Here is a 60948-nt window from a genome sequence, read left to right on the forward strand (position 1 = left end):
GAATAGAATAGAGAGTTGACATTTAACCTGCAGATTCAAGTATTTTCTGTAGTACAAGTTCTTATACTGAACTTTAGTTGTAGGATTATACTTTTATGTTGGCTTAGTAAATTCTACGTTTCGTCTTCTACAATAGAAGAAAATAAAGAGTGATATTCCAAGGTCCCACCATGAGAAATCGTTTGCTTTCTTTTGAGACAATTGGTAAAGAAAAAGAGTCGGTGTTTCCGACAGGAAAGAGACTGAGAGTACCCTCTAGTGTTGTTAGAAAATGAGGTCAAACAAAATAAAAGAAGAACCAGCCGTGGAAATGTGTTCTTAAGTAATGTCCGCAAGCAAAGTCAGAGGGAAGAAACAGACAGCAACGGTATCAAATTTCTCCTGCAATTGCAAGAATCTTTCTTAAGAGCTACCTGTGGGACAAAAATATTCGTTGAAGAAGTTTTTTTTTTTTGGTTAAGAATATATATGTTAAGTGCAGGAATTAATATGCCAGCCAGCTCATTCATACAAAAGCAGCGGTTGCAGTGATCCTGGGACAACAAAAGAGAGTCGTCATTGAAAACAGTGGGCTATACTTGTTGGACAAATGCGCTAGAAAACAATTAGGGTAAACTACACCATTAGTCATTTAACTTTAGTATGTATATCGATTTTAGCATTGAACTTCAAAATGCTTCAATTTTAGCATTGAACTTTAGTGTGTGTTTCAATTAGCGTATTGGACCATAAAGCCATTAACAATCAGATGACGTGATAATTTAATGTTGATGTAGAAGCTGGCTTGTGTTGTTGTAGAAGTTATTTTTTTTATTTCACCTCATCATATTCTTCTTCAAAATTAGATTTTTCCACGTATTTTTAGTTGCCTCTGAAAGTTGTCATTCTTCAGTGTCTTTTGTGATCATCCTAGACACTTGAACTCATCTTATTGCCCTTTATCATTTTATCAATTTATTTTTTTTCTTCAAAATCTCTTTAAAACTCGCAAAATAAAAAATAAAAATTCTTCATTTTGGGAGCTTATGGCTTTCTCAAATTTGAAGTATTTGTTCAAAACTTCAAATCGCGAGAAACATTCATTTGAGAGTAAGAATATCATACATAGAAACTAGTCTCATTAAATGGTCGTCGGATGAGATCAGTGTATTAAAATGTTAAAGCTTTAGATGAATTTTTATCGATTTTGAGTGAGTTTCATGAAAACTAATTTGAAGAGAAGAAAAAAATAGTGAAATACGAACATTTTGGTATCATTATTATTACGAATGATGATTGATGACCAGTGACGATTGTCTAACAGTGAAAATTTAAGGAATTGACGATTATCTATAGAAAAATAGGGAAGAAACGACCATATCATCACGTACTTAATGGTTTAACGACCCAATACCTCAATTGAATCACAAATTAAAGTTCAATGTTAAAATTGAAACGTTTTGAATATCAGTTCTAAAATCAATGCATAATCTTAAATTTAGTGACTAATGGTGTAGTTTACCCAAATAAAACTAAGTGCAATAACAAAGGAGTAAACTAAAATATAATAAAAATAAACTTCCATGAATTCCACGACCCCTATTCAAGAATATTTTCCATTTGTGCAAGGAATGGAATTAAAATTGCCTTGTTGGGTGAGAACGGTCCAATCCAATAGGATTCCAGACTTGAAAGCCTATGGTTAATGTTTCATACAAAATGATCTGTAAAATTACTGCAAACAAATTCCTTTTGCACGTTGTTAAACATGAGATTAAAGGGGTAAATAGCAACCATACAATATAAGGCATCGGCAGAGGATTCTGCTGAAAATGCAGTTTTATGAATTCAATGACAAAGGACGATCTTGTAAATTACTCAATTTGATACCTACCGTAAGATGATAACTTTTGTCAGGCTGTCAGCTGTTATGTGTACAGTTTTGGATGCCTTGGAGTTTTATCTCGTGGGATCCTTTACTTTTTTGTCATTTTATTCTTCAACCTAGATCGCTATATAACAACATTTCTGGTACTCTTTTATGTGTATCCATTCGTTCGACATTTCTAGTTCGTAGCATTCGATATCTTTTTTCAGACTGTCAATTATGTCGAACCAACAGGCCCCAACTCGTCCATGGTTTCGTTTAGCGTCCATTTCAAGGCCAACACCTCAAGCACCTACTCCAACACCTGAACCAGCTCCAGCAATGCCACGATCGACCACGATTCGACCTGCATTTCGACCTACGGGAGGTGCTTCCTCCGTTCCGACATCACCTGTGTCTGTTGGTAGAGGATCTCAGCCGTCTTCTCCTGCCAAAAGTCCTACGACTGAAGTTAGTTCTACAACTGCTTCGGTGCCCAATTCCGCGGTGAAAGCGGCTCCAACTGCAGCGAGGTCACCTGTTTCTCCACCGAAACCGGCGAAAACTTCGTCATTGCCTTCTTCTCCAGCCAAGCCAATGGCAACTACTGCCTCTGTTCCCTCTTCTCCAGCCAAGCAAGTGGCGACAACTACATTCTCGGTTCCAACTTCACCAGCCAAGACAGCCCCAACTACAACATCGGTGACTAACTTTACGACCACTACGAATCGTGTGGCTAGCCCTCAAGCATCGACAGTCAAACCTGCCATGCAATCTCCAATTCAATCATCAAAGATCAAACCACCAACTGCTCCACCACCTTCTCCTTTGACTCTCCCACCTCCCCAGGTGAGAGCTCAAGCTGATCTCGAACCCAAGATCCCTGTCGAGGCAGAGAAAAAGACTGTGCTCGTTCAAGAGATGATCGACAAGCCCAAGGGGCTTTTCGGTGCCCCTCAAAAGGATACCGATGACACTCGCTACCCTAGCATTCATGGACAGAGGGAACCGTCCAAGCATGGGGAAATGAAGGAGAAAGGCAATGGCAAGAAGTTGTCTTCGGATTCGGAGGATTCTGGTATGAGGGTCATAACAATCGCTGGTGAGAATAAAGGTGCTTTCATGGAGCTAATCAAATCACCCCACAGAAATGGTTTCCAGGGAAGTCCTCACCGCCTCCAGAAGCCGGTGACCGGCAGCAGTGACGGAAGCGTGTACCATAGCTACAGCAGCAGCGGCGAGGAAGGCGATCTCAAGATGGAGGGCAAGAGCAACGGATCGAACACTGCGCCAATGAATGCGTTCATGAACAGCAATGTGCAAGGCGTTAACAACTCGATCGTCTATAATTCTTCATGCACTCACCATGACCCCGGTGTGAACCTTTCTCTCCACATAAAACCAAATGCCGGCGGACTCCATTTCAAGGAACGCACCAACGGCTACAACAGCTAAAGAAAAAACAAAGCATCAAGTGGATTTTAATTATCTTGGTTTGTTTTAATTAAATTTAGTTATAGGATACTTGTTTTTGAGAATAAACAATAATATGCTAATTGGCTCATGAATTCGGATTCTTCAATACCATTCGTGGTGCCTAATTGAAGACGTTCCATGTTCAGGCCTTTTAGTATGGAGAACTATGAGAGGATAGTATGCTAAATTCCGACTGCAATAAAAATGAAGCATCATACCATTGTGTTTGCAACTCACCAATTGGGGCCTCATATATCCTTCAATTTTAGTCAAACATTGAACCTTAACCATTGAATTTAAGAATCTTAACATTTTCAATAACTTTACTTGTTACCCCTCCGGAAACTACCAGCTCTTCGTTCGTGAGAGGAGACCCTTAAAAATCTATATGGTCACCCGGGCCTCATAGGAACCTTTTTCCTCCAACACTAGTCTTCAAGATGACTACAGTACATGGATAAAATCACTAACAGACCCACATGACATTCTAGAACAAAAATCTAAGGTTTGACTATCAAATCTATCTAATCCGTCTACAATTAGTCACCATCAAGGCCGGTTCTGACTTTTTCTTGGCCCGGGGCAAAATTAAAAAAATGGGCCCTAATTTAAAAGAATATTAAAAAATATGCAATACAAAATTTTAATTAATTTATTATTAAATTAAATAAATATTAATTCATTACAATATCAAAAATGTCAAAAACATATTTAACCGTATAAATACTTATAAAAAACATTGCCTTCGAGCATTTCTTGATGCAAATCATTGATGATAGTGTCAACATCAATGCTTTCCAACATATTTTTCTCAATATATAACATAGCTAGCTCATTCAATATTTTTTGTGACATTGTTGACCTCAAGTAATTCTTTAATAATTTCAATTTTGAAAACTTTTTTCTCGGATGCTACCGTTACCGGCATTGTTAATAAGATTCGATAAGCAATTGAAACATTAGGATAACAATCTCTAGCTTTAACAAACTCAAGAACTTCAAGCGTTAACATGAATACATTTGGCAAAGTCAATTGCAACACTTTCATTTCAGAAAAAAATCATCTGCATCAACATCCAACAAATTATTATGAGAAAAAATAAACTTAAAATTATTGCAACATTCTTTTACTTTATTGTCATCCAATGACTTCAACCTTGTAGAATCAATTAAAAATCCAAAATAATTTTCAAAAATCTTTAATTGCCCAAATCTATCTTTCAAAGAATCGACTGTCATATCAACAACAACAACAAAATAATTAACTTTAAAAGACTCATCTACTGATTGCATTTCTTCATCATGGTCATTCTCATCAAATTGTCTTTTTCTAAAAATATGACGCTTAGTCAGAAAAATTGGCTCTATGTTCATATCTAATACAAGACTTTTACAATATCTATACTAACTTCGAACCCTTATTTCTATAGTTTTCAAAATATGACATTACACCTTCCAACTCCTTTATGGTAGTATCAATGCACATTGATTTAGATTGTAATTTCTTACTTACCGTGTTGATAGCAAATAAAATATCATACCAGATAACCATTCCAAGTAAGAATTCAAAACTTTGAAGGGCACTAGCTAAACTTTCTGCTTCACTTTTTGCTTTTGCATCATTACCACAATATTCATATAATTGTAACAAACCTAACCTTATTTTAGGAGCATGTCATTTAATAGCTTTGACACTTTTAATTCGACTTTCCCATTGAGTATCAGATAAAGATTTTACAGTTTCCGGAACATTATCACATAAAATTTTCCACCTTTTGGTAGAACTTGCGAACAATGAATGTATACGTTGCACCTGTAAATGGGAAGATCCTCGATCGAAGTATTTATATGCCAAATTCGCAACACCGTAATGATTGAACTTAGAAGGAAGATGAAGTCTATGCATATCCACGTTTGACATTTCATATCCAAAATTTATGAAACAAAAAAAAAGAATAAGTTTATCTATAATTTAGAAAAATATAAAAAGAAAAAAGAAAAAGAATTTGGAAACACGAACTTACTTAGGATTTTAAAAATATCTTCAATGACCACAATTGATGATAAGTAATTGTGATTTTGTGTTTGTGAATTGTGAGAAATATGAGAAATTAAAAATTGAGAACAATAAGAAATAAATAAATTTTACTTCAATGTTCTCCTATCATTTATATGAAATAAAAAGTAATCGTTATAAACATTATGGTTAATTTAGTTTTTAGCGATATGATGAGAACAATAAGTCAATAAGAAATAAGTTTATGGGTCTTACTTCTAATTTAGTTTATTAATATTTATGAGCTCTGCTTTTAATTTAGTATATTAATATAGTTTTTAACATTATGATGAGAATAATAAATTAATAAAAAATAAGTTCATGGGTCCTCTTGCATTAATATAAAAAATAGTATATTAATATTTATGAGTCCTATTTTTAATTTAATCTATTAAAATATGATAAATTAATATAAATTAAAATTATGGCCCTGGGCAGGTGCCCCTCTTGCCCCTGCCCAGAGCCGGCCCTGGTCACCATTACTCTATGGTTGACATCACCGGACTAAGATCACTATAAGTCTAAAGATATCACCAAAACTAATAAAGGGACCGGACATTTCGCAACCCATAGACCATATCTCCTTCATGTTCTTTAATGTGACCGACTCTCTCTCACAAAAAATGTAGATCACGACTCTATACTTAAATTAAAAGTAATTAATTACTAATGACCGACGAGATAAACTAATTTCCATCAACATTACTATTTCATATTTAATTGGCTCAAACATACGTTATTAAAACCAAGTTCCTTCACGATGTGGGAATTTTCTTCTCATGCAAAACGGTACATTAAAGACGATGAGTGACAGAGACATTTCAGCTTTCTTTTATACTTAACTATTATCTTTAGAGGACCATCCACAACACTCGCTCCAAAAGAAAGATGGGTAACAATTGTCATTTCACCAACATGAATAAGTTCCATGAATGCTTTTCAACTGAAGGGCTTCTTATTTTGTACGCCTTTGATTCCCCCATCTTCCGATTGGATGAAACAGATTGTGCGTGCATTCGAATATTTCGAGCCTCTAAGTAAATTATTAAGATAAAACCACGGAGGTCACTTTATAGATTTACGAATAAGAGTCTTGAATATATGGCCCAAGGTGACTTCTTACCAGTGGTGGATCTAATAGTATTGGATTGGATGCTTATTTGGGCTTTCATTTTTATAAATTAGAAAGATCAAACTTGATAAACTAAAATAAAAAGACTAAAATTCTCAAATTTCACCTAACCAATTAATTATTTTAGTCCACTATATAAAAGGGGTTCTATAAATTATAAGTGCACACAAAACATGATTTGGGTAGGACAACACATGCAAGTGTGTGCTAAAAAAGTTCATTGTTATATATTAAATATTAGGGAAACTGGATTATTAACGAATCAACAATAATTGCTGGCCTATGATTAATCATCAAGGGACGGTATCATGTTGATTTCAAGGTTCAAATCATGGGAAGGAAAGACTAATTATACATTGGAACCCCTGGGAAAATGGAGGATGATTTTGTTTGCTCTTAACGCATATTCTCTGTATGTTTTTATAGCACAATTTCTTTCTTTCTTTTCGAAGTTAAATTTCACGTCAATTTTTCAGTTGACGTTTATTTGATTATCTTGTTGGTCTTTCCCCTACTTTGGACTATCAATTTGGTTCTCTTTCATTGTTAACCGTTCATAATCATCAAAGATACGTCACTATTGAGTCGATTACATGTACTTTTATATTAGTCTTGATGGAGCTTTCCAGAAAGAGTTAATATGACACAAGAATTTCATCGTTGACAGTGATGATTGTTTGTACGTATAATTTTTTGGATAGTTTCGAACACTTTCCTTATATGGTTTAAATTTATTCTTTAATGAAATCTGTGCACTTTAATGATTTTAGAGGAAATATCTGATGTTAATCCTACAAAACTTTAGTTTTATAATTATTTTTGGTAATTTTATTATATTTCTTCTTCATTCAACAAAACCAACTATTATTATTAGTTAAAAAAAATCATCAAGGAGCAACCAACTGGAAAAAATCAAAGAGATGAAGCCAATAGTATATATGTGGTCTCCCACCGTTTTGATTTTATTAAAAATAATGGCTAGTGGTATAGCCTGACTGCGGGAGTATCCCATGGTGGAATTGATATGGGTAATGGTGCCTCAGAATAAAACACCCAAAAGAATGTGCAATTGGTGTTGGAATATGTAAAGTGGATCCCTACTGAATTCCTTAAGGAAAAAAATAAGCCAATGGAATGAAGAATTGATCCACCAGATTTGGCCTAATTGTACCAATGTTTAAAGTGGGAGTTGGAGTGCATGTGCGTTAGATATGTTAATAATTGACAGTACAAGCTCTCCGGAATTTCCGGTCCTCCTTCATCCTTCAACATGTATTCTCCACCTATAATAATAAAGCAAACGATTCTTCAACAGGATTTTGCCATTTCATCTCTCCAATAATGACAAGTATTCACAGCTAGATAAATTGGGCTAACATTTATCTCCCCGAAATGAACTTCAATGTGTGTAAACTCGATGCTGCTCGGTACTTCTGCAAGAATCAATAATAGAACTAGAATTAATATTAAGAGAATTAAATTATACAATTTTAAAAATTCAAAAATTATATTTAAGGGTGTAAATGAGTAGAACGTTCGATAAAATTATTCGTGAGTTGTTCGTATAACGTTTGTTTATTAAGCTAAATAAATGAGTATGAATAATATTTTTATGTTCATTTAATGAACTAATGAACACGAACAAATGTATCTTCGTTTATGTTTACGAACAAACTGTAGAAAGTAAAAAATAATAATAATAAATGGGTGCACCGAAAGGTGCAATTAAGGCACTGAAAATTAGGTGCATAATTTTTTATTTTTTTATATGGTCAAATTACAAACTCTAGTCACTAAATTTTAGGGTATTTACAAGATTAAGTCCTTAAGATTTAGCTATAAATACCCTATCTCATTTAGCTTCAAAACCATCCTAAAGCATTCTAACTTTCTTCCAATACTAGAGATAATTTAGAGAGCTTTTTAGAGTTGTTTTCTCCTTTTTATCAAGAGAGAATTATCATTGTTTTCTCCTTGGTAGATCGAGAGAAGTTGTAATTATTATTTTCTCATAGTGAAATTCTTCTACCGTTGCCCGTGGTTTTTACCCTATATTATTTCGGGTTTTTCACATAAATTTTGTCTTTTTTATCTTCAATTTTATTTTCTCAAATTATCAGTTGTATTTTTGCTCTATCTGATAGCCGTCTTTCGCAACAATTGGTATCAGAGCCATATTTAAGTGTGTAATATCTGCTTATTGTCTTTGTGGTTACCACCAAAAGGTGGATCCTCCAACATAAGAAAGTAAGAAGGTATTACTCATTCTTTGAAGGTTCCAGAGAACTATTCACGATAGTGAAATAGTGAGAGCTATCCGTAAAAAAAACTATGGCAACGAAATTTGATATTGAAAAATTCAATGGGAGAAATTTCTCATTGTGGAAATTGAAGATGAAGGCTATCCTGAGGAAAGACGGTTGTCTAGCAGCTATCAGTGAAAGGCCGGTGGATTTCATAGATGACAACAAATGGAACGAGATGGACGGGAATGCTATGGCAAACTTTCATCTAGCATTAGCAGATGAAGTATTGTCAAGCATCGAGGAGAAGAATACAGCTAAGGAGATATGAGATCATCTCACCAAATTGTACGAGGCCACATCGTTGCACAATAAAATTTTCTTTAAGAGGAAATTGTATACTCTCTGGATGTCAGAATCTACTTCAGTGACGGAGCACTTACACACACTGAACACGTTATTTTCTCAGCTTACATCCTTAAGATGTACAATAGGAGAACAATAACGTGTTGAACTTCTACTTCAAAGTCTACCGGATTCGTATGATCAACTCATCATCAACTTGACAAACAGTAATGTCACCAGTCTAGTCTTCGATGACGTTGCAGCTGCTGTTCTACAAGAAGAAAATCGGCGTAAGAACAAGGAAGACAGACAAGTAAATCTGCAACAAGCAGAAGTGTTGACAACGATAAGAGGGAGATCAACGGAACGTGGCCAAAGTAGCAGTCACAAACATGGTAGATCGAAGTCGAGAAGCAAGAAGAATTTAAAGTGCTACAACTGTGGAAAGAATGGTCACTTGAAGAAGGATTGTTGGAGTCTAAATAAAAACTCCAATCCACAAGGCAATACTGCAAACACTTCAGATGATGGAGATGCTCTATGTATTGAAGCGTCAACCACCGTGGAAGGTAGAAAGAGATATGCATACATATGGCTCATTGATTCGGGAGTAACATATCACATGACCTCAAGAAGAGAATGGTTTCATCATTATGAACATGTCTCAGGAGGATCTGTGTATAGTTGCAATGATCATGCCTTAGAGATCATTGGCGTGGGAACCATCAAATTGAAGATGTATGATGGAACAATTAAAGTTGTTCGAGATGTGCGGCACGTGAAAGGCCTGAAGAAAAATTTATTATCCTACGGATTGTTGGATAATAATGCAAGCAAGATTGAAACACATAAAGGAATCATGAAGGTGTTCTGTGGAGCGCTTGTGGTGTTGAAAGGCGAAAAGATAGCAGCAAACTTGTACATGCTGAAGGGAGAGACTTTGCTAAAAGCAGAAGCCTCTGTTGCCTCATGTAGTTCAGATTCTGCAATGCTATGGCATCAGAAACTTGGACACATGTCAGAACAAGGAATGAAAGTCCTTGTGGAGCAAAAACTACTTCGAGGCTTAATAAAGGTATCACTTCCTTTGTGTGAGAATTGTATAACAAGTAAGCAGCACCGGTTGAAATTCAACACATCAAATTCTAGAGGCAAAAGTGTTCTAGAATTGGTTCACTCTGACGTATGGCAAGCACCAGTTACATCCCTAGGTGGAGCAAAATATTTTGTCTCATTTATTGATGACTATTCCAGGAGATGTTGGGTGTACCCTATTAAAAAGAAGTCGGACGTATTTTCAACTTTCAAAAACTTTAAAGCGCGGGTGAAACTTGATTCTGGAAATAAGATCAAGTGTTTCAGAATAGATAATGGAAGATAATACACAAGCGAAGAATTTGATGACTTTTGCAGTAAAGAAGGCATCAAAAACCAGTTCACAGTGGCGAACAATCCTCAACAAAATGGAGTGGCAGAGCAGATGAACAAAACTTTGTTAGAAAGAACAAGAGCAATGTTGAGGGATGTAGGCCTAGAAAAATCATTTTGGGCAGAAGCAGTCAATACCACATATTATTTGGTGAATCGAGCTCCATCAACTGCAATAGAGCTAAAAACACCAATGAAGATGTGGACTGGTAAACCAGCTGATTATTCAAACCTCCATGTATTTGGAAGTATAGTGTACGTGATGTACAACTCCCAAGAAATTTTAAAGCTGGATCCAAAATCCAGGAAATGCAAATTCTTGGGGTATGTTGATGGTGTAAAAGGGTATCGCTTGTGGGATCCCACTTCCCGCAAAGTGATCATCAGCAGAGATGTTATCTTTGTAGAGGATAAATTACAAAGAAAAGAAGACGATGATAGCGCTGAAAAGTAAGAGACTACACAGATACATGTGGAAAATGAGATTGAACAAGGAGATTCTTCTGAAGCAGAACCATCACATAATGAACAAGAACTAAAGAGTTCTGAAGCTCCAACAACTCGTCAATCAAATCGTGTGAGAAGATGTCCCAATTGGCACTCATATTATGTTATAGAAGGTAATATTGCATACTGCCTTTTAACAGAGGACGGTGAGCCATCAACATATCAGGAGGCAATAAACAGCTCAGATGCTTCACTATAGATGATGGCATTGCAAGAAGAAATTGAAGCCCTTCATAAAAATAATACATGGGACTTTGTGCCACTACCACAAGGAAGGAAGCCAATTGGTAACAAATGGGTCTTCAAAATCAAGCGAAATGGTGACGATCAAGTTGAGAGGTATCGTGCAAGACTGGTGATCAAAGGATATGCTCAAAAAGAATGTATTGATTTCAATGAAATATTTTCTCATGTGGTTCGACTAACAACAATTCGAGTAGTTTTGGCAATGTATGTTACATTGAACTTACATCTAGAGCAACTAGATGTTAAAACAGCTTTTCTTCATGGAAATCTTGAAGAAGAGATTTACATGCTCTAGCCTGAAGGTTTTGAAGAAAAAGAAAAGAAGAGCTTGGTTTGCAAGTTGAACAAATCTCTGTACGGTCTAAAGCAGGCGCCGAGGTGTTGGTATAAGAGATTTGATTCCTTCATTATGTGCCTTGGATACAACAGACTTAATACATACCCTTGTGCTTATTTCAAGAGGTCTGGTGATAACGATTTTGTTATATTGTTGTTGTATGTGGATGACATGTTGGTTACAGGACCCAACAAAGATCATATTGAAGAATTGAAGGCACAACTGGCTAGGGAATTTGAAAGGAAGGACTTGGGATCAGCAAACAAGATTCTAGGGATGCAAATTCACCGAGATAGAAGTAATAGGAAGATTTGGCTTTCACAAAAGAATTACTTGAAGAAGATCTTGTCACGATTCAGCATGCAAGATTGTAAGCCAATTTCTACCCCTCTTCCTATTAACTTCAAATTATCCTCCAATATGAGTCCTAGCAGTGAATAAGAGAGGATGGAGATGTCTCGAGTACTGTATGCATCAGCAGTGGGAAGTTTAATGTTCGCTATAATATGCACAAGACCAGACATTACACAAGCAGTGGGAGTGGTTAGTCGGTACATGGCGAATCCAGGAAAAGAGCATTGGAATACAGTAAATCGGATCCTAAGATACATCAAAGGGACCTCAAATGTTGCATTATGTTACAGAGGATCAAACTTACTTATCAAACTTACTTACAGAGGAGCAAATCTACTACAGGATATGTGTTCAAAGCTGCTGGTGGAGCTGTAAGCTGGGTTTCAAAAATTGCAGTCAGTTGTGGCTACATCCACAACAGAGGCAGAATATGTAGCAGCTACACAAGCCAGTAAAGAAGCAATTTGGTTGAAGATGATATTGGAGGAGCTTGGGCACAATCAAGAGCATGTTTCTCTGTTTTGTGACAGTCAAAGCACCTTGCATCTAGCAAGGAATCCAACATTTCATTCAAGGACAAAGCACATACGAGTTCAGTACCATTTCATTCGTGAAAAGGTGGAAGAAGGGACGGTAGATATGCAGAAGATCCATACCAAAGACAACATAGCATATTTCATGATGAAAGCAATCAATGCTGATAAATTTACCTGGTGTCGATCCTCTTGTGGCCTGTCAGAGACGTAAGCAACATGATGGTACAAGGTAGAAAGAATGGTATGAAGATATGATTGTTCCAATCAAATCTTCAAATGGGAGATTATAGAAAGTAAATAATAATAATAATAAATGGGTGCACCGAAAGGTGCAATTAAGGCACCGGAAATTAGGTGCATAATTTTTTATTTTTTATATGGTCAAATTATAAACTCTAGTCACTAAATTTTAGGGTATTTACAAGATTAAGTCCTTAAAATTTAGCTATAAATACCCTATCCCATTTAGCTTTAAAACCATCCCAAAGCATTCTTGCTTTCTTCCAATACTAGAGAGAATTTAGAGAGTTTCTTGAGAGTTGTTTTCTCCTTTTTATCAAGAGAGAATTATCATTGTTTTCTCCTTGGTAGATCGAGAGAAGTTGTAATTCCTATTTTCTCATAGTGAAATTCTTCTACCGTTGCCCGTAGTTTTTACCCTATATTATTTAGGGGTTTTCCACGTAAATTTTGTGTCTCTTTTATCTTCAATTTTTATTTTCTCAAATTATCAGTTGCATTTTTGCTCTATCCGATAGTCGTCTTCCGCAACACAAACTCGTTTATAAGCTTCTTTATATGGTTTTTCTTTTCTTTTATTTTTTCATTTTAAATATTGGTAAAGGTATGCATTAAATTGAACATAGTGTGAACTTTTGAGTTCAAATTCTAAAGTCTAACAATTTAAGGACTAGTAGTGTAATTTTACTATTTTTTGGCTTGCAAATAAAAGCGTAAAAAAAGAGTGTTGGTTATCAAGGGAACTTGAACCATATAAACGAACATATTGATGAATATATAAACGAATATGTTCGTGAACATTAAACAAGCCGAACACAATCACCTTTAAAAATACACAAACAAACACAAACACAATAATAAAAATCTAAACGAATGTGAACTGAACATTAACACCTTCCAAAGTAAACAAACAAAATTAAACACAACATTATTCATTTAAACTCGATTAATTTACAACTTTAACTATATTTAAATTTAAAAATTAAAGATAATATTCAAATTGAATAAAATTAAAAAAATGACGTTTGAAAGTTATAGATAAAGAAAATAATATTAAAATAGCTTAATTTTATTTAGGGTAAATTACAAGATTAATCACTTTCGTTTTAATCTGTTACACTTTTCTTCACTAAATTCAAAATGCATAATATTTAATTACTTTTATTTTTATTTAACTAAAACTTGATCAGTTTTATTTAATTTCCTCACTGACGGCAATCTAAAATTCACTGACTAAACGTTTAAAAGTCGATAAGGTAAGTGATCACATCTTAATTAAATAAAAATGAATATTATCACATCTTAATGAAATTAAAACTAAAGTGACTGAATATTATATTTTTTGAATTCAATTAGGAAAAATATATAAAACTAAAAGAAAAGTGATTAATCTTATCGTTTATCCTTTTATTTAAAACTTTAATTTTAATTTAACTCGACTTCAAACATAATCGAAACCAATAAGATATTAGAATCCAAAAAAAAATTGTTACTCAAAAGATATAATACATGGTTATAATCAAGTCTGAAGGTGCATGGCCCCAGCCCTTTGGGACTTATTAAAAGAATCCAAAGCTTCGGCTGTGGGTGGTGAAAGAAAGGGTTAGATCATAGATGTTTATTTGCTGTATGGCAGTGACATGACCCAAAAGCTTACTATCCACGGTTGCCTTTTTAGGTTTGGACATGAGCCGACAAGCGGAAAACGCCCAAACGACAGCACCAACGATGAATTCCATGTTCCTGTTTTTTTCTCCCCAGCTTAATTGGCTTTCATTTTCGAACAACTTTTGAGCTTTCTCAATGTCTGATTTGCCTGCTGTGAACCCTAGCTAGTTTTTATAGCTAGCTTCGAACTCATGCAAGTGTCCAGATATATATGAAAGCCAAAGGGTACGTAGAGTCAATTATGCTTTGATTATTCAAATGAGATATTTCAATGTTTCAATCCAAAACCTGGATATTTATTATTATTATTAAGATCTGTAATGGTTGTAACGAAAAATGTACCAAACTGTGGGTAGCTTGTTGCAGTAAAACATCACCTTATGCTTTGATTAGAGTAGTCTTTTCTACTTCCAAGTTCTAGCAAAAGCACAGCTCCCTTTTATGGAAAAAAAATAAGGTATTAGTTGAAGTGGTAGTGATCTCAACCTACCAAGGATGAGAATAAAAGTTTGAATATTAGAAATGTTCATTTATTTGGGAGTGTTTTATTTTCCATCCTCTAAATTTGAAAAAAAATTAAACTAATTTTAGTGATAGAAGTAATAAGGAGGTAGGAAGAGTCTTCTCCCTAAAAAAATGTGTTAATTATTTTTGTAATGGCCAAAAAAATCTTAAATCAATATTAAAAGTTGATCAGAGCCATGGACCGATCTATTTGTATGCTTAAATACTGATGTTGCGATCAATCCATCTTCAAGTTGTGACTCGGTGGAAGGCATCCTAAAGGACTCGGAAGATTCATGTATTATTGGCTGCGTTCATCGGTCCTCCTTGCTCATCTCTCGGAACTTTTTTTTTTACTCCATCTTGCATGGTCCCTATGCTATAAACACATCGAAGTACAACTTGATAATATGGAATATGGATGTTGCACGAATGCCATCCAACCCCTCGATTTGCTCAAATCCTATCTCTTTAATTCGAGTTATTGATTTCATCCGACGACGAAGGGTTAATACGTTGAATTTATTATTAAAAGAAAATATTGTTTTCTTTAAAGGTTTTGGTTTGAGCAGCTATGTCTGAAAGGTGTATGTACATTATTAATTAATTAAGAAAATTCTAAATAAATAACATTTTATAATCATCCAGACTATTTAAAAAAATAAACATAATTATAAATAGGTTAACAAAATTACACGGACTATTCAAAATCCATAACCTAAGGGAATATAAAGGAATAAAGATAAAATAAATAAATTAAAAATATTTTTAATAAGAAAATTTTAAGGTAAAATACACAAATGGTCACAAACTATAGGATTTAACTTTGTTGAGTCCTCTGACTATTAAAAGTTAAAAAATAGTCACCGACTATTTATATGTTTCTGTCCGTCTGAGATGGACGTTAACCCGCCGACTAAGATCAAATTATATTTTAATGATGTCTACTGACACCTTTATTGCTTTCAAGCATTGACTCACCAATATAATGTTTCAAGCATTGGCTCGAAGATATAAATAGAAACAATGATTTGAACAATAAAATACAACTAAAACGATTCTTATATCAAATTTTATCATATCACAATCAACAGGTTAACGTCAATCTCAGACGACCGCCAATGTTTTAACAGAAAATGATGAGTTTAGAATATATGAATAGTCGGGTGATCATTTATAACTTTTAATAGTCAGACGACTCAACAAAACAGTGTCATATAGAAGGGGGTCATTTTGAAACTTTTATTAGTCATATGAATCAACAAAACAACACCCTATAATCGAGGATCATTTGTGTACTTACCCAAAATTTTATTGTAATATCTGCATTATTTATAAGAAAAATTATCACCACTCTTACTTACATAATTACTCATATATGAGATAACTTTTTTTAAAACAAAAAAAGCACAATATAGTATACCAAATTCTAATCATTAATAAAATTTCATGCACTTTATTGATGTTAGGCAGGCATGCCAATATTTTGGTCGTCCATGTGAATGGTGGGATGACTATTTTTAATTAATTTATTAATTTTGAAGGTCGGTTCGTGAGTGACTTGCCAATACGAAGTATTACGTGCATAAATGAAGCACTAGGTATAATTAGGGATGGATAAAAAATTTGTAATTAATGAATTTTGATTTAACTAATTTTATAGGATCATTTGATGTTTATGGGTTTAGTAGATGAATTATTCAGATTTGAAATGTGTTTAGCGAAGTCATTTGAGTAAGCACTCATGTTTCCTTAAATTTGAATATATACTAAACTACATGTTTAATACTTCAATTCTAACTTTTGTTTAGTTTTGATTATTCAACTATCTTTTTTTAAACTATATCTAACATGTAGTTTTGGTTCATTTTGGTCACTATATGTTAAAAAATTAACGGTGATGTTGACGTGTCATCATAAAATAATTTCATATCATCATTGAAAAAATAAAAAATTAAATGTCACAACGGTAGTTCTGTTAATTTTTTAACGGTGGGTGACCAAAATAAAACATAAACATAACATAAAATATGATTTTTTAAATAGTTGAGTGACCAAAACAAAACAAAAATGATAGTTAGTATACTAAATGCATAATTTACCCTTGAATATATTACTTCGGTTTGTTTATACAAAAGTGGATCGGTGTACTCGTCTGATGTCAGTTTCTCATCCTTTGTATTTTTTTTTTTTAGTTTGGATGCTAATTTTTTTGAAATGATTTTAACTTTAATTGATTTAACATGATTCTTTTAATTTAGGATTTAGATTAGGTGAAGTAGTTTGTTTTGTTCATTTTTAAAAAATTAGATTTAGTCCATATTAGATAAAAGGGTAAACTACAGTCATGATCACTTAATTATAGAGAGATTTTATTTTGGCTGTTGATTCTTTTAATTTTATCAAGTAAACCACTCAATTATTTAAGTATTATCAATCAAATCATTATTCATTTATAATTGATGGAGGAGTTAACGTATAAGTTAAAATTTGTAGTATATTTACACATTGAAAAATCTTATTTGAATAATCAAATCATTAAAAAAATAGGCTTAATATACAAAAGGTGTCTAATCTATGCCTATTTTTTCAATTTAGTGCCTAACGTTTATTTCGTTATAGTTTGGTGCCAATGTTTCATTCCGTTACTCAAAATGGGCCAAGTTGTGATGGACCGCGTTAGTTTCTTCCGTTAAGTGAAACATGTCGCGATCTGTAATTTTAAATTTTTTATATAAAATTAAAAAAATAAAATTATAATTTTTTAAAAAGAAAACAAATAATTTTCAAAATAACCTCAAAACTTTGAAACCCTTCATTTCAACCCTTGAACCCACTCTGACCATCACCCTTTTTCGTCGACGAAGCTCCACCTGACCTCACCTCCCCCCGACGAACAAAAACCCTATGAAATCATGATTGATCAACACCAGATCGACGGTGAATCGACGTTTTATACCCGCAAACCCTATGATAAAAATCGCAATCCCAAGCGATTTCGATTGTCAATCAACGACAACTACATTAACTTATAATTAGGATGATGAAAAGGACTACGTCAGCGGCGGTGTTCGTGGCTGGAAAAGAGGGGCGGGTTAGTGTTAGGATTTGGGGATTTTAAAGCATTTTTGTAATTTAAAAGAAATAAGTTTTTTTTATAAATATAATAATATTTTTAATATTTTTTTCAAAAAAAATCTCAAAATTACGAGATTGTGACAAGTATCGCTTAACCGAGAAAACTAACGGTCTGTCACAGCTTGACTCATTTTGAGTAACGGAATGAAACGTTAGGCACCAAACTAGAACAAAATAAATGTTAGGCACTAAACTGGAAAAATGAGCATAGGTTGGACACCTTTTGTGTATTTAAGCCAAAAAAAATATGATGTGTGTTGTTCTTCACTTGGATCTTGTATTTTCCTTGATTTTTCTTTTTCTATTTTTATACTTAAAATTTAAATTATCTTTCTATTTTGTTGGTAAAATAAAAATATACATAAAACTATATTAAATATAATCAGATCTAGAATGAGTTTATATTCCAAATTTCGATATGAATTTAAGGTGAATGAAATAACATTAATTTTCAAATTGACTGAGAGTGAGTGAAATTGTTGTATCGTCTTTATATCTCCTCTTTAAGTCTTCATAAGAGATCACTCTTCACGTATGAGACCTTCGTAGACCTCCTCCGCTGTTGAGGCCTTATGAGAGCATTTCTATATATAAGATCTTCGCAGTTTTGCACTTCTTAGAAAATCACGATTCCTTTATACGACATGGCAGACACCGCATAATCTGTCTAAGTCAAAATCAATTGGCATATTATCTTATCAAGTAGGCTTGTTAAGCATTACATTCATACGGTTGATATCAATACTAAAGGTCATTATAAAACTTCTTGACGAATGCTAAAAGAATAATTGGAACCACCCTCCACCTATTATCCTCCTCTTTTTTCAGTAAAACAAATGATTTTAACACCGATCAATTATCATATAACTATCGATAACGATTTTTTATCGAATTATCATACAACAATTGATGCGACGTAATTAGAAAATAAGTGGTGTTAGAGAGAAAACAAATATCTCTTTAGAATTTACCCTAGGATGAAATTAGAGAACATTTAATGAGATTTTTAACTTTTGACTTTTTTAATGAATTATTTTTTTTCCATCAAATTTGGCTGTCAGCCTTTGTGGAGGAAGTGGGCAAAATGCAAGAGAGGTGATAGAAATGGAAAGAAAAGGAAGAGGGAGAGGAATATCATTTCGAGAATTTCGCCACATCGATCAAGCCAGATAGAGGCACCAACATGTCATGACATGCCCAATTTTCCAGGCCCTGTACCTTTTTGCCACTTGTCACAACCTAGCTCGCATACCCTCTCAATTGCTTCTGCTTCGATCATTAAAACATTCCACCATGCCTCTACCCTCACTACATATTGCCTTTCTTTTTCCCTTTTTTTCTTCTCACCAAACTAAAGCTTGGCTAAGAAAATGAAGGTAAACTACAATGTATTCGTTTCAAATTATTTTTCCCCCAGGAAACTTTGATTTCCCTTTCTAATCAATCAACTTGGGTTTTCGTGTTTGATGTTAATTTTAATTAATAGATCTTCAACTGGGTGCAAAAGAGGTTCCATCATAACGTCCTCAAAGGTTTGATCATTTATTTAATACATTCCTTCTACAGCAGTGTTGTGTTGTTTATTGAAGATTGAAAGATTTTGTGTTTTTGGTGCAGATGGACTTGCTCGTAATGTTAAGAAGACTGATTCCATTGCAATCGATTCCAACACCAAAGCTTTACTCCAACAGGTTGCACTTTCCGACTTGCTGGATGGTTGGCGAGAAGGCATTTTAGCAATCGGCACTTTCGGTTTCGATCCCTTGAAACAAAATGACTACGATAACGACGGTGGCGAAGAGGAAGCAGAGGAAGAAGAACGATACACCGAAAACGTCAACAACGAAGATGAAGACGAATATGTTGAGAATGATAGTGATGAAGAAGTGAACCCATTGATGTTGAGCACTTTGAAGCACAGTTTTGAGGACGTTGATCACGCCATGTATGGAGAAACTAAAGTTATGAGGATGGTTGATGTGGTCGGTGGGTGTACTGATCACGAAATTGAGTTGGAGGCGACAGAGGGCCATTCCGGAAAGCTGGGGAGAACTACACTGGCCGACCTCTTCTCCGAGGACTCTGACATAAAAAAGAAGCACTGTCTTCTGCAACTGAACTCAGCTTCATGCAAAAAGCCATCTCTTCGTACCAAAAATGGACTTTCTTTTGCCAAGAAACTCATTCCTCAAGTTGCAGAGGATTCACATCCCATCAAAATGCTACGCCAAGTGAGTATTACAATGCCTCTGCCTCTAATTTTCACACTAATTAACCACTCATCATTTTCCTTTAAAAGAAAAGGTGATTATGAAACAGAGCATACATATGATTAATTAAAAGGCCGGTGCACGTATCTTTTTTATAACATAAAGTCGAAAATGTGAGCAAATTGTAAACAATTTTTGTTTGGGTTGATTAGATAATGAGGAGGATGTGGAAAAGGAAGATCCATCCAGAGCTTGAAGGCAAGGGTAATAAATTGGTGGGTCAAGGCAAGGCCACTCCACTTGATGCTCTTGCTGAAAAGACGCGTCCAGCCACTCAATCTGTCCCAGGTACATTTTTCCAAACGTTTTAAAGCTTTTAGCTTGTCACCCTCCTACATAATTAATTAATGATTAAAATGAAGTTTTATTATTTTTAAAGGATGAAAACATAATTTTATAATTCTATTGTTTGTGGGAACACGAGACGCCTGCGTCACACGTTAGAAACAACAGCAACAGTAGTGTCCGATGTTCTAACAGCAAATGGTTCTCCATTTGGTCTTTTTTTTCCTTTCTCGTTGTACTATATGTGAGGGTTGGAGCCGTTTCTTGTTGTACGTACTCCATCTCTGCATGGTTAGGTCAAGAAGAGAGAAGCCGAATCTGTCCTCACTGTCATTTTCCAATGGATAAGGATGGTAAACAACGCCCTTTCTCAAAAGTAACACTACAAATGTATAAAACCAACAAGGAAACTGTCCAATTAATCCCAACACTGTTGTCCTCCCGAATCCGATGCAGTCTATTTTCTGGCCCCGTGACAACATCCTCACCGGGCTGTTTTGTCTGGCAATAAAAGTGGTGGGGTCGATTTCCCATTATCCTTCATTATTAGTATCAAATTTTTGACTTAGTGATAACCATTGTATACTCTCAATTTTCTTTTAAAATACATTTGATTTTCTGACATGTACTGTAATATTGTTGCAGATGCTGCTGCTATAGCTTGAGCTTTGAGTGATGATGGATGGCCTAATCTGATAAATATTAATGTGTTACCGCGTGTTCTTAAATATGTTTGATCTTTGGACAATGTTGATTCATCAGTGTATGTGAAATATGGAACCATTGTGATTTTCTTTTGTAATCTTTGTATTGCTGGTTGTTTTGATTGTCCCTGCATTTCATGCACCTTCACTTATAATTTTTTAAATATAAATATGTGAAAAATGGAATATATTTTTAAATATATGTGAAAATGGAAACTTTGGATTCATGTCGTGTCAAATCCGTTTTGCAATTATTATTTTTAGTATCTACTAGTTGGTTGTTTAATTGTTTTTGTCACGGACTGTCAGCCCATAATTGAGCCTAATTTGTTCAAAATTGTCAAAGATTTATTTGTCATATTTTGGACCTTCCAAAAGACCCAAGAGAGCTGACCCATCTACATTGGAGAATGCGATAAGACATGATAATTATCAGTATCTTGTAGATAAATCCTACAATTATTACTTATTTTTAGCTTGTAGATAAAGTAGGCCTCTCATCTTTGTCATTGATGTAATCTAATCTTAATCGTTAATTGTAGGGGCTCCAACTATAAAAGAAGGCACACCCCCACCTCATTTACACACTTAAGATTACATTTGCTCAAAACTATATCTTTTCCCTTTGAGCACCCATCTCATTGTTCTTCATCACTTTCTTTGTTTTCACAACGTTCTAAGCTTTCTTGCTTAGTAAGAGTTTGGGTTATTTAGTCGATTTTCGACCTTGAAAACGTCTAAGTCCACACGAGCTTGCTAGCAGCAGTCTAGTCCTGTGACATTTTGCACATATTCATTGATTCCTTAAATAGTTAATTAATATTTTTGTTATTATTGATAAATCCATTCACACCTTTCTTCATGGATAAGTAGACGTTCCTTCACCATAATCTAAAGGATTTATTTATATTTTTATTAAAATTTGGGAAGGGAAAATAATTACAAACATGTAAACCTGGACCTAAGTTGTCAATGAGAAAACATTAATCAATACTTTATGTATTAATAAACAAATTTTATATAGCCCAGCCGATGGGTTATTTACGGAATAGGCTTAATATTAAGGGTGTGAATGGAGCCGCCCACTAAGGATATTTGTAAGGTTAATTTGTTTTTTTGGAATAGCCCACTAAGGAATATATTAAAGGCCGAATTTATCATTATATGTGTCCTACATATAAGTATTTAGTCTTCATATTTTAATTTAATCACATTTAATTCTTGTATTTTTTTAGTTTTTTTTATTTTAATAATATATAAATAACATGATTAAATTTTAAAGAACAAAAAATAATCAAATTGAATGATAAAAACTAAATCTATATCCAAAGTATATGAGCTAAACCTATAATATATATATGAAAGATATTCTTTTATATTTTTATAGCAAGTATGAAATATTCAAATCTAGTAGGACACAGAGAAAATTAAAGATTTGATAATCTAAAGTTCCTAACCAAACCCTTGAGGTTCCTACCACATCGAAGAGGCTCCAATCATATAATTTCATAGTTATTTTGATCCTTAAATAATACACAACCAATGGTAAAACAAAGAGTTAACTGCCTTTTTATTTAAATATATTATGAATGAATCTGGGCATATGTGTTGTCTATGTACACGTATGAAACTGCAAATTGAGTTGTTCTGCACCAACCAAATTTCTTATTATTATTTTTCCAAAAGAGGTCTGCATGGGATTCCAAAACAAAGCATGCAAATTGCTTTACCTCTATGGGAATAAAATCTCGGTCTAAAATAAAATCCAAATGAATTAACATTCAAGCGTTTCTTTCATCAACGTAATTAATTAATTTAAACCCATGAATAAACTAAGTATTCAAACAGTGTGGTCAAGTCCTGCAACATGCATGCAATTAACATTCAAACGTTTCTTTCAGATTTGAGTGAAAGCCCTGGAGCTTTGGTTTTCAGATCATTATCCCCTTGTAAATTGGACAGAGAAGTTGACATTCAAAGCACAAACTTGAATAAATAAAACAGATGTAGCAAATCTAAGGTGTAGGGCCAAAATTTAGTTCCCAGTGCCTCAACTTTTTTGGGTCAAAAGCAAATTGGCAATGTGATCCATCACCAATTTGTGCTTCATTATGGCTTGAAGAATCCAAATATATGGCTCTTGACTTCATTCAAAAAAGATTGGAACATTGGGGGGAAAGAGAAATCCCCCACCCCACCATGGGTAGTCAGAGTTCAATTTTCCACTACAACTATCCCACTAATATGTACATTTTTCTTTAAAAGCTGTTTTTTAATATTAAAATCTGGACCAAGGGTGGTTCTTCACATTGAATTATTAATTTATCATGTTATATCATAGTGTGCAAAAAAGGTTGGCCGTACAAGTACCACTTGCTTTTACAAAGACTAAGACCAAGCTATTTGCTTTCTCTTTCTCTCTCTTTTTATGACTTAAAAAATGATGTAAAATAAAGCATACTTTTTAAGTTTGATTAGAAGTCTGGCTATTCCACTGTTTAGGAGGGACTTAACAATATTCTCACTTTTGATTACAACTAGTCACAAATCTCTATATATATATATATATATATATTAATAACAATAATTTCTCTTATGAAACAGATAAATAAATTTTTAGAGTAGACATTATTAATAAAATGAATAACTAACGTAAAAAAATTTAAATTCCATGGGCCAGAAAACGCATACATTCGCACTGTCTACAACATTGTTGAAGCAAGCAACTATGCATTGCGTAGATCTCAGCCTAGAAACATGCAGAACAAGGAGAAGAAGAAGAAGCACTTATATTGCCAGTGCTACCATTAGTAAAGAAAAGAAAACAAGAAACGGCAGAGCCCTAAACTCATAATTTGATCCTGTAAGCAATGTTAGGAAAAGGTATAAATGGAATTTCTGTCAATCCAATGGTTAAGAATCATAAACATCAGATAGCGATGATGAATAGTTGATTCTCATAAGCACCAATGTCATTGGAAAAAAGGTTGAAGAAGAAAGAGATGATACAATCAAATCAATATCTCCCTCCATATAATCAGATTCCCCACCCACTCCTCCTCCAATCATCATTTCTGTATACATATAGTAAAAAATATATAATATCAGAGCCACTGATTTTCTTTGTCTTGCCAGTTGCCACACACAGAAACGAAGTTTCCTTCTATATGGGACTCAACATGGATAAGTTATTGGTTCTGATCTTAAAAGAACTAATCTTAAGTTCAATGTGGGTTGAGGATACTCTAGATTAATACTGATTATATATAATATAAAATTAGAGTGGGGAAGCTTTGTCTGATGGGTGTAATCTTTCTAGCCTAGGCTATGAGAGCAAGAGCAACATCAAGAATGCGTATATATGATTTGTTTTGTGGTATTCAACTTTAACATATTCGAAATAGCTTTGGTTGGAGATATGAAGCTTACTTTTTTGGATTTTGAATTGTGCTTGGCCTTAATCATGCTTTAAAAAGTTCTAAAGTAGTCTACATTTTCCTTTGAATATTACAATTTAGGGTAAACTATTTATTTGGTCACTCATCTATTCTTGTGCTTCTGTTTTGGTCACTCAACTATTTTTTTTAAATCATACCTAATATTATGTTTCATTTTTGTTTTGGTTACCGTTGTTGGGTTTGACCATTGACTTAATAGAAATGATGATGTAGCTTGGTATAACAATAGTTTTAGTCTCTAAAACGTATGCATTTTATCAATTTAAGAAAAGTTATCAAATTTTGGTTATTCATAAATCTTATCTAAATCAACGATTCTTCGTGATAGATGAATCTTGTTATAATCAGCTTTCAAATTTGCTAGTTCATTTTCAGCTTTCTCTTTTCCTTTCCTTATTCTTTCGGATTGATCCATGTCAAAATGTATATCGAGCTTCAGTTTGTACTTTTTTTCTCCTTTAAGATTTTTTTTTTTATTTTGCATTGGATCTTTACCCTGTCAAATTCGCTCTTTATAATCTGTAGATCAAATGGGATCACCTTCAACTGTTCCTCCATAAGAACAACCTCTTCCTGGTTTGATTATGAGAAATTTTCATTTCCTCTCCTTAGATTCTAAGATTCATAATCCGGAGTAAACATGATTTGAGTTGTCACTATCTTAGTCTGAAATATTTTCCAAGAATTAAAATTTCTCGGATCTTTCTCTTCTCATTGTCTCATTAATAAATAAACTCGGATCGATGAATTCAGACCACAGATAATCAGAACAAATTATCCTGCCTCATACTGTCTTAATACTAAGAGTGAATATTGGCTTATTCCTCCTCATAGTTCTAATAGCATCGTCCAATTGTAATCACTGCAATTATTCAAAATATTAGTATGAATGAATAAGGAGCTCGTCAAACGATGTCTTAATCTTGGAGGTTTCTGAAGATGCTGATCTACTGTGTTGTAGACATATTTTCCGGTCATTATCTTGTGAGTAAACCCCCTAATGATGAGTAAGCATGTGTGGATAGCTGATAATTAAGAAATCCATTCATCTTTCCAGAAGTAACTACTTATTCGTACAGTAAGTAATTGAGCACATCTCATAAAGCGGTCATCTTTTAGTCTTCTACAATTGCCAGGAGATTTGAAATTTTCTGAGCATACAGAGTTAATTTTTCCCCTTAATTTCTTCCCAAGTCAATGATGTTAATTTGTTACATATCATTTACGATTATAATTAATTAAGTATAATTGCATATTATGTAAAATCTATAAAATTATTATCTAAGATTGACACCTCTAAATGATAGACACCTACATAATTAATTTTTAATTATGATTGACTGTAATATAAAAAAAAAATCATAGCTAAGACGCTTCCACATTTCACATCCAATGTGTAAACTTGACAATAAGTGGCATACTATAGTGGATAAAGTAACAACAACCAAAACATCCAATGTGTAAAATTGACAATAAGGCATTAAAAATTTAAACATTTCTAAACTAACCCCTGTTTTTTTATTTTTAAAATCATTGTCTTGAAAAGGAAAATAATAATTGAATATCGACAAAGATTTGGTATTTGGTCTTGCAATCTGATATTTTAATGAAAATAATATTTTTTTACTACCCGGTTGCTTCCAGGGCAACAAGATCAACGGTCGGGGCTAAATTGATACAAATATAATTATAATTATGACTTGCATATCTAAGAATTACAAACATAAAGATAATCACAATCAACATAATAAGTATCGTTGAATGAAAATCGGATCTATATACATAATCAAATGTAATTATTATAACACAACCAAATTGCAAATTTAGCCCAACATAAAATCCGACCCAAAGAAGAACAATCTAGATAAGAACTCATACAAAATGATAAAAAAAAATATTTTATATATATATGTATGTACATTTTACGTAAGTAAATTATTTAAATTTTATTTTATTCATAAATTAAAAAAGCAATGTATATTCAAATTCTCGACATTCTCATTATTATATTAATAATATTTTGATTAAGTTAATACTCAATTAACCCTTTAATACTTTCTAAATGAAAGAATAATAACAAAATCAAATTTTTATGTTATATATTAATAATGTTTAATGTTATTTATAATCAATAAATTAAAAAATAAATATTTTTCATTTTTAATGATGTATTATCATCTATATTACTAGTAATATATAGGGATGGATGGGCCTAGAGGGTTGCATGTGAGGGCGGTCTTCCTTTTAAAAAAATTTAAATTTTTATATATTTTAGATATTTTCTTTATATTTCTTTTGTTGAAAATATGTTTTCCTCATCCCTTAAAATTTTATAAGTTTACCTCCTCTAACTTAAAATGTTACGTTTGTTCATGTATACCTAATTCACTAATAATTACAAGACCCTTTTACTATTATATTAATAGAGTTGACAAAGATTGAGACCTGAATATTTTGGTATTGGACTCTCCTTAAATAAGTATAATTTTATTTAATCATCCACTAAATTGTGTGGTTCTATTTTGGAGACAACTACTATTTTTTTCTTCTAAAAGTATACATAATGTCACATTTTAATTTCGTTTTGATTATCCATTGTTATAAATTTAGCGATGATCTTAATGCATTATCATAAAATAATATCATGTCATCATTGAATAAAATTAAAAAAATTTACCACGTTAGTTGTTATGTTTATTTTCTTAACAGTAGATGAGCAAAATAGAATTTTAGAAATAAATGGGTGACTGAATACTTAGTTTATCCTTATATTTATTTAGATACTATTTATTATTTGCAATCGTGATTGGATTTATAACTTGAAAAAGTAGACCGTTTAAGCTCCTTCCCCTCTATATAAATAGCTGCTAGACTCGTTCGTTTACGCTCCAAAATCGAAAAGCCAGCTGCCTTTCTTCATTTTCCCTGTGCTTTGATTTTCTACTATCATTCTAGTTCTTCGACACCATGGGCGGCAGTGACATAGAGAGTGTGTGGATCTTTGCCCTTGCATCCAAATGCCGAGCTTTTTCACAAGAAAGTATTGCATGCTCAATTTTGATCATCGCTCTTGCCTGGCTACTTATGATCCTACTCCATTGGGCTCACCCCGGTGGCCCAGCTTGGGGCAAATATAGGTTAAAAAAATGTTCCTCTCTTTCTGTTGCTAACAAGCCAATTCCAGGGCCTAGAGGGTTGCCTCTACTAGGTAGCATGAACCTTATGGCCAGCTCCCTCGCTCATCACCTGATTGCATCCGCTGCCGAGACATGCGAAGCCAAGAGGCTCATGGCTTTTAGCCTCGGTGATACTCGTGTTATCGTCACCTGCAATTCGGATGTAGCACGAGAGATTCTTAACAGCTCCATATTTGCTGATCGTCCGATGAAAGAGTCAGCTTATAGCTTGATGTTCGATAGAGCAATCGGGTTCGCTCCTTATGGAATTTACTGGCGAATCTTGAGAAGAATCGCAGCAACGCACCTTTTCTGCCCTAAGCAAATTAAAGGTGCAGAGGAGCAGAGACGCTTTATTGCCTCTGAAATGCTCACTTTATTCGCTCGCAATAACAAAAGCTTTTGCGTACGCGAAGTGCTCAAACGAGCTTCTTTAAACAACATGATGGTTTCGATATTCGGACAAAAATATAAGTTGGATTCCATCAAAGATGAAGTTGAAGAACTCCGAGCTCTAGTCGATGAAGGCTACGATTTACTGGGCACATTTAATTGGTCCGACCATCTTCCTTGGCTAGCTGATTTTGACCCTCAGAAAATCAGAGTCAGATGCTCGAACCTCGTACCTAAAGTCAACCGCTTTGTCAGCCGAATTATAGCCGAACATAGGGGCCGTGTTCAAACAAACGTGAAAGCTCGAGATTTCGTCGACGTTTTACTTTCTCTCCAAGGTGTCGATAAATTATCTGACTCTGATATGATCGCTGTTCTGTGGGTAAGCTGTCGAATACTTGTTAACGTTTTTCTTGTTAAAAAAAGAAGTGTATTAAACGACAAATCGAATACTATTTTTGGTACTTTGAGTGTACTAAATACTGTGGTTTGTTTCTTTATAGGAAATGATATTCAGGGGAACTGATACCGTGGCGGTGGTGGTCGAGTGGATACTAGCGAGAATTGTGCTCCATCCCGATGTTCAGTCAAGGGTCCATGAGGAGCTCGATATGGTCGTCGGTAGATCAAGAGCCGTGGACGAGTCTGATTTAACGAACATGGTTTATCTTCCGGCAGTGATCAAGGAAGTTCTAAGGCTTCATCCGCCGGGGCCACTACTTTCCTGGGCCCGTCTAGCTATCACCGATACAACCGTTGATGGGTATCACGTGCCGAAGGGGACGACAGCAATGGTTAACATGTGGGCCATCACGAGGGACCCGCAAGAATGGGCGGACCCACTTGAATTTATGCCCTATAGATTTGTGACGAAGGAAGGTGAAGTGGAGTTCTCCGTGCTTGGTTCGGACCTTAGGTTTGCTCCATTCGGGTCGGGCAGGCGAATATGCCCGGGAAAGAACTTGGGGTTGACCACCGTCAGCTTTTGGGTGGCATCGCTTTTGCATGAGTTTGAATGGCTACCGTCGGATCAAAATCCGGTGGACTTATCAGAGGTTCTTAGGCTATCTTGTGAGATGGCCAATCCATTGAGTGTTAATGTTCGGCCCAGACGTACGCTAAGCTTATCTCATTAAGGTTGTTTAATGGCATTGTGTTCTGGAAAAAGACGGCCGAAAAAGAAGGGGAATCAAAGTTAAAATTAATACCAGTAGCGGTTAAAATGCAAAGGATTCTTAGCTTTCATGCATGTTTTAACCGTTGTAAATAGGAGTGACAGTAATACAAGTACTCATGTCTCTCTTTTACTACGTAGTTAATTTATCAATCTTGAATGAATGATTGCTCCTTTTGCATGGTTTTCAGTTACATAGGTACTGTAAGCTTTCTCTTCCGCAGTTGAATTACATAGTTAATTTAAGCTTTAACTTTTGTCGCTTGCTACTCTTTCGAGATGTACGTCTCATTCACGATATGGTTAATCTATAACACAAGCTGAATTACAACTTTAATACGAGGATAAATTACATAAATTATCACCTTTTTTTTGGGCTTATTTTAGATACTGAAGTTCAAAAAAATTTAATCACTCACTGAACTTTTAAATTGTTTCTATTTTAATCACTTAATCATTTATTTATCTAATTATTTACTTTTATTAGTAAGATATATATTTCTTACTCTTCACAGGTCATCTATCATCATATGATTGGACATGTTGATGAATAGACTAATCCAATCAATATACAGTAATATTGGTAGTGTTAGAGATACTATAGAAAATGTTGGAGTAAGCGGTGATGGTGATCTTGAAGAGAGATTGATACAGAAAAATTTAACGTGTAATTGACGATTATCGCGTTATGAAATTTATTCACGTTGAAATCATCAAATAATTTCTTTATGACAATGCTTATTGTAAAGCTTAAGTTTATTTATCAATATTGTATCATTGTATTTCAGTTATATCTAAAATCATTTTTATAATTATTTGATAATTTTAATGATAAACTTGTGTTTTTCATGGTTGAAAAGAGATTTAGGGATGAAAAATATTGAGGGGCGAGATGTTGTGCGGGAAAGTTTGTTTCCCCTCCCGCGCTTTTTAAAATTTTATAATATTAAATTTTGAGTTTAAAATCTTCTATAGATTTGTACGGTCGACTACATTTTTCATGTAAATCAAAACATTTGCTAACTGGGTTCGAGCACGACTGATAGACAATACATTTTCATGTATTCGTAAATGATTCTATGAAAAATAAAACATTTACTAACTAGGTTCGAGCACGACTGATAAATTTTCATGTAAAAACTTTCTATCAAGTATATGTTTTACAAGACACGACTGATAGAAAATACATTTTCTTTACATGATAAAAAATATGTCATCTTCATAAATGATTTTTTAAAAGTGCTATATTTATAAATAATTAGAAAACTATATATTTAAATAATAGAGTCATTACAATTCAACCAGTATTTTAAATACTGATATAGATATAGGATTATGTGGTGTTTGAAATTAGCATTTAGATATTGGTTTCTATTATTATATGGATCCATTTCAAATTTAATGGAACCCTAGCCCTTACCTTGAAAGAGTCCAACATCTCATGGACCACATTGAAATATTTCCCTATTTAACTACTATTTAGGATAGGACAAGACAATTAAAATTCTTTATTTAGTTGATTTAACTTGGTAGATGGTAGCACAAACCAACTCACTTCAGTAGTTAAAAGAATCGTTTTGTTCTTAAAGATTATACGTTCGAGCACTAGCGACTGCAAGGGTGATTTAACGTTCATTGTCAAATAATTGAGAATATTTAAAACAAATACTACTTTGTAATCACCTTAATAATAAAAAATGAAAAATTAATAGTTGGTGTGTGTATATATATATATATATTGTATATATGTATGAACTATATAATTGTTGCTAGCTCACTTCCTGGAGATTACTATAAGAAACTTATTAATAAGATTAAATTACTATATATTAGATAGAATTATTTAATGAACTCTTGGATAATATCGAATCTCTTCTAAATTATCGGCGGATGTCAAAATCATCCCTATTAAATTGCAGCATAAATAATGTGGAACTTATAATTAATTTGTCCACTCAGAGACATGATTGATGTTTATTATTTGATAATAAACTAATTAATTCCTTTTCCATCTATGAGTAAAATTTTGCTGGTATAAACATCATCCTACTCATTTCTCTTGGCTGCTTGCAAGTTAAAAAATAAAATATTTATTTCCTAATGCAGCAAATACATAAATATGTTCTCTCTCTTCAAAGAAAAAACTCAACTTGTGACTATATTGGAATGGCTCCTATAAGAGGAGAGAAATGTATATCAGCCTGATAATAGCTGTCTGGCCTCTTGACTGACCAGAAGTTAGGGGAGCATTTGTCGACTTAAACCCAGAAAATCCACCATTTGATTTGCTTGGTTTCAAAGATCCTAAGGCCTCTCTGTCGCATGAATTTGGTTTGGTTTTTAGGGTGGGAGCCAACTTCAACAGACATTTAGATCGTACGACCGTGATGAGTTGTTGTCGTCCATTTGGGCCGGTTGAGAAGAAAATATGGTCAGTCAATGGCAGCGACCTGTTAAATATAATACCAAACCTTTTTTTCTCTATTGATAAGCTTGATAAAGACCACTACCTACCAGTTTCACTATTCTAATCATTGATTAGAAATGAGTAAGTTGGAATGTGACGACTAAGTCTACAACTATTTCATAGTTTATTAATAGAAGAATTTAACCATTTATTTATTTAGAATATTTATTTATTATATAAACACAAACATTATATGTATGATTTCCAAAAAAAAAATGTTGAAGTAAATTTGTGTTTTGTCCCTACTAAACTAATGGAAATAAATTATTTGTATTGAATTAGGTTTTATAAGGGTAGTGAAATGCTTTTGTTCTATAACACCCGTTCATGTTTAGATAACATTGGCATAATAAATTTATGAAGTGACTTCGGTAATTGAAAAGGGTATTGTTTTTTCTAGAATTTTTGAGTTTGAACAGTTATATAACTACAGCAAAATCGGCTTTTTGCGGCGTTTTTTTTATATATAACGGCGTTTTTAAACGCCGCTAAAAACACATGCGGCATTATGAAAAACGCCGCTGAAAATAGCGTCGCTAAAGTTCGCGGCGTTTGTTAACGAAAAACGCCACAATAGGTGACGATATATAGCGGCGTTTGTTGAAAAAACGCCGCAGTAGGTATTGATATTTAGCGGCGTTTTGCTTACAAACGCCGCAATAGGTGTTGTTGTTTAGCGGCGTTTTTCAAACAAGCGTCGCAATAAGCGTTGAGATTTAGCGGCATTTTTATCGAAAACGCCGCTACATGTTATGATATTTAGCGGCGTTTGTGGTAAAAAACACCGCTAATAACTATGTATATAGTGGCGTTTTCTTCACAAAACGCCGCAAAAGAACCTGACTTCTGGTGACTTTTATTTACAAACGCCGCTATGGTTATCTAATTTCGCATAAATCATTTTCTATTTTATATTACGTAAATTTAATATTCTATAGCATTATCTAATAACAATAAACTTAAAATTTAATTACGACACAAATTATGTAGAAAAATAAATCAAAATTACTTGCGGCGAAAGGAAAAACGCCGCTAAAACCAGCCCAAGGAAATTAAAAAATGACACTCCACTTCCAACCATACCCAGAATTACATGTAGATTGAGACCTTCTTTACCAAAGAAAAATACTAACAACAAAATAATGTAGTTTGACATTGTTCTTCATTGCAATAATCCAATAAGAAATTTTTAATAAAGGCCAAGGAAATTAAAAAATGACACTCCACTTCCAACCATACCCAGAATTACATGTAGATTGAGACCTTCTTTACCAAAGAAAATGAAACCTAAAATCAGGACGAGAATAGTCTTCATATGGCCAAGCACTTGGAACGATACGGCTGTAATCCTACCGATGCAGATAAACTGGCTGAGGTTGGTCGTCCCCACGGTAATGGTGCAAGACAGGGTTATGAAAAACTGCAAGAAGAGAGTATCACATATTATTTACAGCAGTCATAATTACCTGCATGCAAAATATATTAATAATCCATATATCAACTTGCACTAGCACATGAACTTAAGAATGTAGAGTTCATGTTCATGGTTCTCCAGTTACAAAAACAATACAGGACAATATTAAAAGTAAGTATGATGGTTAAATCTTCCATGTTTTCTTAATCATTAATCCTAGTTATATGACCAAATGCAAGGATGGAAGTCAGTTCTCAGTACGCTCGATACAAATGAAGTATTTCTCATAAAATACCAATACAACTTAAGTTAAAATGATGTATCATAACCAACTATATTCTAGTAAACTCTGATAAGAACCGTACCATAGATATGGCAGTGTAGTTATAGGCATAAACCTTTTTCTCTGTTAACTAGTAGTCCACAAAAGGACCAAAAAGCAACATGATTGCAGCTTGTACCGGAGCAGTATGTCCCAATAAATCAAAAGATCCTGAAGAATGCTTGCATTGAAGATAATGTACATACCGCAAAATGATAAATAAAATTAAAAAACAAAAAAGGAGCCAAAATATCAATCCAAGTACAAGATCAAGGAATGGTCGGTGCTTCATTTATGGAATGGATCAGTCCATAACAAATACTTAGAGAACCTTGTTCAATCATAACATTAGTTGAAATTACTATATGAAATCTTACAACTTAATTGTAGATGCGGCACAGTAACAAATGGGACACAAAATCAAAGTATTTCTTAGGTGATTATTGTTAACTTTTGACTTGCACCATCAGAACTAACATAGTTATAACAAATCATATTATACTCCTCTATATAAATTCTATCTCTAACATTATTTTATTGTTTATAAGAGTTACTAGGCATTTGAAAAAGTTAGGTTTACTTCAATTGGAAAGAATTTTTAATTTTTCGTCTCAACTTTAAATAAGATCTATGAGAAAAAATGAAAACAAGTAAAACTCTAGAACCCTTAGTTTTTTGGGTTTTGGGGGAAATTAAGAAAAGACAATCTTAAATAGCTATCCTACCTAGTTATCTCCTTAAAGATATAAAGTAAAAACAAGGAAAATGAGCATTGTTTAACAAAACCAACAGGCATAAATCTGTTTGCATCCAAGAAAAAAACCAAGGTGTAAGAGGAAGCTTTGTTCTAGTTTATGGGAGCGATATTAGGAGATGGATTGTTCCTAAAGTTTGAGATAGTCAGCAATTAGTATTGCTACCCTGTTTTTCTCCTTTAGGTTGATCATATGGAGTTGGACCATAGAACAAGAAGGCTACATAGAAATATAATGAGCATAGAAGTAATTGATCCATTAGATACCAAATCTATATGCAAGCGCAATGAACAAGACTATGTGCAAAAGCAAAGTTAATCAATGTTTGCATGTAAATGCTCACTCAAAACATAGCAAAACTGAAGCCATAGGTAGCCATCAAGGCTTTATTGACCATTATTATACCCACAGATGTGACAACGTTGAAAAACCAGGAGGCCATATCTAGAGCTAATTTCCTATCAACCTTGCTTACTGACGATATTTTTACCAATTTAACTAGCAGAGTCTTTGTTTCTCAATTTTCATGCAGGCAAAAGTTAGGTTCAGATCTCAAAAATCCAGCAGGTGGTACCTGTATCAACAAATTGTTTGGAAAGCAAATATCACTTTAACATGCATAGTTTATAATTTGTACAAAGAAATGTTAAAGAGAGAACACAAACAATCATCCAATTCTAACAAAAACAATGAAGAGTGTTTCTTGCTCAGAAATAAAACGAGCAAACTAAAAAATGGACTGCAATTACAATGCATGCGTTTCCAAAACAATTACAGGGAAGTAAAAGTTTTAGAGGAAGGAATCTCTTCCAACTCTTGAGAGCCGCTTGGAAACCATCATTGGAACAATTATGAACTTCAAAATTCAAATTTATACTTAAAGAATAATGCTTACGTGGAGATTCGGTTTCATACAACTAGACATTTCATCAAACACAAGAATTCTCTTTATCTCAAGCGCCTCGGGTAAAATATGCTTCAATTGAGCCAAGTGAAAAACCTCTTATAAAACCACATCAAACCCAAAAAATAAAATACTCAATATAAAACAAACCAAACAGAACTTAATAAATCTATTAACCAGCACTAACTGAGATGATTAAGGTGAAATTACCTATAAGTTAAACACTATTTTGGGGCTGATATTTGTAAAAGTAGGCATTAACCCCTTCGATCTTAGCATCCGGATTGCAGAATCTAAGCTATTGTAAAACTCACACAATATCTCGTACATTTTCCAAAAACCTTTAATCAATAACATTATTAAATAAAGAAACCAGGGTGAGGGTCTTAAGCGGGCCTATTTTTCAGGGAGTTTTTCGGGACGGCCACCGGAGGCCTTGGGTGGAGGATATTCGGTGGGTCAGGATAAGATCTGCTTTCGAGCCGACTTGATTTTGACTGTAGAAGCTTTGGATCGAGTCTGAGCCACTTTTCGGACCTCTTTAATGGAGATGGCAGGGTTACGAGCACGGTTGGGGAGCCGAGAGGAGTGCTTTTCTGGGGTTTTGGAAACCGACGATTTCGAGGTTAGGCTCCGAGAAGCCTTGGATTTCAAAGCGGTTGCTTGATGAGAATCTAAGGAGCTCATAGGTAAAAATTTACAGAGCATACAGACAATAGACAACAAAAAGAAAATGGAAATGACTTTATGGCCGAGAAAGAAACAAGCTTGATTTTAACAAGAAAATGTGAATCTAAAACCCTAGATGTTTTTAAAAATATATAATTTTCAATAAATTTTAAAACATTTTAATTTCTTAATTTGATAATTAAATGTGATTTAAAAAATAAATTATTTTTATTTAAAAAGTATTAATAATATTTATATTTTAATATTTTTTTATCATTACAATAAATTAGAAATTTAGTTTTAAGAAAGTATTCAATTGAGATTATGTTACTAATCACGTTAAGTTATATATTTTAATGTTCGTTAACTTATAACTATTATAATATTTTTTAAATATTATTATAATAACTTTTAATTCAATTCATGTCATTTTTGTTATTAATCCATAATTTAATAATATTTTCCTTTAATTATTATAGCATTTCGTATAAATTCAAACAACTGCGGCGTTTATTGAAAAAACGCCACTATAGGTAAATACTATTGCGGCGTTTATATAAAAAACGCCGCCAAAGTTATAATCTATTGCAGCGTTTATTGAAAAAACGCCACTATCGGTGAACCCTATTGCGGCGTTTGTATAAAAACGCCGCTAAAGTACTAATCTATTGCGGCATTTATTGAAAAACGCCACTATAGATAGACCTATTGTATAAAAACGCCGCTAAAGTACCACACTGTTGCGGCGTTTTTTTAAAAAATGCCACTATAGATGAACCTATTGCGGCGTTTGTAAAGAAACACCGCTAAAGTTACCATTTTGTGGTATTTGGAATGTAAACGCTGCTATATGTTTAAAGTTAGTGGCGTTTACTCTCAAAACGCCGCTAAAAACGCCATTAAAGAACAGTTTTACTATAGTGTATTTACAAAGTGTATGTGTGTTATAAATAATTAAGAAAATTTTTGAATATATATTACATTATTATCACCTAAACTATTAAAAAAACATTCACCTAACCTTTAGGTGACCAAGAAATGAGACCCAAAGTAGTAACAAAACACAAGATGACTTCATTTGTCTGGATAAAGAACAATTCAGCTTCATCACAGAAAGGGGAATTCCTGTCTTGTTCATGCTATGCTTCTTTTATCATTTAAATTGTTGTTTTCTTGACTAATCATTTAAGTTATTTGTTTACGATTGATGTGATTGGCTGAAATGTCCTAACAAAACAAGCTTTTGGGCATGATGAAAGCATGTTTTTATGCGTTTCTCCTAAAAAAATTTATTAATCATCATAAATTTTATTAATATTCAAATGGATAAAAACATGGTAAATTATATATTTAATCATTCAATTATGGTCACATGCCGTTAAAAATCTAATTGTGATGTTGATGTATTAAAAAATATCACATCAGTAGTTATGTTAAATTTTTAACGATAAGTAACTAAAATTAAACAAAAATATAACGTTAATGATGATTTTTTTTTAAAAAAAATTAGATAATAAAACAAACCAAGGTGATAGTTATGTATTTTTAATTATATAATCAAACAGAACCAAAATGAAATAAAACTGTAACATTAATGGTGATTTGAAAAAAATAATTGAGTCATGCTTTCATTGCAACAAGTACACTGGTACATGTCCTAATGAAAGCATAGAACACCTCAGTGCAAATGACAATAGCTTCCCATATCTCCTCAAGATTCATTTCAACAATAATAGTACCAGTAGTACAAGTCATCAAGAAAAATAATGGTAGTAGTAGTAGTACAAGAAAAAAAATATGAGGCCATCACATCATTAACCTAATCATATGATTTAAATATTGGATGAAGATTTAAATTTACACAGGCATGCCGTTCCCATCAATCTAGTTCGTGAAACTGCATCTTTGCCACATCTTAATCTGAGTGCAACATATCCCAGAAATCCCGCTGATTAATTGCTCAAATAATTCTAACACAACCTCGTAATTTTCTAGCTTTAGCTTTGCAATCCACAGTAATCGAAAAGAGAGTTTTAGACTGATCAAACTCGGAAAACATGGTTCTCTTTCTGTCTTCTGCAATGAACTGAACGTGGCTTCGCAACGGACCAGTTAATGCATGCACGGGTTTTGGTCAAGATTTATTAAAAATGGTTGCAGTTAGACTTGTTAATTGACCATGTGACTTGCCCTGTGTGTGTGTTTTTTTATTATTCTAGTTATATAATAATTGTGGAAGATAGAGAAATAATATATCTTTATTGTGTTGATAATTTTACCCATGTTTTGGCAGTTAAATCAATGTCTTTGTAATATTTGTAAAAATGCGTAAGAGAATAAGTCGAAATAGCAAATCTAAAGCGGGTGGTTTGTAGGCCCAGGTTTGATGTTTAGATCGTGGGTTCACTTAAGTGGCCTAATTCAGAGTACACATTCCATTATGAGAACAAAATAAGAAACCCAATCTAAACGAAGCAAAAGTTGGACAATGGCCCATCGTCACCTCCTGAATGCCTTGGAGCCAGGCAGGGTATGTTCAATGCATTTTCGCAAAGGCTTTCCTTCGTTATCCTTTGTCAGATGACCGACATAAATCCAAACAAAATCCAACTCAAGAAAATAGCTATTAACCCACAATAAAGTGCGTGACCCATGTCAAGAGGCATAAAAAGGTTGGAGGCAGTCTTATCTGGCCAAGTATTTCGCTCCACTTGATCACATACAATAAGGTTGGAGCCAACCAGCCACCCAAGATTTTAGCCCCGGCCCAGCTTCATCCAAGCAATATGTTAACAAACTCTATAAATAGGAGCAGAACATTGTATTTTAACGTGACAGCATATCTTTATTTGGATAAATCTGTGCTATATTTATTCCAAGGAAGCAGAATTCGGCTACTCAAAATATACAAATCAGAGTACTATGCGTATAGAAATGACCATCCAGCTCAGTTGGTAGAGTACAAGATTTTTAACCTTGAAGTCGTTGGATCGAGTCCCACGGAGGGCATTTCATAATTCGGAGATCTCTTACTAAAGCTTGCTTTTAACCTAGTGTTGGGGACAAACAGCCTACTATCTTACCTCCCCTTATCTTATACATATGGGAAAAAGTGACAGTCATTTTTTTTTAGAATACTATGTGTATCCGATGCTGTACATAGCCAAATATTGACTAGATCATCCATGTTTATTCTAGCTCCCACAAGTCTCATGACATTTACCTTTTCTAGTGTAAGAAAATTAAGGGCTAAAAACCAAAATCGACAACACAGGAAACAACAGTCCCACAATAAATTAGCCTTATCGGTTACCGGCCAAGATTCCAACATTCATGATGCTCTGTTCTAGTTTCAGAGAGCTAACAGGGGAATCCTACCTGCGATAATCAACAGCTCTCCCAATCTCAATTCTCAAATGCAGACATATACACATAATGTCCGGATTTTCTAAGCTAGATTTTAGAATTTAAGCACGGGAAGAGGAAGCTCAATTGCATTCATACGTGTTCTCAGAAGTCAGACCGCAAAATCCACTTATCTTCATCTAAAATTCAACCATGCATATCCATGTTTTTCAACTCTGTACAGGAAGGAAAGATTATTTGAATACATTCTCCTCTGATTGTTTTTGTTATTTCAAGACCAAAAATCCCACCATGGATAACCACAATTGGACTGATCGAAAAGACCATCCGAGTCGAAACTGCGCCAATCTTCCGGAGACGTTAAAGAATCATCAGCCGGGTCCATCATGCTCACAAGGTAGTGTTCTTCTTCCAATCCGAAATAATCCGTCTTTATCGCACTGTCTTCATCCGACAAGACACCGAGTGAGTGTCCCGATATTCCCATTGAAGAATCAGACTTGACAGTCGTTTCTCCCTTATCTCCATCTTTGCAGCTGGTCGCTGTAACTTGTGCGGAACCCTGGCCTTCCTCTTTCGGCTTCTTAATCAAATCGTTCAGCTTCTGCAACTGTAAATCAAGAGTAAAAAATATTAAGTTTCATTGCTCTTTTTTTTTAAACAAACTGTTTGATTAAAAAAGCAATTAAGTAAGTACCTGAATCACTAAGGCCTGTTTCTCTTTCTTTAAACTCTCGTACTTGCCAGCTAGATTGTCGTGATTGGCTTGTAGGATACTGTAATCTCGTTCAAGCTGCTTGGATTTCCACCTTGCTCTCTTGTTCTGGAACCATATCGCAACCTGTCGTGGCTGCAAACCCAACTCTTTAGCCACCTGCAACTTCACTCGAGGCTCCAGCCTGGTTTCCGATTCGAACATCGATTCCAAAGACTTGATTTGTTCATCGCTGAACCGCCTCTTGTTCTTGTTTTTCTTGGTGGTTGTTGTTGTTGTTGCTGCTGTGACCTCTATGGCGCTGGAAAAAGGCTCGGCCATCTGCTCAGTATATTCCAACATCTTTGACTGGATAATTCTTCCTAGTTAACTACTGTGCAAATCTTTGCCCTTCATGTACAAGCTGGTTTGTAATCGTGGAAAAATGAATGTTTTTTAGACGTTTGTACTTGTGAATAAGGTGGGCATTTATAAGTCCCATATGATACCAAAATGCCTTCTTGGATTTAGGTCTCACACAGAGGATTTCTAAATGCAATTAATCCCTACTTTATATCCAGTCTCTGGGGACATGATAACGTATAGTGCTTTTCCTCTTCTGCCTTTCCTAATATTGCCCATCTTCCTTTCCATTTCTTTTTCTTTTCGGCTCAATCTTTTTTTCCTCAATTAATTGCCCCAAACATCTCAAATCATGACAAATTTTGAAATAATTTTTAAATTTTAAAAACATTTCAATCAAATCTCCATATTATCATATATGTGTCAACCATGTTGATGAGTCCTTAATATGGTATCTATTTTACTTATATTTGTATTGTTTATTAAGTATTTCATTGGCATTTATTAAGTTTTTAGTTATCTTATATTTTATGATTTGAATTTTACATATGTTATAATTTTAGTATTATATTGTATTTTTGGTCATTTTTGATAAACTGAATTGTGTGTTAGTTGTAGACATACGCAAATTTTGGTGTTTGAACTCATGACATGAAAGGAATTAAACCCTAAAGTTGATCAAAGGTGAAAGGAGTTAGTTAAATGCTTAACTTATTAAAATGGGCTCAATAAATTCATATTATAATTTGAATAACAACAAATTTAGCTAAATAATTTGACAATTGTATGATTTGGTCATTGATTTCCTTATTTCTTCAAGTCCTCCTTTGTTTTAAGTATATTTTGATCAAATTTGATTCATATGTTCCTAAATCTGTGTAGAATACTTGTGTAGATTCAATTAATCTTTCTAACAACAAGTTTCCTCTTTTTGCAATTTAGTCGTAGGATCAATTAGACCTAGTATCTAACTTGACTGCTTGATCGATCGTCGATCGTGATGCATAATATATATTGCAGGTTTTTTTTTCTTTTTTGTGTTTCAAATAATACTAGTTTTTATTTCTTCGATGTTATTTTTGCTTATGTCCTTTAAAATAGTATTTTATAACTGTGCTAACATATTATGTCGTGTTCGATTGTCTTATAATTTTTATGTTTTTACATTAACGTAACTGCTTTTGGTGGACAATATTTACAAATCAGTTTTAAAATTTATAATTTCATTATTTTAAAAATAATATAAATTCTTCTTTGATCTTAAATCCTAAATCTTAATCTATTAATCTTAAACCCTAATCCATTAACCATAATACACACTTCATCAATTCGAGTATCAAAAAGGTACTTTTAGTCGGACGGGCCTTCAACCTATTCTGATCTATTTATGTTATATATACTAAAAAAAACATGGTTGATAAGATACATTTTTACATTTTATAATATAAATATATCATTTCAGAAAATAATCAGAAGTATTTATTATTTCAAGTCACCTCTTTTCTTTATATTTTGGTAAAAACGTTCCGTCCACTTTCTTAGCCCGTTTGGCTATCTTATTATCTAATAATAAAAGAGAATTCAAATATGCATGTTTAAATTTCACTCCACATTTTCCATTCTTAGTCCATTACAACATTAAACTATAATTTTATCACAATCATCTCCGTCACAACTTTCATCATGTCACGTATTTATTAATACAAAAATGTAGGCTGCATGAATCACGTTCCACCACTTATAATCATAATATCTACACCTTTTAATTATATATACACACACACACCGACATTACAACCAGCTAAAGTTATTTACACCCATGTTTCTAGGAGAACTCGCCATACTTGGTTTCTCATTTAACTTCGACGTCTTCCTTATCTTCGTCTTCAGAGCATGAGCTGAGGCGATTTTGGTCACAACGGAGTCGCTTTCAAAACACAGTCGCAACGTACTTAACTTTAGTTCTCCATTTGAGTATTAAATTAGAAATACCTTTTTTAAAGAGATAAACAATTAAGTAAACCGAAAGAATCGCCAATAAGAACGGTTGCCCACGGACAAGTATCTTTCACCTGTCACACATTGTCCAACCAGAGATCGCCACCTTAACCCGGTCAAAACTTGTACCCATACATCGTTTTTTTGGGGTTTGCACCCTCTATGATGTTTCGATTCATTGTGGTTCTACGTTAGACTGGATTGATATAATACGCTGGGCACGTGCCCGTCATTGATAAATATCAGAGCATTTCCTTAGTCTGGGTGTCTGTCTCTCTCTTTGCTTTTTTCTCATCCACCACTGCCTGATTTCCACGTGGGTTTCAACTGCAACATTTTTTTTAACAAAACAAGGAGAAATATCCATTTATCTCTTAAATGATGAAGAGGAAATGTAAATACATGCAGAAGAATGTAGGTACCACTTTATTGAATTTTCCAAATCAGAAGAAAAATATCTATGTTGGAATTTTTAACTAAAAATTTGTTTTTATTTATATATATCAAATTGGTACAAAACTATTTAAATAATGACATATATTGGCAAAAATAGAAACAGATTGATCGTAGCATAGGTAATAGGTCATTCCTCATATAAAGGAATGTTTTTCTGATAGAAACCTCTTCTTGAATAGGCCATATTTGTTTTTTTTGATGATCTGATTTTTTTCTGAATACTTTAATCTATTTAATTAAATATTAATTATAGGTTTTGACTTGTTCAATTTTATTTTATATTTTTTGATAATTTAAAATAATTAACTTTTGAACCAAATAGAAATTAAAATAATGACACTGATCAATAAAATAACGTATATAAATGTATTTTGAATTTTCAGTTAATCACTTTAATTCGCTGAATACAATTAATAATATCAAAGTGAAATTTAGTATTCTAATTTGTAACTTGTAGTACTTATCTGATTGAACACTCCATCTTAGGATTAGGTTTTCATTGAATGTGTCAAACTCAAAGGATAAGGTGCCTGAACCTCTGACTCCTCTTTCACTGTATGCTTTTAAGTTGAAGCGTAGGTCTTTATACAACCCTTATCAAAATTCAAAACTCCCTTTTAAAAAAGCATCAAATTAACTCTTTGTTTGAAGCAATATTAAACAAGTTTGCTAATAATAGTTAAAGTGGGTGGAGGAAAGAGAGATAAAAGGGTTAGGGTCCACAGTCTTTAGACTTGAAAGTAATGCGAGAACTGTACCTTGAAAAAGACTTAAAATTTTATCAGTATTAGGCGATTGACCAACCCACCTTTGATTCCCACCATTTTCTTACGTCTGGGTAAGACCAGTACAATGAACCAATGAATGAACGCAGTGTCAAAGTATTAAGGTGTATATCCAAATGAATTTTAAAGAAAAAGCGTGTATATATTAATATAACTTTTGATGAATCATATAACTTTTATTTATTAAGTTAAATAAAAGAGTATAAACAATTTTTTATGTTAAATTAATAAACATACGAACAAAAATTGAAGTGCGTTCAGATTATTTATATTCACGAATAAATTCGTTTATCAACTTGTTTAAAAGCTCGTTTTCTTTGTTCTCCTCTTCCTTTTATTATTTTTTAAATTTTAAATATTGGTGAAGGGTGAGAGGTAAGAACTAAATTGAACGTAAGGTGAACTTTGGAGTTCAAATTGTGAAGTCTAAAGAACTTAAGGACTAGTGACATAATTTCATCATTTTTCGTTAACTTACAAATGAAATGATAAAAAGAGTGTATAGTTGAACCTTAAACGAGCATATTTGAGAATGCTAAACATACGAGCACGAACACCTTCAAAAACAAATAAACGAACAACACAAACACATTTAAAAATAAACAAATGAACACGAAGATAACTTTATTCGTTCTTCGTTCAATTACACTCGTAGGATTATTAAACTGTCATAAGACGTTACACTTTTTTGAAGAAGATGTGCAATTTTATTGTACTTTGATTGTAACACCCTAATCACTGGGATTCGAGTGTCACACGAAATAACCGAAGTGACTAATCATTTTTTTAAATCTTTTACTCGACGTTTGAAATTATTTGCACAAAATATAAAACACAACAATTTACAAATGACGAGCTCCTTATTTAAAATTCAAATAAATAAAGAGATATAAATAAATATTTACAACGCGACTCGAATAAAGTCACAACCTTTACATGCTCATTCAAGTCATCGTCTTTGTACTCGGATATTCCATCTAAGTCTCCACCGATAATAACATTCCCATCGTGAACCACGAAATCTATAGAAGTAATAATTTAAAGGGTGAGCTAACAAGCTCATGAGTTTCATAAAATAATAAACATAAAAGTCATATATAAGTATAAATGCAGTGAGTATAATCACTTCTACTCTATTTATCAAGGTTTAACGTATTATCTTAAGTCTAGAAAGTGTTTTATGATATCAAATTATCAATATATGAATATCATTCTTATCAACATGTGTCTACATGCTACTCAAGCATGTTATCATTCACCTACACGCTACTCAAGCATATAATCATTCACCTACTCATCCATGACTATATGTCTTATTCTTATCATTAATAGTAGCATGTCATCTAATGTCAACTAATATCAAAAAGTGATAAACTATACTACATTATCTCACCTAGTATCAAGTACTAAATTCAATAATAATATATGAGATCAAACGATCTCAAGTAACATAAATAATGTATATGCTCAATATCACACAATATCAAATACACTATGGATGAGGCCTCAGGACATATAGCATCATGAACGTACACTTGACATCAAGTGAGACCTAGGATCACATAGGGATGAGACCTGAGGTCGCATAGCATCAGGAACCTACATCCGAATCGAGTGAGGCCTGGGGTCACTTATTATCAGGAACATACACTCGACATTGGATGAGGCCGGGGGTCACATAATATTGGGCACGTACATCCGACATCTAGTCATCAGTACTACAATGCACTTATAGGGTATCCAATTCTCTCCTCTCATATTGCACAACAAGAAATGTCCACAATAGCATACAACCAAAATCATCGATCTAGCCCAAGGCATGCTACACACAGCTTATTATTCTCAAATCATCTTATTCTCGATTTAAGAGTATTCACATTTAATTCACCATTATTAAACACAATTTAATAATTATTTAGTAACTCATGGAAGGAAATTAATCTAATCCTTTGTGTCTTAGAATATTTTCCTCGCAATATGGGCTTTTCATAACGTTTACTACGATTAAGGGCATTTTAGTCATTTTCTATGCTCATAGGTATTATGATCTTTTATATGGTTTAACACGTAATTACTAGAGTCTTATGGCATTTTTTTAAAAAAAAATACTATACTCTAGTATTCAATTTTGGCCACTAATATCCACTATTTAAATCTAGCAGTAATTCAGTAATTTTGAATATTTTAATAGGGCATCCATCCATGACATGCAAAGCATTATAATTGTGAAAACCATGGAATAATTTAGATTACTAGGTGTACTCACCTTAATTGCTTGAATACGAGCTTACCAATTTTAATGTTGAGCCTTTGACCTGAAACTCACGCACATGGACCATCCAAAATACGAACACGACTCCAAATAACTTCACTTGAGAATAAAATATCTCATTAATAAACTATAAAACATGACTATTAAAAATAAGGCAGCTTGCACTACCTTATTTTCACTTGAGAATAGATCAATGTCTATTTTAGACAAAACTAGATTGACGCACGGTTACAATCGTATATGAATAACCTCTTAAATATTGTTTTAAAATTATCTATGAATTTTCAAACTTACTGCCCTGAATACTTTTTTCTAGGCAGATTTCACTAAATCATTCTTAATTTTCCTTAAACACCATCCAAGCATGTGCTCAAAATAACCAATATACATGCATTCAACCCTAAGAGCATGACATTTAGGATATGCATAAAACACATCAAAGTATAAAATGTGTAACCTTAAAATCAAAACACCAAGGGAAACATCCTAGGTTTTGCTTCCTCCCACCTTGGTCTTCCGTCTTCCAACTCATCACCTTCTTCATTTTTTTTGGATATCTAAGGGATGGATATGAACTGAAGTTCTCAGCTCCTAAAATACCATTATCTTTGGGGTTGCAACGTGAAGAAAAGAAGAGGGATGTTCAGGTTGATAGCAATAAAGAGAGTAAAAGAAAGAAAAAGGAAAAAAGAATGGCGATATAAAATAATATATGGCAGCTTTAAGCCATACACTCCCCCATCCATGCCGTCCATGCTCCTACGTTGTAGGTGAATTGACTTTTACTTAAAATGAGTAAGTTACCCCTTTACCAATCCGACTTCCTTCCACTCTTCAAATGTTCATCAAATTCTTATTTTCCTTGCAAAAAGCCCCCTAAACTCATCACATTAAGCCCAAGTTGGACCAAAGAATACTCAAGCCTTCAATGAATAATATGTCAATAAATTTGGGTCAACACTCGAACGTTGATTAAAATTTTTGCATCGTTACATTTACAAATTAGTAAAAGGTTCGGCAAAGAATACTAGCAGGGGCATGATGGCAGAACATGAGCGGGATGGGGCACACCATGTGGGATCCAAACAGTTGTATGTGTATGTTTTGGGTTTGTTGAATTGTTGATAGCCTTGAAGCTGGAGATGAAAAGGATTATATTGCAGTCACAGTCGAGAAGTTTTGTCGCTTTGAGTTTAAGGAAGTTGCTCAAAGCAATGCAAGTTGTGGAAAATAGATTTTGGTTGGCGTAAAGTTGTTGGAAGATGTCTCGGTCATAAGCTGATTTTAATGCATTCTGACGAACGAGGGTAAGTGTTACAACATTTCGTCAGACAGTTACAGAATTACAGCAGCAGCCGTGGTCTTGAAAAATAATGGATAGGGCCGATTCTAGGTCCATCGCTTTGCTTGTTTTGGGGCCATTAGAAAACAAGGTATTCCAACTCATTAACCATAAGGGCTTGAACTCAAATGTAGCCCATGTTCATCTTTGGGCTAACTCATTCAGGTTGGAACACGCACAGAATTCTTTATATCAAGGGTGAGAATTTAATCAATTTGAATAAAAGAATTATATTTTATTATATTAAATTAATTCAAAATATTTTTGGGTGAAATCAAATCAAATCAAATTTATTTATTTAAGGTTGATATACTCTTATATCAGAAATTACAATTATGTCAAGTAATCTTGGAGAAGTGTAGTAGTATAATAATTTAAAATATTAGTATCATTTGAGTTGTTTTAAACCAGGAAAGGCTGCTTTTACTGTTTGTCAAGTTGTATGGGCTAGACAGTAACATAGAGGAAGCTGCAAATGCTTTGTGTACTGAGTCTGAAAGTTCTACAATCAACAAATACAAGCCATGGAAGCCCTCCCTTTACACCTTTATTTTGCTTTTTAGGGTACATAATTTTTTCTCTATTCTCCATTCAGACACCGAATTCACTTGCTGTACCTAAAGTTTACTTGAAAATTACCAACTTTTTTCAACTCTGCCTCTCTTACTGCAAGAACACGTGACCATGCAGATGGAGAAGAGTACCTGATCTGAATTTCAAAGCAGCTGAATTTGTACATATCCATGTGTGTGTATACAAAAATTGAAGAGTGGACAAGCTGTGCTGGAGAGACGCAGGATTTGACGTTTACGTGTTGCTTCTCTCCAACTCTTTGACACAACTTTCAAGACAGTAAAGCGTTGAAATCTGGAGCTGGTTTCGTCCTCTCCGTTTGTCCACTCCGCTGCCTGTACAGTTTTGAAAGATGATGAGAGAAAAGTATGGGGTAAAATATATCACTAATGTCTGAGTAATTTTATATTTTTTATTAAAATTTTAAAATTAATAAATCAATTATTAATATTATCGATTTATTATATATTAATCATTTTAATAGTAGTTAACAGATATAACGGAATGCACAGTTAGACCGTTCAAAGTTTACTTGGACTTGGTTGACCTCCACGGAGAGTCAAATGTCTAAAATAAACATGAAGGTTGACCGCCACGGAGAGTCCAATGTCTAAAATAAACATGAAGAAGATAATGAAGTTGAAGAAGATTTGTTGTTGATGACATGCAGATTTGATCCTATTAAAATGGTTGGCCTTGTTAATAAGTTCTGGGAAACTCCAATCCTTAAAGATTAACATGAAGAAGATGAATAAGCAGAAGAGACTAAAACTGAGAGTGAATAGAAATTGGAAGAGAAAGAAGGGCTAGTCCAAGAGGATACTATGGAAGCTGAAAAGACAATCAGATCTGTGTTATTATTATCACACGATGAGTTTTTTAATCCTGATGGTCCTAAAGGAACTTCTTTTTGAGGGGAACGTTGTCTGGCCCGAGGAGATTGGTTTCAATCTTTGTTTTATTGGATTGAGTTTTGTTTGCTAGTGTTGTCGGACCAGGATTCATTCCCCCTAATTATTGCTCCCATGTCGACCCTTTTGTATTTTTCATCGTTACTCCTTTCTACTTCATCATTAGGCATATGTATTCCCATGCTGGTTTCAAGTATCTGTTCTGTCAGTTTCTGTCGTTTTTCAGATCTAGGTTGAATTTGGTAAATTATGGGTTTTTTCTTTCTGTTTAAATCATCCATTTCGATATTCTTTTTACATATTCTCTAGGGTTTCAAGTGGAGGGAGCTTGCTAAGCGAAGATCCAAAGTTGAATGGCAAAGGACTTGCCCTTTCTTTATCTGTTTGAAATTTCCAAGGCAGAAAATTATTTGCATTGAGTCACTAAATTCGATTCTGTAATGATGATTACCTTCTTTGATGTTAATGTATTATTAGGTCTGTAATTTATCATCTGTTACCTTCTTTTTAAGGTGAAGAAATAGTTTCTGTCTAGAGTCTAGATAACTAGCTTGTTGTATCTGAAAGAATAGTGAACCCTTTCTTTGTAACTAGTATTACATTTACATATATTTGTAGTTTCTCTCTAGAGTCTAGATAACTAGCTTGTTGTATCTGAAAGAATCGTGAACCCTTTCTTTGTAACTAGTATTACATTTACATATATTTGTAGAGTTAGGACAATGACAGAAGTAAGAGCTGTGGCAATGAAAGTGTATATTAAGAGTTCATTAATGGTTTCAGAGGTAAAAAATAATATTATTCTCCATAGAAAATATGGATTCCAACAGCTATATATATGTAAGATGTGCATATAATGTTAATAATCTAAGAAACATTAATGAACATATATATTAAAAAGTGTCTGATTAAAAAGGCAAAACCCTCCAATGCCACGGGCTTCGCCAATACATCTTATCTAAAACCCTAAATTTGATCACAAGAGGTGTCCCATTTGAGTGCTGAAATTTAGTCAAATGACAATCCTTCATTGTTCCATCAATTGCTTTCACCTCTCCTCCCTCATGTATTAGAGAGTCCAACAGTTTCTCCTCCGGGGATTGAGGGTATGTTTTACATATTTAGTTTTTCCTGCAACAGTGGTAAATGGTAACGATTTTGCTTTTGCAGTTAAACATATGCATTAATCAGCAAGTACTATCAGCTGAAGGAAGGGAGCTTTTCCCTATGTCACTGCTTCTTCAGTACATACATACTAGGGAATAGTGATTAAAATATATGATACCAAAAAATAATGGCTTCTGTATTAAGGGTTATATAACAACATCAAAGTTCCTAGTTTCTATAGTTTGACTCAGTGGATTTGGATATGAATCCTTTTCCCGAGTCACTTTTTGCTTATTTATCTTTTCATTCGTGTTGTTTGAAAAGTCAGTCGTATGAAATGTTGTCTCCTAAAGAACTGGATTTTGGGGAATTGGAACTTTTTGACCTCTGCATTACATAAAGTTAAATCCTTTCTACATTGCTTTTTCTAGCCTAGCTTTTTAGTTTCCTTGGATGTTCATGTGGTCATATTTGATGAATCCGTGAAGCCCAAAAAGCTAGAATATTCCCTTGAATGATTGGTAGATTTTCCTTATAAACTTGACGAAGACTTGAAAATAAGAAGGTGGCCTGTGGAATTTGGGTTTTCAATGATGAAAAGGGTTCACTTAGTTTTACCTTCTATCAAGTTATAAACGTGGCAAGAAAACCAATTAGCAAAGCTCATAAAGTTGCAGGATTCAGACTTCTGCAATTGCTGTCAAGTGTCAAACCATCTTATATTTTATCTTGATGATACTTTGTCATGAAAAGATTTGGTTTTTCTTCTTCTTACATTTGTCAGTGTAGTTTGTATCAAATCACACAAAGGCTTAATTCAGTCATCAACTTCCTAGATATCCGTAGAAACAAAGGTTCACCATTGATTTCTCCAGATTATACGGCAGCTATTGCAGATAAAATTATCAAGTACAAGCCGGGATTGATTTTAGTTTCCAAATAATCTGCAGTAATATCAAGTAAACAGTAACAATAAATTAATTTGGTTTCCTAAAACTGCACTTCAACTTCTTATATGCAAAAAGTAAAAAGCAGATTAATTTTTTCAACAAGTTTTTATTTTATCTTTTAGGTTTAGTGTATTTTGTAAACACACATTAGTTTAGTAGAAAAAGTGGTGATTATGGGTAGTCAGTCGTCCATAAAAATTTCATCTTTTCACAAAATCTTTGAGTCTCTAAAATTAACGAAAGTACAAATTTATCATTAATGCTAAGTCAAATTCTCCTATCCACGTATCAAATTTTGAGTGGAGGGAACCAAAAAGGGCAAAAGATTTTTGTTGTTATTTATTCACTCTAATTTCTAGAAGGTATTCTTTGATATTACATGTTGGCTTACAGGCTTAGATTATGAGAAACGAGCTTACCATCTTCGAACAAAGAACCCTTGGCTTTTCTCCTCTCCTTCCTTCCATCTTTCTTTTTTTTTTTAAAAAAAAAGAAAAGAAACAAAGTAGGGCCTATTGTTGTTGGATTTTATTTTTGTTGGTTGTATTGTTGGAGACATGGGAAATGGAGAGAAAAGTTGTAGGGGATTTCATTTACACCTTCCTCACAAACATCAAGCGATGGATGTGCCGAAAGGGTGTATGGACATCAACGTGGGATCGGAAGGAGAGCAGCAGCAGAAGTTTGTGGTGCCCGTTATGTACTTCAATCACCCTTTGTTCATGCAGCTGCCGAAAGCAGCCGAGAAAGAGTACGGGTTCGACCAGAAGGGTACGATCACCATTTCTTGTCTTGTCCAGCAGTTTAGGGATGTACGGTACTTGATCGATAGGGATAAGTCCATTCATCACCATCGTCACGTCCGATGTTTTAGGGTTTTGTAAACGGGAAACAAGGGATCCCTAAACCATTAATGAAATAGATTTGGTTGTTAATTACTGGAATAATCTCTCTTTTCTGATTGGTTTTGTAAAATTTGTAGTCTTCTCTGTATCTTTTTCTCGTGTTTTTTTGTTTTTAATTCATTGAGTTGATTTTAGTGGTACAATGGATTTTAGTAGTACAAATGAATGTTATTTATAAAGATTACGAGTTTAACCAGTAACATCCGATATTATGTATGTTGTTAAATGTTAAAAAAATTCTTAACATATATTATTTTATTTAAATAAAAAAAATATATTATTTTAAAATTTTATTTTCAGAATCGAAGAGTTGTCAAATGAAGCATAAAGATTGATGTGATTCACATATATCATAATAATTTGTAATTTTAAATAATTTGAACTAAAAGCATGATATGAGTTATGCATCCACTCCTTTGTTTGACAGATACACATCACATTCATGGCTAAATAGGAATACGAAGCATTCATTTGAAGATAAGCCTTGAAAACATTTCTCCTTTTGTTTTTTTTTTTTTTTTCCTTTGATAGAGTTTTAGCCGTCGCTCCTATTCATAGTACTGATAAATTCATGGCATTAATGGTGATGTTAATATAGAAGTAAAATTAGGACCGTCCAACTTGTTTACCTAACATTGAAATCTTACCTCAACCAGGTCCAATAATCACCCAACCCTCAATCATATTTAAACAGATAAAATGCACAAATGATCACTAAACTATACTAAAATAATTTTTTTATCTCTAAATTATATTAGAATAGTTTTAGCCGTAACTTGTTACTGTCTACTGATATCTGGAAGGGAACAAATAAGGGCCTTTATATTGTTTCAGATGACGTGAAATTTGTGCCAAAAGTCAAATTGAAGGCCCATTGATTTCACGTTATGAAAAAAAACCAATTTCAGCTTGTTGTTACCATTATAAAAAGGCAGTTAGGCGTTCAGATCGGATTGAGAAGGAAGTTGTATCTTCTAGTTCTAAGTGAAGTATAAAGTAAGTACAAAATGGATTCAGTTTGGATAACATAATTTTTAAACTTGACCCAAATACTAGATTGCTTCAATTCAGTATCACCCCTTCTAGTTATTGTGCAAATAACTTGATCCCTGAGTTTTACTTTACCCCCCCCCCCACAAGGTAATACCAAGTTCTCGGTTGAAAGGTCCAAGCAATTGCCCATCTAATCCAAAGCTCAAATTTTGGAAGCTAACATAATGTGCAGTTATGTACACTATTTGTGAAGAGATTGATTTTGGGTTTTTTTTTCTTTTAAGATTTTTATCACTAAACGAATCAAATCCAAACATCAACATAGACATACAAAATACCGTATCGGTGAAGCAAAAGGGAAGGGAAATCCTTCAACAACGTTTACCCCAAGGCATTCCATTCTCGGGTGCTGAAATAAACAATTGGTGACTTTATCCACAACTCAAAGTAGAATAGTGGGACTCAAGTCCTCCACTGAGGTATTGAAGATCGCCCGAAAGTGCCGAGTCCCTAGAGGGACCGGTCTACAAGGAATGTTGGCCTCAAGTCAAACATCCCTACAACAAATCAAAGAACAGTGATAAAATGGAGAGCCAACCACCACCAAAGCAACGCAGCCGCCATATAGCAAAAGCCTAGATCCAGATACCCCTGAAGGCTAACGGCCATCTCATTACCATCTAAAGTCCACAAAGGCCTTTGGACACGGGAAGGAGATACCCCCAAAACCCACAGCAAAAAAGAGAGCAAATCAACTTCACGGCAATGGCAGGGGATGAGGAGGCGCACAGTATCCGTTGACCACTCATCCAAATGGACACCCATAAATCCACGATCAACATGCCGAAGAGATCCGAAGAGAGGCAGCAGAGATAGGATACAAAACTCGCATGAGGGGTGTTAATTTGCCAAAATAGACAAAGGAGGAAAGTGGGCGGCCAGCAGCCGGAGACCAAACAGCCACCCACAGGCTTAGATCTAGGTTTGGGTCAAGAGAGAAATTAGGGAGAAGTCAAAGAATAGAACGAGCTTTGACATCAACGTGCCTTTGGCTCAAATCCACTTACATATATGCACTAGAAGTAATCATGGAACAAGCAAAAACCATAATTCTCAATTTAAAGTTTCCTCAACAAACTCACTAACAATATTCACTTATGCACATTTTTTCCCCTAACGCAAAACTAATTTTTGGAAAAAAAAATTATAACAAGTCATTCTATATGCCATGAATTTTAACAACTGTATATATCAAAGGCAATAGATTAATGATGCCTTGTATTTGAGCTACGAAGTGTCACACCATGTAAAAATTTTGTATATCCAAGTAAACTTAGCTTTCCATCTGAGGCTCTGATCCAGTCTTTGAGGAATGAATAAGCTGAAGGACCAATATTCAACTCCTGCAATCAAATCAAAAGGAGTCAAAACTGTATAATAATAATAAAGACAAAACGAGGTAGTGAGATGGATGGAAGCAACAAGCAACATACCCTTGCCAATTCTTCAATTGAGATTACTCTATTGCCCTCCTGTTCAAAATGTTCAAAAGCAGTACAGGCAATCTGCTCCCAACCTTCAACTGCTTCTAATTGATATGTGCTAATTGCAGCAGCACAAAACTCTTCAAAGTACATCTTCCTATATGCAAGTGTCCCCAACTGAGCAGAAGGGCAATGCAATGGTGAGGGACTGAAATTCATATTGCAACTGAAGATAAAACTAGGGGGGACAGGGAGATTGTCATGTGGGATTCCAAGAAAAGCACTATCACTAAAAGGCAGAATTTTGAACATTTAACAAAGCAATTTTAAATGAAAACCATTTTCTTCATGCCAAAAAGACTCGGATAAAATGTCTAACCAAAAAAGACTAAACTGTGAGAATAAAGCATAATAGAAGCTGCTATCAAGGTGATCTTCTACCAAGAGCCTTACATTATTAAGAATGTCAGGTACCCTTGATTCACCCATTGCGTCAGTAGCATTTCGAGCAAGTGCCTGAAAAATTGATAAGCTGATGTCATACAAATATATTATAGGTTATATATAAAATACTAACAAAAAAGAAAAACAGTGCAATCAAAGATGAGGGTCCTAAACAAAGTGGGAAGAAGGACAGATACTTAGATGCCCTATAGCTGTCAAATTAAGTCAACATGTGATGCCGAAGAACTGGACTGAGATCAGCTTGAAATCATTAGCCATTTTAGTCTTAAAACTTGAATTTATGGGTTTTATAGAGGGAGTCAATAACCATTTTAAAATTTTCAAGAGAGACACTCCCATCTCTATTCGGTTCCAACAGCCTGAATTGTGCTCTGAGATAGACCAGCTCATCTTCAGTCAATGCTTTTGAAAGAGCCTACAATTGTAACAATTGCATAAACACAAGTTACAGAGTGACAGAAAGTAAAATAAATGTTCATGCACCTGTCCATGGGCATGCATGCACGGACAAACAAAGACATACATATATACTTCTACAAGCTATACAAAGTTCAAAGCAATCATATTCATATGGATATCATGTTTAACTGCTTCAGATGAAAAGAATCTCACAATTTCTCTTGCAGTCAAACATCCCAGCAAAATTAATGAAGGACTTGCATGGTATAAGAATTGCAAGAGTTTGTTTTTACCCAGGAAAGACAAAAACTTAACTTCTGCTGAAAAAGTTTCCAGTACAATGTAACACTGATCTTAATTAAGCTAAACTGTTCACCAGAAAACACCAATTATAAATTAGAACTTCTACATGCATCCTAATACCATCCACAAAAAAGTTTACAGTTGAAAATGATGTTTGACAGTTTTACATAATTGGAGAGTAGAAAATCAAGGTATTAATTCATCATAGCTATTTTCTATAATAATCTTAGCTTTAACTAGGTTTTTTACAACTTGCTGCAAAACATTTTGGCAACCTATAGCAAGAAATACCCTTACAGGTGTCCTAAGAAAGAGGAAAAGAGCTGGAAGCAGGGGGAGAAAGTAAAGGTCCAAAAAGTTGATGTCAGCGAATCTATCATGAGAAAATAATGGGGAAAAACCTACCTTTAGAGCAGCACGTTTGAATGGTGTTGCATGCAAGTATGACTTGACTAACTTATAAACCAATATATCAAGAGGGACCAGACGACTGTCATCATGCAACCAAGGATGAGCTGAAATATCATAGAAATGAATTAATTCATCTGATTTGTACCAATCCTACCAGAAAAAGTGATTGGCTACACAGAAAAATATAATTGATCAGGTCCATAATACGGTAAAATGTCATAAAAAGTATTAAATTCATCAGATATAGGCTAATCCTACCACCAAAAGTGACTAGTTTGTCAAAAAATGTAATATACCATTTTCACAATGGGGTAAAATCCGTTTGCTATTTAAGTAAAAATTCCAAACTTACTTAGAGCTTGAACGGCAGTCATTCTTTTTCTGTAATCCTTGTTCAGGAGCCTCTTAACAAAATCTTTGGCCTCTGGTGAGACAGATGGCCAGGGCAAATCATCAAAATTGGGATCAGATCTTAACACAGAGCGAAAAATTCCAGATTCAGTACGTGCCCAGAAAGGCCGACTTCCGCATAACAAGATGTAGGTGATTACTCCGATGCTCCACATATCTGCTTCCAGACTATAAGATCTATGCAGAACTTCAGGAGCAACATAATAAGCACTTCCAACAATATCATTGAGCCTTTCATCTGTTACAATCATATGTGACACAAAAGTTAAATAAAGAAAACAGACTACTAGCTGTGGGTAGACATTCAGTATAATGATATGCGACCATCATATAATAAAGTGGGAAAAGGATATTGATGGACATCCAACATAAATTCATCCGCATCATATTACATTATTTCTTAATTAGTAACCCATTTAAACATGTATAGGCACTCTTAAATGCCAATTGTAATACCCCACAACATTTCGCTTCAATAGGGCTTAGGGATTTAAGGTTTTATATATATGAAAACAACTTAATTTCTTCTCTAATTTACAGCCAAACAGAGGTGCTATTACATTACAGCAAATTTGTAGGTTTAAACTCAATTATCCTAAAAGAATCTAAGAATATTACTCATCTAGAAAGAAGCCAACCGAAAAATAAGCAGTTGATTATCATCACTGATTAGTCTTTCATTTGATAGCATTACAGGAGTAATGAGGTAAGTTCTTTGGTGAACCAAGCTAAAGTTTAAGGCATGATCAGCCATTACCTGTCCTAATGAAGTCAGAAAGACCGAAATCTATAAGTTTCATGTCAGCATCTTCACCACCAGCAGTGAAAAGGAAGTTCTGTAGCTCAAGCAACAAAGAGTAGATTCAGAGATGTGATAATAAGCTAGAATAAATACTTTCCAGCTTCACAATCCATAAATATTAAATGAAAAAGTAAAAACCTCTGGCTTTAAGTCACGGTGCACAACACCCTGAAGATGACAAAATGAAACCACACTTAAAATTTGTACAACTATAGCTTTTGCATCTTCCTCAGTGTACCTTCCTCCCCTGTAATAGAGAATTTTTTATCTCAGTGCCCCATATAACTAACTACTTACATTAGGGGACTTTAATCTTCTTTATAATCATGTCAAATATTTTTTTTTGGGGGGGGGTTTAGTGAACAAAAGGATTGGGATAGAACCTGTTTAATGGTCACAAACAATGACATTTATTTAACCTTCTAATTTCTATGAAGATAACGAAATTGAAACAGTGTTTAAAAATTCAGTCTAAATCACAGAAATTACTAAAAAAAAGAAACAACTTACCTCGCCAAAATTCTGTCCAATAGCTCTCCACCTTCACACAATCTGATAAGATACAGAATTCCAAAACTGTCAGACCAAAATTTTAAAAATGCAATACAAATTCTTATGATGCTGCAGCTGCAGTTGGATTATTCCATGAATTTCTACAGAACAAATTTGGCCTGCTACTATTTTCTAAATTCAGCATGCAGGACAATTCAAAATGTTATGAAGGTAAACCTATTAAAAAAGGGAATGGAACTAACTTGAGGATAAAAAAATAGTAATATGCAACTAGAAAAAATAATTCAAGATAACCATTTTCCTACAACAAATTTTAACAAAATCGAGAGAAGACATACTCCATGACTATGTACACATTATTGGCATCCTCACAGGCGTCATAAAACTGGACCAGATGCTTGTGTCCTGATAGTGCTTTTAATATTTTGACTTCCCTTCGAACATCTTCAATTGATATAGCTGTTGTCATCTGTCAAATAAACCTGGTTAAAACACAGCCATGCAATCAACAGTTCGTACTTTATATTTTTTTCCTTTGAGGAAAAAGAGCATAGTCCCTAGGGATACAGGACCTGGAATTTGACCCAAGTCCTAATAAAGACCCGACCCCAGTAAAGGGACGGGAGGAGTGACCAGGCCAAACCCTGTGGTCAATCAAACACATTTGATCATTTTTTTAGAACTTAGCTGTGAAAAGGAAATCAAAAAGAGAGAGATAAAAGAATTATATTGGAAAGTTAACTACAAGTATAATGCAGGCAAGAGAACAATTCTCTGTTTAAATTATGAGAAGTAAGAAAAACTGGAATGATCCTAAGTCAGAAATTTAGAAGAGTTACTTTGATACAAAATAAGGTAAAACAGTGTTGTCAACAGCAGACTCAATCACCTGCAATGCCATTATGTAGGCAAAAAAATGGCCGGATGATTTAGGGGATAAGACATGGATATTACACCAAAAATCTATCATTGAAGAAACAAAGTCTACATTCCAACCTAATTCTATTGGGGCTTGATGTGGCTACAATTTACATTTCCATTTTAGACTTTAGATGCAAAAGATCTCAAGTTGCCCCATATTATTGCTACACTAAAGGATCATCAAATAAAGACAAATCCGCCTTTGTCTTCTTTCGGTCTTCCAGAATTACAATTGCGATCGCACTTCCTCCTAACCGACAAAAAAGATACGGCTAATCAAAGCAAGAGGTATCCCTTAAATCCACGTATATCCTATACAGCTCATGTAATTTCCAAGGTAAATGATAATGATCATTCCACAATTAGTATAGCTTATGTAACTCATATTCTTCAAGTCCAGCTAAAGTTTACTTGAATCAAGAAGACAAACATCTATCTAATGTTCCGAATAGATAACAATACCATCATAACTAAAGGACCTTCTCTTAAGAATATTTTAATGAAATCAATTTAAGAATAACACCTTCAAATGCATTAAGATAGCAATCTAAATATCTCAAGGATATATAAAAATAGCTAAATTTATTGAGCATAAATAGTGAAAAACGGAGAAATTAGGAGAAGAGAGAGCAATGTACCTTAGCTTTTGAGATGATCTTAACAGCTACAGGTTGATCCTTGAGCTCACCCTTTTTAACTCTAGCAGAGCAAGTGTGACCAAAATGTCCCCTCCCGACTTCTTTTCCAAGCTCATACTTAGCTCCAAATTTCTTTCCATAACCAAAGTTCTTATCCAACGCTTGCTCCTGCTCAGTTCCGCGATCCTCAGGGATCGGCCCTTCTTTTGGCTTACCGCCAAGCCTCTTTACCAGCGACGCCTTTATGTGCTTCGCCGGAGAAGGTGGTGGAAACGGCCGCCGGAAGAATCTCCTCGGCGTCGAACCCTTTGAAGCCCTCGCCGGAGAAGGCGATATTCCCGGAGGAAGCGGACTTGCAGACACCCCGTGCGGGTACGGACTGGGCCATGGACTCTGGCTCGAAGACCTAGCTGGAGTATTCTTCACTGACGGAACATTAGCAGAGCCGTTAGCCGATTGAAGCGAACTTTCGTCCCGATCAGCTGAAACCACCACTGTGGTCGTCGTCCCTTCATTTTCTCTCGATTGATTAACTTTGCCGTAACACTGCCCCATCCTAAATTAAACACCCCCGATCACAACGAAGTCAAAAGTCCACACATCGGACGGTTCCAGTAACCTTCCACCCTCCCCTACCTGATCTGGTAGCAGAAACGGAAGAGCGCCGAGAAAACGATAAAAGAAAAGAATGCAATAGAAAATCGAGTCAGGCAAACAGGAAAAAAAAGTGAGACAAAGAGAGAGAGAGAAGGGTTGAGGAAATGAAATTTTAGTATTTAATGTTACAGTGAAGATTAAGTTTAAAAAAGAACATGAAAATGTCATGGTTATATTAGAGACGTTAGATTTATAGAATCTTATTTAATTTGTGTAAGGAAAGCTGAAATCGTAAATTTTTTTCTTTTTTAAAAATTAACCAAATTTCTTTTTACTTTTTTTTTTCTCTTTTACTATTTTACTATTTGATCAGAAGAAAGGAAGCGAGAGCTTTGATTCTATGCTTGTTCGAAAACAACAGAAAGGGTATTTTCGGGGTTTTAGTGGGAAATGTTGGGAAAGGTAAATTACTAAAAACGCCTGAAGTTGACAGGTGGCTTGTTTGGGTTGGGGAAGAGTATCCGCGTCGTGGTTAATTGTGGATTTGTAAAATATGGAAAGTGATCCAAAGAGGGAATCAGAGCTGACGCAACGCAGGTCGAAGGTTCGAAATACGCGACATTTCATTTCAGTTATAGTCCGATGATAAATTTATAATCTCACGCGACATTATTTTTAACCCTCCAAATTTATTTTCCTTTTCTAACCTTGAAATAAATTTTCTCCTCCTAACTTTCCTAATTCAGAATATATAATTTGATGTTTATATTTGTCAAATGTTATATAATCTATACATAAATTTAATAATTTTTGTAAATATAATATTTATGTTTTTGAACCAATTTAGTACAAATGTTATATATTCTATATTTGTATTTATTACAGCAATGCCAAATGTTCAGAAATGTGTATCAAATTCATATCATAATTTGTTATAATTTAAAATAAGAAGGAAAAAAAACTCTTCTCCCGCCATGAAGTCGTGGCTCTTTACTTCATAAAATTTATCGATTCATCACGATAATTACCTTTGTACGTTATATATAGTACTCATTTACTTTTTATTTTAAATTAGTTCTGTATTTTGTTTACCGATTTGAATGTACGACAGTTAACTCTGTAATAATCGAAATTAATGTAGTAAGAATCTGAATTTAAATGTTTATATTAAGTAAATAACAAGGTTTTTGAACACAAATCTTGTAGTAATGTGATTATCTCTCACTGTTTCAGCATCTTTAG

At 33.9% G+C, this 60948-nt stretch overlaps 5 protein-coding genes across 6 annotated transcripts; 3 read left to right on the top strand and 2 right to left on the bottom strand.

Moving 5' to 3' along the window:
• The first annotated feature begins 2086 nt into the window (after window positions 1–2086).
• Window positions 2087–3301, top strand: LOC120141272 (leucine-rich repeat extensin-like protein 5). The gene has a single exon (XM_039156199.1). It carries the CDS (start codon window positions 2087–2089, stop codon window positions 3299–3301), a length of 1215 nt encoding a protein of 404 aa, XP_039012130.1.
• A 16036-nt stretch (window positions 3302–19337) lies between these two features.
• Window positions 19338–21438, top strand: LOC120141170 (protein TILLER ANGLE CONTROL 1-like). 2 transcript variants are annotated; one of them, XM_039156103.1, is made up of 6 exons: window positions 19338–19432; window positions 19543–19588; window positions 19674–20287; window positions 20479–20614; window positions 20908–21127; window positions 21257–21438. In XM_039156103.1, the coding sequence occupies exons 1-5, from the start codon at window positions 19427–19429 to the stop codon at window positions 21120–21122; spliced, it is 1017 nt and encodes a 338-aa protein (XP_039012034.1). In that variant the 5' UTR covers window positions 19338–19426; the 3' UTR covers window positions 21123–21127; window positions 21257–21438. The 2 variants fall into 2 exon arrangements, with proteins under 2 accessions (XP_039012034.1, XP_039012035.1); XM_039156104.1 differs by lacking the exon at window positions 20908–21127.
• Window positions 21439–27674: 6236 nt separating this feature from the next.
• On the top strand, window positions 27675–29549 carry LOC120141203 (cytochrome P450 78A9-like). The gene is made up of 2 exons (XM_039156135.1): window positions 27675–28724; window positions 28846–29549. The coding sequence occupies exons 1-2, from the start codon at window positions 27741–27743 to the stop codon at window positions 29476–29478; spliced, it is 1617 nt and encodes a 538-aa protein (XP_039012066.1). The 5' UTR covers window positions 27675–27740; the 3' UTR covers window positions 29479–29549.
• Window positions 29550–39673: 10124 nt separating this feature from the next.
• On the bottom strand, window positions 39674–40618 carry LOC120141200 (homeobox-leucine zipper protein ATHB-12-like). Its single transcript, XM_039156133.1, has 2 exons — window positions 40111–40618; window positions 39674–40023 (listed from the first exon to the last, which is right to left on the bottom strand). The coding sequence occupies exons 1-2, from the start codon at window positions 40468–40470 to the stop codon at window positions 39685–39687; spliced, it is 699 nt and encodes a 232-aa protein (XP_039012064.1). The 5' UTR covers window positions 40471–40618; the 3' UTR covers window positions 39674–39684.
• Window positions 40619–53853: 13235 nt separating this feature from the next.
• LOC120141267 (CDPK-related kinase 3-like) lies at window positions 53854–59884 on the bottom strand. The gene is made up of 11 exons (XM_039156195.1): window positions 59110–59884; window positions 57889–58019; window positions 57548–57589; window positions 57176–57284; window positions 56993–57071; window positions 56177–56473; window positions 55819–55928; window positions 55019–55126; window positions 54700–54762; window positions 54256–54423; window positions 53854–54165 (listed from the first exon to the last, which is right to left on the bottom strand). Exons 1-11 carry the CDS (start codon window positions 59662–59664, stop codon window positions 54028–54030), a joined length of 1800 nt encoding a protein of 599 aa, XP_039012126.1. The 5' UTR covers window positions 59665–59884; the 3' UTR covers window positions 53854–54027.
• Window positions 59885–60948: the final 1064 nt, after the last annotated feature.

This window comes from Hibiscus syriacus, unplaced genomic scaffold (assembly GCF_006381635.1).
Source record: "Hibiscus syriacus cultivar Baekdansim isolate YM2019G1 unplaced genomic scaffold, ASM638163v2 tig00110794_pilon, whole genome shotgun sequence".
NCBI classification, from domain to species: Eukaryota; Viridiplantae; Streptophyta; class Magnoliopsida; order Malvales; family Malvaceae; genus Hibiscus; species Hibiscus syriacus.

Bases quoted from the DNA above. Each gene is read 5' to 3' on its own strand.
- LOC120141272 (XM_039156199.1), top strand. From the start codon at position 2,087: ATGTCGAACCAACAGGCCCCAACTCGTCCATGGTTTCGTTTAGCGTCC.
- LOC120141267 (XM_039156195.1), bottom strand. From the start codon at position 59,664: ATGGGGCAGTGTTACGGCAAAGTTAATCAATCGAGAGAAAATGAAGGG. The intron at 58,020-59,109 runs GTACATTGCTCT...TTTATTTGACAG, and splicing joins AGATCATCTCAAAAGCTAAG to ATGACAACAGCTATATCAAT. The intron at 55,127-55,818 runs GTAGGTTTTTCC...TTACAATTGTAG, and splicing joins TCAAACGTGCTGCTCTAAAG to GCTCTTTCAAAAGCATTGAC.
- LOC120141203 (XM_039156135.1), top strand. From the start codon at position 27,741: ATGGGCGGCAGTGACATAGAGAGTGTGTGGATCTTTGCCCTTGCATCC. The intron at 28,725-28,845 runs GTAAGCTGTCGA...GTTTCTTTATAG, and splicing joins ATATGATCGCTGTTCTGTGG to GAAATGATATTCAGGGGAAC.
- LOC120141170 (XM_039156103.1), top strand. The intron at 19,589-19,673 runs GTTTGATCATTT...TTTTTGGTGCAG, and splicing joins CCATCATAACGTCCTCAAAG to ATGGACTTGCTCGTAATGTT. The intron at 20,288-20,478 runs GTGAGTATTACA...TGGGTTGATTAG, and splicing joins CCATCAAAATGCTACGCCAA to ATAATGAGGAGGATGTGGAA.
- LOC120141200 (XM_039156133.1), bottom strand. From the start codon at position 40,470: ATGTTGGAATATACTGAGCAGATGGCCGAGCCTTTTTCCAGCGCCATA. The intron at 40,024-40,110 runs GTACTTACTTAA...CTTGATTTACAG, and splicing joins AACAGGCCTTAGTGATTCAG to TTGCAGAAGCTGAACGATTT.